Genomic DNA, 60,948 nt, shown 5'->3' on the forward strand with positions numbered 1-60,948 from the left:
TTAATGGGATTGTTTTTTTTCTTAATCTCTGACTACTTAACTAGTGTCTCAAAATACCTAGAGAATATATGTTTGCATATTTTTACAATGTAATAGTTTATGTTTAAAAGTCATCCCTAATGTTTTTGATGGTTTAAGTATTATGTTAAAAGAATAAGCTGAATTATTGTAGCGTATTTCAGCATTAACAACATAAACTAAGAAAAATGCAACATCTTTAAGAAGTTCTGAAAAGAATTTTGGCTATTAAAAAAAAATGTGCTTCCTTAATTACCACAGATTGCCTTCATCAACTTTAAAGCAGGGTGGTTCTGTCATAGCAGGTTAAGTGAATGCACATATACACACAGGCAACTCATTCCAACATACAAATAATTTCAAACATCTCTCTGTATACAGATTAATACATAATTTCTGCAGAAATATTTGAAACATCTCAAGAATAGCAGGACATAATTTGTTTCATCCAAAACATAATATAACTTTCATTTATATGTACTCAAAATCATTTTGAGAGTGGGAGGGGGAAATTCTTTCACTGACTGTAATGGTGGATGAAAAACGTATGTTCACCAGGGAAAAGGAAATAGTTCTAATAAGAACTAAGGCATCTGAGGACAAGGGCAGGGGAGAGCAGAGGGCTGTTTGTTGTTGAACATTTCCTAGAAAATAGCATCTATAAACAACCTGTGTCTACTAATAAATAACTAAAAACACAGAAATTGCGAAGTTGGAAACAGTGGGAAAATCTCCAGTATTCAGATACAGAGTTCATCTGATATTTGGCCAACACAGTCAACCATGAATTTTGTGCTAGTGTTGTAGTTTCTAAAGTGTAGCATATGGCATTTCTTGCAGCAAATCCAGGCTCCTCAAAACCTACACAAGGCATTTTTTCCAGAACACAGGGTATTTCAAAGAGATGAGACTACCCAGAAGAAAACACATTATTTAAAGCCACAGCATTTCAAATAATAGAAGTTAGATCTGTCCACCCAGAACAAATACAGAAGTGCCACTGATAAAAGAACCTCTGCATGTATCAGTTGGAAAAAAGCTCTGGATATTTCTGGTCCAACCAAAGCAGGACCTGCCTTCATGTTACATCTGGCTTCACAGTCAGAACATCTTTCTCAGGGCCATGCCTGCTTCAGGGGTGAATGTCTCCAAGTTCTCCTTCCTCTCTGCACAAGCAGTTCTAATTTAAATGTCAGTTATGTGCACTTGTATTTATGTGCACATCCCAGTAAAAGAGGAAGAAAAATGCTTCTAGGAGAGCAGAGCAGTACCACAGCTATAACTATAAAGAGAGAGAAGCTCAGGTGCTGGGATGTCTTGGCAGGCAACTGCAGGAAGCTGGATTGCCAGCTATGGCTTACCTTGGTGATGAAGTCTTGAGCTTTATTCAGACTTTTGCCTTTCCTCAGAGAGCTGCATGTTCCACATGTATCTGTGTTAGGAGAGGTTGGAAAAATAGACATCAGATGAGTATCTGTGTCATCATCTGATACATCAGTATCAGATGAGCAAAGTTAGCATTTAATGAGGGGTTTGGTGGCCAGAAATCTTATTTTAATGTAATATTAATATGCAAATTAGCAAACTGCTCAACAGACAAAAATCCAAATCACTTTGTGCATATAAATAATTTCATATCATACGGTCTACTCAGTCCTTGAAGGCTACTGTTAAACAAAGAAAGAGCTCTCTGCAGTATCTCTAAAATGACAGGTACTTCCAGTACAAGGTACAGCAGACTAGTTGGTATTTTTTGCTCCACCTGTGCTGAAAACCAGCAAGGTTAATGTAAAGAGCAAATAGAAAGATTTATGAAGACAAGCCCAATAAAAAACTTTAATCAGAAGAGCAAGTAAAGAAATAGTTACAATGACTGCCAAGATAATTTCAACTCAAGTTGCATTTTTTACTTCATTGGGCAATAGGAAAGTAAAATAAATGGTGTGAATTAAGTACACTTATTTAAGAAAATTAATTACAAAAACCACTTGGAAATGGGGCTACAGGTATGTGGAGGCTTATCTGATTGAGATAGTGGAGACAAAATCTTTGGGATCATTCATGAATCCCATTAGGCTTAATTAAATTAAGACTGTGGACAAATACACCAGGAAGAATGCAGAGATTTTGGCTTCCATCCCAGTTATTTTCCTGGGGCCTTTCCTCTAAGACAGTATTTGTGTATTTCTTCTGTTAACTGAACTTCTTCAATGTCAAGTTTTCAGGTGATCTAATACTTAATATAAATGAGAAAGAATAAGCTCAAGTGTGACTGATAAAAATGATAAAGCTGCAGCATTTATTTTTGTGCTTTAATTTAGCGGTTAACAGGAAATAGTTAACCTTGTGACAGGTGGAGGCAGGATGGAACGTGAGCTTTTTTTCTGCTTTAGAGCAAAACACACTTTATAGTGACTCCTTCTTCCTGTGTCAATTACTTTTTATTCAGTCCTTTGAGGGTTACCTCTCACTGGTTATGAAACACCTCCAGTGGTGATTTTGTTAATATATAAACCTCCTTTGGGTACACATTGTCTCAAATGTTAAAAATAGGAAATACTATTCAGATCATACACTCATATTCCAGTGCAGTCAAGTTAATTGTGTTTCCTACAGTAATTCCTGCACAAAGCTCAACAAACTAGAGCCAAATTTAAGCCTATGGACAGACATCTATTTATAATATATAGTCCTTTAAGACAAAGAAACTACCAGATCTCTCAGAAGCACTTTCAGGGTCTCATTACTCTCACTGATAACATTATTTGCATTTCCTCACTTCTTGTTCCTTTATTTATTACACAACTGAGAAGGGTGAAAACAACATTTTATGTGATCCAAAGGTTACACAAGCTGTTCTGGAATCACTACAAAGTTATATCTCAACTCTCTGCCATGCAACTTAAGCAGCAAGATATGTCAGAAATATGCTTGTGATCTATACCCCTCAGCAATGAGATAAACCCATTTCTCTCAACCTGTGCCTGACATATTTTCTGTGTGACACCCAACAAAAAATAACACAGCACAGTGATCCTCAGTCCTGAGGGAGTGGGGGAGTTAGAAGAGGGACGAGTTGGAGCTTGTCTTTGAAATATTTTTATTAGAAACAGCTATGATGATGAGACAGAGGTTTCTATGACATCTGCTATTACCACTTAGTATCTTTAAATGTTGACAGAAACCATATTAAATATTTCATAATACTTAATTTACAAAGGCATTTTCTTGGAAAGCAGTCATATTTGAGTATCTTGCCCTGCAATTTTGTCAACAGTTCAAGGTACGATCAGATTAACTTGATGTGTCAGTTTGTGCTCGCACAGCAACATTTTTTGCCTTCAAAATGTGTGTTCTTTCTCATTGATTTTTTTAGGGCAGTAATCTAGAACATCCTCAGATTCTGTCTTTTCCAGGAAGCACAAGTTTTTCTAAAAGTTGATTTATTCTCCCACTGCTGATCTACTTTTGTAGGTCATGTTTCTTTCTTTGTGGGCTTTGAGCAACCTGGACTAGTGGGAAGTGTCCCTGACCATGCAGGGGGGTTGAAACTAGATGATCTTTCAGGTCCTTTCCAAACCAAACCATTCTGGGATTCTAGGGTTCTGTACTCCCATTAGGAAAGCTACTTGTTTGTATCTAGTGAGAGGTGGAACAATGAAACTAGGCCAGTGCAGATCCTGGCAATCAGGCTGAGCAAAGCAGCATATTTGAAGGGTGTTTTGGTCAATATCATCTTATTTCATTTCCCAAGCACACACATAAGTGAAAATGTGAATATTTATACTCGGATTTAATTAGTGCCAGAATCCAATACTTAAATACAGAATATTTCCAACAGATCAAACGTGAGCTCAGGTGAGGCTGGTATTTCACAAGACAAACTTACTCTTGTCTAGTGTCTGCATTGGGCCTAACAGAAACAGATGTGACACTGCAGGGAGGATGGAAGACAGCTTCAAAAACAGAGGGTGCATGAATACATCCTACTGCCCCTTCCTACTAGTGAGCAGAAAGTGTAACTCAGTACACCAAATGTCCCATCCAAGGTCATGGGATATTCTGTGCTTCAGCTGACATTAAGAAATTGCACTCCAAAACTGATTTAAAATGTGGCAAAATGTGCTGGAAGTCACCACTTACAGTATGGGGGAAAATTCATTGGGTTTATTCAGGCACAGAATTGGGAAAACTGTATTTATGAGCACCCTTGTGAACAGCCAGTAAACAACAGGTCCTTCCTGCATAGAGAGGCATGTTTAGGACAAGCAGTTCCTATCAGACCATATGCCTGACTCTGACACTTAGTTTCACAGTAAAAACTGATGCATGGATACAGATACTGTCACAACACTGTTTTCTCTTTCAGCTGATTTGAAGTGCACAGAGAATGTTTAGCTTGCTGTAAACACCACAAAAAATGGTACTTCTAGTTTTCCTTCAAAAACATATTGTAGACTGCAATTTGCAAGTTTTATGTATTTCTGTGACAATAGCAGCAGATGTGTTCAACAAAGCAGTGTCAGATCTTCAAAGATCAAGTTGACTTTTACAGGAAAAAATCCCTCCCTTGTCACCAACAGAGGACTGAACTCTGAATACTCAAAAACCTCTTCACATAGGAAAGAAAAGTGCCAGATGGTTTCTTAAGTGCAGCACTCAAGTATTTGCTGCTCATGACACTAAATATTTATGATTTTTGACAGGTTTGGTGGAAAGTAATAGTTGTTGGCCTGAGTAAGTTTCCACGTCAACTGCTTGCATCACTGAGATGCTTCCCGTTTCATATTTTGGTCACTCACTCAACTTTAAATAGGATTGTTTCATAAACCACTGAATTGTGTTTGGAGCATGTTAGTTAAGCATTGAACAACACGATTTTCCAGGCAGTCTGTGTTCTCTAGAGATACAAGACTCACTAAAGAGGTGTTGAAACAAACTGATTAAGAAGCAAATAGTAGCATTTCGTTCTGCATGTTCACAAGTTGTCAGGGAGCTGCTGTATTAGCACAAGGGCTTGTCCAAGATGTAGGGCAGCATATGGTCCCAGCTGTTCTGCAGTACAGGATTTCTCAAGTTCCTGGTATTACTGCTTATTATATTAAGGAAGATTTGTCTGAAAACACCAGTGAAAAAAAAAAACCAAACAAAACATGATCCAGAAATATTTAACCCTCTTTTACTTTAGCATTTAATTGCAAATGACCTGGTTTGAAAAGCAAGAACTTGATTATCAGTAAGAATTTTAGCACTAGAAAACATGCTGGGATTGGACCAAGGCAGGATGAAAACAGAGCTGAACTATTAATACTGTAGCAAACTAGTTTAAAAATACACTATTCATGCTATAAATTTAAATACCCAATACACTGAAAACAGTAAATAAAGCACTTATTAACATAAAAATGGGAATTAAAAGAACTATGAATTTGCCATGGAACCAAGAAATGTAATGTCTAGCAGTGGAGTTATTTTTAAGATTTTATCTTTTTCGTCTGTTTAAATATCATTCATTTGTGCTAGTGTAGCCACTTTTTAGACTGGGAACATTTTAAAGTCAATTTTCTTAATATTTTATTATTAGAAAAAGATATCTAAAATTTCCCAAGCTACCTCAATAGCTGAGATGACTAGTGGCACTAATTTTAATGGAACAAAAAAAAGTTTCCAACCTTACATCTTTACCTTGCAAAATTAGACTGTGAAATTGTACATATTGTTAAATTAATGCAACTTAATGGAAATGTTAACAAGTTGCAGCAATATTTTTATCCTCAATTATTTTTGTTAACAGTACCAGTGCATACCTGCAGGTAATGCTCAGGTGGCTCTAGCATACAAAATCCTCAGGGTATTCAACTTTATGAAGTCATGACATTTTGATTGATTTTCTTTCCTGCCAATTTTCCACCAAATCAATTTTTTAAAATCATTTTGAGGACTGAGAATTTTCTGATAGACTATGTCACTTTTGCCAGTTATTTCTCAAGCATGAAAATTAAATAACAATTGACCAGCAGCAGGACAGCTTTAAACTGAAGGTTTGGTCAGTGTGTGTATTGAAGAATTAAGCATAAAGATTTGTGCATAGAAACTCAAACCCCAATCCTTGGCTGGGATTTTGTTATTAACTAAATCTTGAGCAATCACCTTCTTGCCCCTTTGGCAAGACAGCTGCTGCTGAAAGTTACAGGTCTGCCTCTGTAGAGGAATATTTATATAGACTAGGACGCCTCAGCCTGGAAAAGCTTAAGAAACATGCTACAAAGAGCTGTTCACCATCAATGGCATAGAAGGAGTAAAGCAGGAATGATTGATTACACACTGGATCTTCCAAAACAGGAATAAGGGAACATATAGCAAAACTAGCAAATAGCAGATTCAAAATGATTATACTATTCATATTATGAGCTTGGATTCCTTGCCATGGAATGTTGCAGATGCCAGAAGTTTGTATAGGTTGAAGTATAATTGAAAAGCAGGGAGAAAATTCATTAAATACTCACATCAGCTGGGAATGTAATGTCTGTTACTTTCCACACTTCTTTTCCTCATGAGTGATCCCTAAGTAAAATTAGATCTAATCTTCACCCTTTATCTTAGTTTTGCATATGCAGCTTTTACATCAGCAGTTTACATGCCCTCCAATGAAAGCTAAAACCAGTGCCAGGGCCAAGACAGGTGGCTGCAGAAGTGCACAGGAAATTGGACACATCCTTTCTCTTTAGAAAATTTAGGATTAAAGAAATCAAGTTTTTTTCCAAGAATCCAAACTAACCCTCCTCTGGACAAAAACCTACCCTGTTTGCTCAGATGCCCAGACAGACAGAACAGAAAATAATACCACAAGAACCCACATGAGGAAACACTGGCTACAGAGAAAGGGCTTTGAAGTGCTGAAATGCTCCCTGAGAGAAAGAGGCACAGGCAGATTTGGCAGGCAGAGGAGATGTGTTTAAATAAGTCAAAAGTCAGGAATTGTAAGTGGAGATGAAATCAAAACCCAACAAACAGGAAAAGAGATTTCATACATTATCAGTAGATTGTATTCCATTTGCATTATAGAAACCACATGTAGCAAATAATAGCTATGGCTTTACTTGACAACCTTTGTAAGCCTAAGAAAATGTGATTCACTATCAAATATATTTAGAAGATGAATCTTGATTTCATTTCTTTCTGATCCATTTCAGTTCTTGATTGCATTTATTTCAAAGAGCTGCTGACTTCAATAACTGAACTGATGCCTTCCTGAAGCAAGAAAGTTCTTTGTCATATTGGAGTCTCTAGCTTCTATGGTACCATCAGGCCCAGACAGAAGAGTCAAAGCACTTGCCAATATTTGCAGTTATAGAGGGAGACACTACCCAGGTTTAAAAACTGTCATCACCACCCTCATCAGGGAGACTTCCCAAAGGACTGTGAAATGTAGACTGAGCACAATCTGTGGTGGGCAGGGAATGAAGAAACTTTGCTAATAAATACCTTTGATAAAAAATACACAACATAGTTGACTACTGCCTGACTGGAGAGTGACCCAAGAACATTCATGTGTAATCTAAGCTCTAGGTCATGCCCTGTGCTCATATTAGTGAGAGCAGCACAAGATAAAAACAGTAGCAAGTGAGGAAGCTTCTCTGTATTTGAAATAACTTCTGGGACACTTACAAAGGCCACATTTCTTTTCTGAATAACTGGACGGAAGTTGAGGCCAGTTTGTGCTCTGCAGTGCAGCAAACCCAGCAAACACTTCTCTGAGGAGCAGGCTGAGACACAAGGGATGCAGCAGGACACAATCACTGTGTAATTCCTAGTAAAGCATTTTAAGATCCTTTCTTTCTTCTGTAACCATAGGGTAGTACTACCAGCAAGTTTCTTGATACTCACTAAAAAGTAAATATTGAAAGTAGCAAAAGTGGGTTTGCTGATATTATTTCTTTGTACTGACTGTTTTCATGGGTCATGAACTATCTGCCACTCGATGTTGCAACCTTTTTCCTTTCAGCAGACAAGAAACAGTGCTGTTTTCCAAAACACTGCCTAACCAAAGAGTTCCTGGAAAAAACTTGAAGCCAATAAGACTGCAAAGGAATGTTGTGCCACTTGAACTGAAAAAAAAAAAACAACAACACAAAACAAAATCAAGCCACTGTCCATATTACTTTGTTGAATATTTCTATTAAACTTGGTTGACACAGTTCATTGCCTTGGTATATAAACTTATCTACTTGAAAGAAGAAATTTTGCTATTGGGAATATTTTTAGCCAGCAGTCACAAAAGGGAAAATGAGCAGACATCATTCCTTTTCAATATTTTTGTGACTAAGCAGCATTCCTGTTTGCTTGTACTGGGTATTTAATAGATAACATTCAATAATGAGATTGTACTGTAAAAACTACTTGAGGAAACTCACATCATGCTAACTCATACTGAAGAGCCACCTATAACTATCACTCAGGAGAGCAGCAGTGCACCCAGCTGATGAGCTCTTCTTTCCAAAGATCTATTTAATACTGATGATAGAACCAATTTCTGGATTCTCTGCAAATGTTCAATAGCTCATGTGCTTGAAATAAGCTGCTATGCTGTAATGACCAGAAGTCATTAATTCTTCTCTGGAAAAGGCCAATGTACTTAAAATTCTGCTCTTGAAAAAGGTCTGATGTTCATAGACAACTCTCTCAACCATGTGCCAAAACCACATAATGTCAAACTTCCTAGCAGAGTCCTGTGTGGTATTTAAATTGAAGGGAACCTGGGTATGTACTAGAATGCAATTAAAGTAGGATTTCCTATTCTAATAGAAAATATTCTAATGGGCCATCAAATTATTTTCATTATTCAACATAATTTACTTATTTCCCTACATTTATGTTTGTAGGTTTTCAAAACTCCAGTTCATAAAATATCATTTTCTGGAGTGAGTTAACTTGATAAGTGTCCCCATTCTGTACACCCTGCTGTGCATGTGCACAAATACAATTAAGGTTACAACCTTAATTCAGAAATTAAGTAGATTGAAAGGATAAATCAAATACATTCAAAATGCATGTTCAGTCTGTCATAGCTGAGACAAACTCGCTTAGCAAAAGGAATATCTTCTAAAATAACGTTAAACAAACTGCAGAAGTGCTTCTGACAGCTCATTTTGAACACAGAGTTCTGTGGATTGGTGCTGATTCCAGAAGCCCTACTGGCCTTGCAAGGGGCTGGCTCCTTGCTCCTGAGCTGTGCCTACCAGACCTGAGGACAAGCAAGCCAGCAGCACACTACCAGCATTCTTCTCAAAAGGTACTCAAAGTGTAGGAAAGAACAAAAGGAAATCAGCCTAAAAACCCATCTAATTGAGATAAACTTGCAAAGCAGTGGTGATCGACAGGAAAAGCAAATGCAATCACAAACCAATTGCTTTCATTTGGGGATATTTTTTAGTTTTTGTCTCTAAAGCAGTGGGACTGTAATAAAATTAACAGAAGCACACTGCTTTTTGACTAAATGTGCTGGTGGTTGAGAGTTGGTTACAAATCATTTTATTGACTGCAGAATTTATGCTTAATGGTTCTTTCTAGCCATGTACACAGTACATAAAAATAGCAGACAATATTAAATTGTTTATCCATGACCCATTACTAGCAAAGATAACTAAATAATGATAGAACTACAGAAATCTTAGTAGTTCTATTTCCTGATAAACTTCTGCTATGTTACAGAGTCACACTTCATATGCCCCAGATGTAACACTTGCTCAATATGAAATTTTAATGACATGTCTGTTTACATACTCTAATCTCGTGGAAAATGCACATTTTCTCTTGTGTTTTGGGGATATTTGTTTTCTCCTGAAAGAACACAAAAGACAGAAAATCTTCTTCCATTTTTGTATCTAAGTTCAGACTCAAGTTCACCTAGCATTAAACCTGGTATCTGCCAGGTTTTGTCTCAAGTGCCTTGTAGTCCAAGTGTCTCTTTGCTCTCCCGGCCCTTGAACTTGCAGTCCTAATGTTTTGGTGGGTTTCTGTTCCCCCTTCCAGGCAGGCTCAGACTAACACAAGAATTTTTTGTTTCATGTCCTGAGAAAAGCCAGTACTTTAGAAGTGCAAATAGGAAAACACAGCAAGGGAAGGGAAGAAATTATTGTTTCAAAAAGGCCACTTAAAGATAATTATTGTATCTATTCTATGAGTCACACAAACATTGCCATAAATTGGGTGAATGAAAATTAAATTCTAGGGTGGCTGTCAGGCAAGTCTGATTTAACTGGGTGGGAAAGCATTACAGGTTGATCAGAAGGGTGTGTGGACTGATGGCACACAAAGCTGTTCTTCACAATATCCATAGGCCAAACTGACATTCAAAGCACCTGTCCAAGTACTTCATGGGTTGTTTTTCATCATCCTTAGATTCATGTTCATGCTTTCTCCAACCTCCCCCTCTGCCATGCCCAGACAACCTCCAATCTGTACTCAGACCCTGCCTGCACCTGCTTGGCTAACACTGTGGGCTGGGCTGTCTCCCAGCTTGGCAGCAGGCTATCACCTCAAAAGCTGATTTTGCAGCTGCCTTGTCTCCTTATCCCACCTCCTTTCTCGTGTGGCCTCATGATATTTAAAAGGCAACTAAAAATAATATAGTTGGGCTCTGGATGTTATTGACACAACCAGCTCTCAGCTTCCTTGGATTAACAGTGTATGTGTCTGCCTGGACTATGGTGCCAAATCTAATGATTTTCTTGCAAGTTGCATAGTACCTCCTTAAGGTCCTATGTGTTGTGTAATTACACAAGCAAGCCAGCAGCAGTTGAGAAGAAAGTTTCTAGGCTATGTGTTTGTGGTGAAAGGTTTGAAGACACAAGGAGCCTTATATCCTTTCTCCAAAAAAGGCAAAGCAAAAAAACAACCTACATTGTTTTCTTTTTTTCTTCATGACTTAGAAGTTCATTTCATGAATTTTCTGGGCTCTGAACTCACTTTTCAGCACATGGGTTTGGCATTGCTAATGTAAACACTCAGTAATTAGCACAAAGCGTCCCTTTATTTTGGGATCCAGTAAGTCATTTAGTTATGAGAAGTATTTCCCAATGTGCTATAATACATGAAGACTCCTTCACTAGATGCTATAACAGTATTGCGGGCTCTCAAATAACAAGATCAATCTTATAAGTTTTCAGTTTAAGGCACTATATTTTAATAACAAAGTCAAGCCAGATGTTGCTCAAAGATCCATTGTGGCCAATGATTTTTTGAATTCCTAGAAACTAGTAGCAAACACTAATGTATCATTGTTTTCCATATTTTGTTCATTATATTGCATTAATAAGGAGACAAACTGCAGTTCACATTACCATGCAATTGTAATTCAAAGATGTGAGCTACTTTCTATTGTAGGCAGAGCTGAAATAATTTAACTGATTCAACTTATGACAGTATTTTTCAAGCTGAAAAAGATGTTTTTCTACTTCATCTCCTCTGCATGGTAGGATGGATACTTTTGTAGTTATACAGCAAAACACAGCTTTTTAATAAATCTCTCCTCTTCTGTCTGCTAACTGATATCATACAAGTGAAGCCTTAGAAACTTCTCCTCTCAGTTTAAACTCCAAGTTATCTTACATCTACCAATGTCATTCTTTATGGAACTATCCTGAAAAATGCATAATAATTCACATCAAAATTCTGAGGCTCGCTCTTTGTGCTGGGTACATTATTTTGTGTATGTATTTTAGCAAAATTTCACCCCTATGTTCATTTTTGTGTCTAGAAGTTTTCCTCCAGCAAGTGGACCCTACACTGTCTGGGAATCTAGCAGTTTCCAAAACTGAATTGATTTTGTTGCATTTAATCATATAAATTCCTTTGTACCTCAGCACCTTCCCTGTGCCATCGAACTTGGTGTGTAAGCATAGCTAGGGATGGAAGCACAACGAGCACTGGCAGCACACTGAGTACTGTCTTGCCTTTCTGACCAGGGACTCTGAACCAGAAGCCATAATAGCAAGTCAGATCGTGCTAACACACATCTTCATGACATACAGAATTAATGCTCTGCTCAGCTTGAATGTTAACATGTTCCTGAAACTGTAGAAGAACAAGGAGGTTAAATGCAGCTTTCAAGTTGCTACAACAAAACAGCATGATGTGACACATGGGAGCACACTGAAGATGCTGGCTGAATTCATTTGTCCCTAGGAATTTCCTCATAGCACAAAAGACAAACATCACCTTGCTACATACAGCACATCCTGGTCATGCCCAGGATACATTCATCAAGTTACACACATAACAATAACAGATTTTAGCAGCTACTGCCCATATTAAACTGTCTTAACTAATTATTGATTTCTCCCCTAATATAGAGCTAATTATCACTGTAATACAGGCCTTCCCATAAAATCTATTGCTATGTTGAAATTTAGGGGTGGTTCCTACAGCATGACTGACCAACAACAGAAAACAGGCATGGTTAAAAGTGAGCCTACAGCTGTATTCCTTGGAAGTCAGATTTATCCATTTAACATTAGTTATGTCAAGTTAATACAATTAGCTCATTTACTAGGCACTTTCTACATGCAATGGGGAAACACACTGTGAAGGACACTTCTACTCCTGCAGGTTGGAGCAGGGCGAGTCTCAACCCAGCACCTGGTCCCTGAAATTGAAATCACTGTTTCCATAGATACCAAGTTGAATTATGAGCTGCAGCTGAAAGTTGATGAAAAGAATCCTTTACATTCACAGGAGTGATAACATTCAGCCGCTTACATCCTATTACATGTCACCTGCCATGCCCCTCCTTCAGGTGTCTCTCACTAACACACACCAGCCAGCAGAGTCCAGATGGAGGCCTGGGCAGGACAACAAAATGGAAGGACAAACTGTCTCAGACAAAGGCACTAGTGTCTCTCCTGGGACATTTCAACACGCCAGTACAGACGTAGCCACCACGATAGAATTAAGTTCATTGCAGAATGTGGGAATACACAGAAGTAAGTTTCCCTGGGCATACCGAACTCACATGTGGGTAGGCAACGTGCCAAGAGGATTATCTTTTATCCTGTCATTACAAGACAGCCCATGGAAGCTATTCTAAGAACTTATGGAATAAATCTATTACTGGTTTTGGTATGTATATATGAACAGTAGGGCTTCAGTTCCTGACCTTTATTGCTGGCAACTTCTTGCCTGCCTCTCTATAATTTATAGAAAGGAAAATGTGCACCCACCTAATGCACAAAAGCACACTTCTTACTGTCCTCTGCTTCTTAATGAAATTGTGACTCTGACCATAATCCAAGAGCGAAATGTGACCCTGTGTATACTAAAGGTATTTACAAGGCATAATTAATTGCAAGACATGTTTGCTGAAGCATAAAACAATAAGCTGTCAGGAAGAGTTGAAGGTCTTCTGCACAGTATGCCATAACAGCACTCAGGAGTTTCAAAGCAATTTGCATCACTTAAATAAGCCAGTTTATGGTGTTGTAAACAGAGGTTTTTTCCTGCTTTACAGGAGGTGGCACATACAAGCTGATAAGCTCAAAACCATTTCTCTGGAGTTTTTTTTAATTTGCCAAAGTACATCATCTCTCTGCTGTATGCCAATGACAGCAAAATATTCCACTAATTTCTAAGAATCCTCCACTTTAATGCACCCTCCCCTCTTCCCTATGTTCAGCTGTCACTCAATTCAAATGACATTGTTATTATTCTTGTTGTCAAGGTTTTAGAAGAGAAATACCAAGAAAGGTACTAAGTTTGGAAAATATTTTGTGTGTTCTTGGAACATATAATAGGTGACCTCATGACTTTAAATATAAACTCTGAAACCTAAGACTTTATCTGAAGAAATAGCAAGATTTCATACACTCTTTCTTTTAGACTAAAGGAGATACCTTGGTTTGTTCCTTATTTCTTTGAGTTTACTTCTTAGTAGTTGACAGCACTGGCCAGAGCTGAAGGTAGTGGGCAAGCATCCACATGCTTTCCTGGGACTCTGACCTGGACCCCTGTGCTATCCAGCCCTGCCTCCAAGCAGCTCTGTCAATATGCCTCAATCTCCACCTGCAGCTCCTAACTTCATCCCTCTCCTCTTCTACTTGTCCTTTTTAGGCCTTGTCCTTCACTCTGCTATTGCTATGCTTGCTCAGAACCACAAAAATTACTTTTCCAGAAAGACTGCCCTGATAAGAAAGACCAAGGTCCATTGCAATCAGCATGTCCCAACAACAGCATGTAGCAGATGCTTAGAAAAGGACTATTAGGAGCAGAATGGGCAGAGGAAGACTATTTCTAGTCCAGGAGCACTATCAGTATGCCTTTAGCTTGTGTGTAGCTATATACCCTTATTTCCAGATATTCTTAATAAAATTTGCAACAGAAACAAATTTTGACAGCATGGCTTTCTATTACATCATGAACGTTGTGGTCTACTAAAAATTGCTTCATAAAATAACTACTAAAAATTGCTACCATGTTCAAAGTCCTATTTAGTTACCAATCTCAAGATATTCACAGATACATAAACAGGTTCCAATGAAATAATAATGTGTATTTTTTTGAGAATATGAGCCAGGACAGAAGTCTGTCACTTCTCTTCTGCACAAGCTCTTTGAAAAAGGAGCTGCTGTCACACACACAGCAGAAGAGCTCTGTGCACACCCTCCCGAGAAGAAAAGCAGCAAGTGAGCAGGCACTGAACAAGGCCTCCTCTTGCACACACTTCCCTGGTCACCTGCATACAGAGCAAGCAATAGGCAAAATCACCTGTTATAGATCACTGCACTGACTGCACTGGGAATGGCAGAGTTTAGTGTAAAAGCTCCAAGCGCTCCCAGTTGGGCTGTATCTGGTGCCTGACTGTAGCCCCAAGGAAGGCTGTTACTCCTTGCGTCAGCATACATGGATAGGAAGGGGAGCAGATTTCACACTACTTTTATTTCAATTGAGCTGGAGGATGCTTTCTCGTCTCATCAACACTGGATGTAATAAATACCTCTTGTCACTGTGCCCACACAGACCCTACTGTACACATAACACATCAAGACAAAGGTTTTCCTGCTCTTTCTAGTAACCACAGTGTGTCTTTAGCTTTAAATTGTTCACAGCTTCATGTGTTTCCTAACTGAACTATTCTCTTTTTTCCACTCTGGAATCTTGCAGCTGTTTAATAACTACAACACGTTCTTTAAAAAAAAAAATTAAAAAAATCACTATTTGTAGACAATATGTACACAGGCACCTTTTTTTTTAATTTATTTTTTTTAAATAGCTTTGTCTCTTTGGTTCCTGGATTGTGGTCTTATATTTCTGAACTTAGAATTTCATTTCCCATTTCTTGCTTATGTTGTTTAGTACACGGTGCCTGAACTACGCTTTGCTTTTTGATGAACATTCCCTCTGGTGAGAACAGCAGCACAACAGTCCAAACAGCTACTATCAACTGAACTAATTCCTGTAGTCAGAAGCAGAGCCACTCTTATTAGTGCAATTAACTTCTGTAGCTTAGAAGAACATGCACCCTCACTGATCTGCAGTATACAGCTGGTGATTATATTCAAAAGAATTTATTTCACTAAGACATTTTGTTCTATTCCAGTTCTCCTGGGATGATCACATGGTCATTCAAAAATTGTTGATATGCACTATTCTGTCATTAAAAGGATCTGAGAAAGCTCCTAATACAGAGACATGGAGTATTTCTTTTGAATCAGACTACAACAGACATTCTAAAAATAGCCAAGGGGAAAACAACAGCTTCTTAAAAGCCAAAAAAGTAAAGTAAACAATAGATAAACCTGGCCAAGAAGCAAAACCAACACAAGCAAAAAAAAATAAATTCAAAAAAACCCCCAAAACAATAAAAACTGCAAGCAAAGAGTGGAAAAAAAAGAGTTATCAAGTGTCACCACAGACAGTCACAGGGGATGGTGAAGTCAGAAATTAACAACAACTTGAACAACGTAATGTCTTCCTCTGTCTGCTTGAGTTTCTGGTGTGGAAAGGGGAATCTGGCTGGGGAGACCAAGCATCTATGTGTATCCACTGTGGGTTCAGAGGCACCACTTAAAGCCAACTCTCTCAATTTCTTTGCTGTATTTTCTAAACCTTGTGGCTACTGCATGTCCAGATTTTTTTAAAAACTATCAAATAGGTAAGATTTTCCCTGGCATTGTTGGACATCACTCCTGCTTCACTGAGTTGTATTCATTATATATTTCTTCAATGAAAGAAATAGTCCCTGGCCTGATGAAAAAAAAACAACACCAAAACAAAACAACAGATTGATAGGCACTCCTGTGTAATAAATAATTATTAGAAGGAGCATTAAGTTTCATCTGATTGTTAAATGAAAAAGGAGAAAGGCAAGCCTTTGAAAGTCTGTTGAAGCTTTAGCAGAGACAATTTAAAAACTGGCTCTTGAGTGAGGTGATGTTCTTGGATATTCTCACACCAAAGAATTATTCTCCAATAACATTATTGTGTCTGAAAAAAAAAAAAAAAGTGGCTTACTTATTGCCATTGAAAAACTGCCTGAAAAGCAAATAATTTTATCCTGGAAGTAGTTTTGTCCAAGAAAAGTCAATAATCTTCACTAAGGTTCATCACCAGCATCACACTGAAGTTGCATATTATTCATCACTCCTTGCAGATGTGAACTTTCCTCCTGGATGTTTGGAAAGCAGTAAATCCCACCACACCTCCTCTAACCCAGGATCCCAGCTTGGGTAGCACACTGCCACAGGATGATCCTCAGACTGCATTTCTGCAATATAATTTGGATAGCATCTCTAGCTTCCAACCTACCCAGCTGCCTGCAGGTCAGATGACCAGCCAAAAGTAAATAGTTTTTTAATGCCAGGGGTCACCAGAGACTAGTATCTTCCTTTTGCACCATACATGTGTGTATTCCTAGCCACTTTGTCATCCTATCCTTTCAGCACTTTCCTCAAGCCTTTTTTTTTTTTTAATTATATATATCTATATATATATATCCCTTGAAATATCCTTCAGCTTGTCTGACGGAGGATGCTGCTCCAGTTCCAAATACCTTGTTTTATTAGTCTTTTGCTACAGGAATTTTCTTGCCAGTTCACTCCAGGTCTTCTACAAATACCAGTTTTGTATTCATGCCTCTTAGATAGCAAATTCTTTAGTGTAGGGACTATTTTTTTTTTTCTGTTAAAGAACACTTACTATACTTCAGCCATTGTAGGTTTCTATGTGTGTATTGTCTACATAATTTATGGCACAAAGTTCCTTAACTATCAATCTTATTTACAACTCATGGTATGATTCTCATTTTATAATCATATTGCATTAACAATCAAATAATATCTGTCTTACTGAACTTAAATAAGACATGTTTTTGGAAACTCTCACCTATAGCCAAATGTCTGTCACTGTGGAATGACTGCTTGGAAAGGGAGAAGAAAAAGAGAAGACAACAGAAATATTCTACCCATTGGCGAGTGGTAAAATACAAGACTCAGTTGCCTTGAAACAAACAAATAAGTTCTCTGCTGCCCCAAACCCTGCCTAAACCTCAAAAAATGTTAACAACTTACACGTGTCAAGAGGGTTATTTATGAAACTATTTGCTTGTCAGCCACTGCAGTACATTCTGTCCCTTTGCTAAGATACTGTAAATTCATTAATGATGAGTAAAAGTCTTACTTTGGCAGAAATATTTTTATTTCTCTGAAAAAGAAAATTATCAGCTTGCTTCAATGCTGAGATAGTGTTTCAGTGACTCGTGGTATGCAATTATACCAACATTCTCTCACTGTGCTAGGGGTCTAATTTGTAGCAGACAGTGTTAGTTCAACAAATGATTTCAGTTTGGCTGAAGCAGATTTTCTTCCTTAACAGCTAAAAGTTTTTCTTCTAGTGTTAGATTTCCAGACTTTGCATGCATGTTTTCTCTTGCTTCAACTTGTGAACAACTGTTAATATCCTCCCTGCAGGGAAAGCTGGGTGCTAAAGGCTCTGCGGTTGCCAGCCTGCCCTGCAGCTTCTGCGCCTGGGTGCCCAAGCTGAGGAAAGCAGAGCTCTCTGCTTGCAGAGCTGGGCTTGGACCTCACTTGCTGCAGCCCCAGCTGAGGCACTCAGAGCTGAAACTTATTCCTGAGGGGTTTTTGTGGAACAGCCAAAAACATTCTCACCAGCTGAGATAAAAGAAAGCTTCCTGCCCAAAGTGGAGGTTTTTGAGTGGACCAGGATGAGTTACGCCAAGTTTCTGCCTCTCCATGGTATCATGAGCTAGAAGGAGGCTGGTGTCTGGGAGATGACAGTAAGTGCAAATAGGCTCCATAAACTAGTCTCACAAATAAACCAGTCACACACAGATGCTTTCACTAAAGCAAAGTATGTTTTGTTTCCTTCTCCAAGTTGTAAAACAAACATTTTATTGTTTAGAGGACTGATGATCTGAAACCGGATGAAGTTCCATGGCCAGTGTTAGGCTGGAGGTTGGACTCAATCTAATTGTCCTTCTGCCTATTAAACGTATGATTCTGTGAAATACAAGATGTTTTTCTAGGACATCGAGCTAAACAGCTGCTGGCTGAGATTGGCTGTAAAGAACTCTCCTCCTGTCACTCTGAAGTGACCAAACAAACAGAAGAGACAAGAGACCACATTTTATGCTGCATCCCAAACACCTCCGGAGGTGAAGAGCCCAGAGCTGGCTCATCTGAAGCTAATCTCCTCCACATTTCAGAGATGACAACTGGATTCTAATTTTCTCTGGTTTTGTTTTAAACCAGAGCATAAGAACAGCATTTGCCATTAATAAAAACCAAACTGCAACAAGGTTCACCAGTTCATGGCAGTAATTTATCCTAAATGGTGGATGCTCCTAGGTCAGCAGGGGCCCAGAAGCATTACAAAATGAGCCTTCCTCATTAAAGTCTGATAGTCCCTGTCCCAGAAAGCAGGGTGCAAGCAGGAATGGTGGTCTTCCTGAAAACTCTTGAGAGCAAACTGGTACACACTTGAGAATGGAATGGGAAAAGTTGATATCATAGAGTTTCTGTTAATGGAATGTTAGCCTTCTTGTTCATCAGCAAGAATGTGGATCACGACTTTATAAATACATGTCTGTAGCTATAATGCTTTATAAAAAAAGAACTACCATTCTGGCTGGAAATTAGCCTTAAATTTCCACACAAACCTGAAATCTATTTTAAGTAAAGTGCAGTATGTGATCTAACAAATGTCAATTCAGTACATGCAAGAAGTCAGATACAAACTTGGGAAATGTTTTTAAATAGTCATCTACTAGCAATGAATAGAATATAAAAAGCTGGGGAGAAAGAAAGCTTTCCCTGGGACTGACCATAAAATGCCTTTGTTGTTTTTTGTTTTTTTTTTTTTTAAATGCAAAGTTTGTTCCCATTATTTATCTTTATTTCATAACAGAACACTTGTTCTCATGAAAACAGAAATTCCTTCTCACACCCTTTCACAGTACATGCCAAACTTTGTTTCTAACATATTTAGTGTTGTTGGTATTCCACTACAACTTGGAAAAGTAGTTACCAAATTAAGTAGTTACCGAGGGAGCCATAAACCTTAGCACAAGATGATCTCAATGCCAACAAGTTATCTACAGGATCTGTTACAAAGTTAGCTGAGCTTCTGACAACTTAAAAAACAACCACTGATGAAACTCTAACACATGCACAGCATACACTTACTGTTATCCAAAAATCTTCAATATTTAGACAGGGAACCAACCTCAGATTTATAAACCTTTTCCCACAGTGCAGGTCTTCCATTTCTACATAATCCAATAACCAGGTAAACTCATGCTTGTAACTTAGATATATTTGTATTCACAATTCATGCCAATTTGAACAGTTATTCTTTCATGGAACCACCATTAAGAAGACTGTATTCTTTAGGAGAGAAAGAGTTGAAACCCAGCTGATTATTAAAAAAAAAAAAATCAGCTCTGATTCACAAAACCTGGGTTCTATATGTTAGCAAGAAGAGCACCATTTTCAACACTCCCAAGGCCAAAAACTGAGAAGGAAACTCTGAGAACCTAAACAACTCTTCCCAGTGTTGTGGTCCTACTCTTTCCAGTCTGACAAATCCAGACTTTATACTTATTTATGGGTTTTAAACAAGCAAAATTTCACCCATCCAATATGCAATACCCATGAGAGATTGAGGCCAGTGATTAAGATAAGTGAACCCAATAAATAAATCAGTCCTGACCTCCTATACATTAAAAAAAAAACAACAGCATAAAAAACAAGCAAAACCAAACAACCACAAAATAAACCCCAGCAACTTTCAGTGACTTTAACAGAGGCTTACTTTGCCATTTCAGATTCTTTCCAAATATAGTTTTTAGATTACTTCATAAAAGCAAAAGCAGCAATTAATGTACCTCCAGGTTTACCTTAAGTGTACTTAAGTACGTATAGCTGTGTTATGCTACCCTCATTCACATGGCATGGTGATTCAGAACAGTTGTGCAACTGGAGAATCATCAATTATTTTTTCTATTCAGAAATAAACACAGGGGGTCTGAGCCAAGTTCTCATTGCCAAGTACTGCTGATCCATGCTCAGACTTGAATTCCTCACTCTCATTTTTCCTCCCCCTCTTTATCTGCATCTAGAAGATGAATAAAAACTATTCATTTCCCTAAAATTTGATGTTTAGAATTCAAGTCTCATTCTTGTCTCTCAGCCCATTTCTAATTAATATCTGCTTTACTGTTTTCATGTTTTCCATTTCACTGGGCAAAACAGACCATTGATCTGTCCTTCTTCCTGAAACAGATATGAAGCTGAAAACCAACATGATCGCCTCATTTATTCAATCACCTAAACAATGATGGCCCTGCACTCTGTCTTTAAGCTATCATCAAATTTTATTCTGGTTGGAACATTTTAATAATAAAAGATATTGAAATTCTTATAATCAGTGAATATTCATTAATGCAAAATCACATAGCAATTCCTTATAATTATATGAAGTGCCCAAAGCATTGACCATTGAAGGAAATTATAATTAAAGTTATCAAAATGAATTAGAAAAGGAGATAGTAATTAAATCCCAGTTGCTGGAATGTAAAACTGCTCTGAAATTAAATAATACAGATGGCTCCTCCAGTAAGGGGAACGTTGGTAACATTTCTTTCCTTATAGTTATTCAAAAATTAAGCTAGTTTTTATGTCAGGATTTTTTTCTTCAATAAAAACACTTGAATAAAATTTCTTACCCAACACAATTTTTCCAAGATTACTATCCTGCTACTTTTTCTGTGAAACTCATGTTGTTCAAGTCTTTCCTTTACAAGAGAGACCACTGCATTAAAAGGTCTGATAAAACTTCATGGTCTCACCACTGGCTGCAAAAATAACAATACAGTGGTAGAGTCAATGCTGAAAGCAAAGCAATTTCTCAGCTAACTACTCTCATTTTTTTTTTTTCAAATTTAAGTGGCAAGGACTAATACTCTCCTTTATCTTCAGCTCCTCAGATTTACTGCAGCAAATATCTGTTTTTATTTCCCCAGTAAACATCCCCAGTAATAAGGGATGTTTACTGGGGAAAGATGTTTACTCATTAATGGGCTATCTTTGCCTCTGGCTCAGTAAATAAATTTTCTTGAGGCACACAAAAGCCCAGGCTGCAGCAGTGGACCAAGAGCTTTTCCTCACTCCAGGGATGGAAGGACTGGCAATATTCATGTGAGGAAGTCCAGGGGCAGCTCCCACGCACAAGAGCAAGTGGAGCTAAATTTCTCTGCTTTGCTGAGAAAACAAGGTATAACTGCTGGCTCTTGGTGAATAAACTCAGTCAACTGAAGTAGATCTCTCATGTTCTCCTCCACAGCAGGCACTGTTTCTCTCCTGATTGTTTCTCCAACAAGCAGTTGCATTTTTGAATTTAATCTGCTCAATGCAAGATTCAATCCCATATGTATATGGGAAGGAACTTTAGATGGTTATTTTTATAAAACATGAGTACATCCTTGTTCATGTTTCCAATTAATCCTAGTTATCAGAAAACTCAGTGCTCCAATCTGAACCTCTGAGGAGAAAGACATGTAAATATAGAAGCTAAGCAAAATATTTTCCTGGTTATAACAAAGTCATTTTTCAAGAAAAGGCATCTCATAGCTGCATAGATTAAAAATGGTAAATTTCATATAAAAACAGGAACTAAGACTTTTCACATTAATGTTAACTACCTGTAATATAAAAACAAAAAAGTGAAACTCATTATGCTGCAGGGCCACAATAGACTAAACTGTATCCTCATGAGTAATAAATCACTTTGTTACTCTTGTGACTGCTGATGGATGTATTGATTCACTATCCATTGTTAAAATTACATTGAAGACCAATCCATGTTCAGAGGAGAAAAAAGCTTTCCCCACCAAACTGTTTCTCAGCCATGAATAAAAGAAAATTACAATAAATAATACATGCTTAACCATGCTGCACAACAAAGCTTAGGGCTTCTATTCAGCTCCTGTATCAATACAGTAGAATATCTGGTCTGTGCTATGGACAATGCAGGAAGTAGCAAATACACCAAAGAGACAAGAAACAAACAGGCATTCATGAAGAAATTAGCACAGGTCTGTTTTGAAGATTTTTCTTGCAATTTCTTGAGGAATAAGACTCTTGAGTGATAAAATTTTTAGAATAAACTGATACAAACTTGTCCAAAGTCCTCATTGAATCAATAAATATTTTAAGGGGAACATTGCATGTCAGTACCTTTAATTTCTTCACCAATGAGAACACAAAGCATACTATGTAGTTCAAAAGCTACCGGTAGTGACTGGAAAGTATTGCCCTGCTTTGGTACTATGTGTGTCACTGTTCTACTCGTGCAGAAGTCCAGCCAGCTAAGGCAGAACCTAGCTTTTTGAAGAGCCAAAGATATTAACAGGAGCCCTCCATGGGCAGCTGGCCTTTGTAATTAAGGGTGCAGTATCTCAGATTTTGTTTCTCAGTCTGATCGGTGAATGTGGAGGCAAAAGCAGTAAGAGAGAGGCTGGGCTGATGAGAGCCAACTAGCAGGTTCAGGCAGCTATGGAGAACTTCCCAGAACAGCTTTATCCTGTACTCTGTTCCTTATGTCCAACTTGTCACCTCATTTGAGCTTTATATTTTGCTCTGATCTTCCCACCACTCCTGATCTCCCAGGTCTTTGTCCTTCATCATCCCTTGGTCCCCCACCCACAACAACAAAATAAAACAAAAAACAAAAAACAATATTTTAAAAAAATGTCTCTTAAAATTTCTTACTTCAGCTAGATTTGAATATATTCCCAAGGCCAACTCTCTCTTCTTAGCAATGCTGTAATTTCAGTAAAAAAATCAGGAAGGAAACCCAGCGCTCATGTTGTATAGATTATACATGAAACTTTATGTCGAAGGAGGCAAAAATTGCTCCTTTTGAAACAAAAAAAATCCCTACCACTTTTCCAGCCAAGACTGCTATACTTATTGAGCTTCCATGTCCATGTTTGCAGTTCCATGTTTACAGTTCTTCACCAGCAAATCAGCCTGACACAAGCCTGAAATTATGTGTCTGAAAGTATGTCGCTTCCTCACAGTACCCACTGTTAACCTTGTAGCCAATGAAAAGACATTCAAATATTAAAGGTAGTTGTTAGTTTTCTTTCCCTGGATCAAAACTGAGAGATCTTCTTGGCTTCTGGATGCTAATCCAAGTCCTTTGGAAGCTCAGCTGTCATCTTACTGTTTTAGAAGAGGGATAGATGGCTCTCATACCCATTACTGAAACTGGATTCTGACCACTTTGCAGTGTACTCTGCTAAATGTTAGGCTGTGAAGAACCATTGATTTTTTTGGACAGCTAAATGCACATAGCAGACTTCAGAAAATCTTTTACTGTGACTGGCACATGTTGCAACTCCACTGATTTTTGCTTGAAAGTCAGTAAAACGTGTTTCATTTTAGTGTCAGATGACTGTGCCATCCTTAATGCTCAACTATTACAGAAAACTGTTTCATCATCGTAAAAGATAGATTTCCTATTGTCTGTTATGGAAACCAGCCTAGCTATGGGAACCCAATGATTTCTAGGACTATTACAAAAATTTTGTGGGATCCTTTCTCTCCCAGGAGAAGAGAGATTTTATCAGCTGTGTTGCTGATTACCTTATATTCTTCCCTTCCAAAAAAATGTGTAACTCAACTTATGGAAAAGATCTTTAGTGAAACTCCTATAGCTGTAGAAGCATCCTTGTTCGAAGGAGGACATGTCCAAGTGATAATATACTCTTGCCAAAGACTAAGGACCCTAAAGCTGATGAAAAATCATCATAAAATCTTCTCTAGTAGATTTTATATTTCTGTAAGTAGCTTATTTAGAAAATCTAGCATAGTCATAATACAACTTACTCACAATATTGAATAATATAACTTTTAAGTTTGAAAACCAAACTTATTCTTGCAGTGATGTGTTCCCCCATCCAGTCCCATGAACTCATCCTGATATTCAAAATAATGTTTTCCCAAAGGTCAGGGGACACAAAAATAAATGTTTTCAAATTGAAACCATTTCAATGGCTACACCTCACTTTAGAGACGTGCTCCAACAGGGGCTTGAACTGATCAACTAAAACAAAGACATTCTAGCTACATTCAGCTGTTGAAATAACAAATGCAAACTCATAGCTTAGGTTAATTGTAGCAGCAGATATACCAATAGGGAAAAAACAAATGAAATTATGTATAAAATAAGCTTTTGTCTCTTCAAGTGACTCCCTCATGTTCCTAGAATTATTTCTGGAAGCTAACACTCTGCTATCTTATTCAAGTTTGGGTAAAGAAAAAGCTAAGATTACTCAATATTTTCTTGTAACAACCAGAAGTGTTTTACATATAGTGAAGCCTTAAAAGCACATCTTTTACTCTTTGGGTTATTTGTTAGACCAAATGTACTTTCCATGTAGTAAAACTGCTAAGTTTCTCTCTTAGAAATATTTACATTCAATCTGATTGTTTAACCAAGCTAACAGATGATTTTTCTGTTCAGCTCTGTCAGAAGTACAGTAGTGTGAAATATAAAATTAAATTATGGTCCCTATCATAAGCAGTGAGCCCTCTTCTCTGCCAAGGGGTGAGGATTTGGAAGCAGCAGACCATAGAAACACATCATCAGCAAAGCTTCTGTGGGTCCCTTGATGCCACTGAGTCTATGAAATAGCATCTAGGCAATGAACTTCCACAAAGGTCATGAGATATCTGTGGGTTCACAGGCCAAAGCCAGCTTCTCTTCCTAGTCAGCAAGGGTCAAGCAGATCCCAGAGGAAATGACTGACATGTGTTGCCCATAGCTATTTACTTGTACTATTAATCCACCTCTATTTGTATCCTTTCTCCCACATAGTCTCCCAGTTTTACACAGAGTTTTTATAGTATTTATAATCTCTAAGGATTTCATTCATTCAAATAAAGCCAGGCTGAGGGCAGACAGCTCTGCTGGATAAGGAAGAAACATCCAGTAACCCTTAGCCACAAACGGAGAGCTTGGAGTTTTGCTTTACTCCACTTAGATGTGTTTTAAAAATCTAGGCACTGCTGGTCCTTTGTATTCTGTCATTTTAGGTACAGTTTTTGAGACTCATGGCAGACACACAGTGGAAAGACATACTACATAAGAGGTGCTAGCAGAGTAAGAACTAACTAGTGGGGGGGGGGGGGGGGGGGGCAGAAAAAACAAACACCAAAAAACAACACTCTAGTTACATGCTTTGAAAATTAGCAAGTTTCCTACAGCAAACTTATCCATGATAGCTAAAGCCCACCAAAGGCAGTAAGTGTCTCTGCTGCCAGCAGTAAACATTACAGTAGACCCTAATCATCATGTCTTTTATCCCAGGGAAGCATCTTTCTGAACACAACACCTACATAAAGTGAGACTAGTTTTGTAAAACCTGCATCTGCAACATATGAAATACTTTGAATATATACAGTGCTCTCCAATCAGAATATCAAAAGAGACAAGACTTACCCCCCCTCATGAAAGAGCACATCCACAGAACCTCAGATTCAGCCCAAAACAGCTACCACCATCTCAGGTGCCAGATTATAAATTGACTCTTCAGGTGGACTGAATTTGAGGTAAATCTTTCCTAATCCCCAATCACTGGGCTGCAGTGTGAGCCAGGAGGATTTGTAGCCTTTCAATTCGCTATCATTTTCTCATTTTCTATTTTCATTAAACTCCATTTACAAACATTGACTAAAGTCTCATCTTACGCATTTTGAAGATGTGAAAACTGCATGTGGGAAGAGCAGTGAGTGCCTGCTCTTAGCCCTCTCCTCAATTTCCTGTTACATGTAGAAAAGAATCCCCTTTCTTGCTGTCACTCTCAGCCCCTTCTTTTGCTTGCCAGCAGTGTCAGCACAAAACATGGGGATGTTCTCACACTCTGAGAGCTTAACTTCATATCCTTTGACACCAATGCTATTGTGCCACTATGAAAAGTTAACATCTACTGAACTGAATTACAGAGAAATGTGGTGACCTTCCTCACAGCTGCAGACAGCTTCATAGTTGTCTTGGTTTGATCCCACACCTGACTCCAAGTCCTTCATGATGATTCATAGCCTACTTTTCCTCATCTTATCATATATATATACTGAAAATAAAATTTAAATTAAATTTATTTCAATTGGAAAGTGAAACTTTTAAAGGTTAAAATTGCTACATGCATTGAAGCTGGAGCTTTTTCTTTATTTGTTCCTGTACTTTGAAAATTGAAAGAGAGAAGGGTAAATTTAGTTGCTGCTACACTATTATGACTGATAACTCCTACTCTGACTGCTGGAACTGTGCATTTTATACAAATGTCTAACAGGGAAAGATCATCCCACCTCACCCTCCTTAACAACTTCTTCCTAGGAACCCCTACTCCAGCTATTGTACTAAGTGGGAGGCTGGAAATATAGAAGGTGTTTACTGCTGGTAAGATCCTCTAAATCAGGCCTGAGCTTTCTCTGTCCCTGTACCACTCACTGCAGTTTGTACTGTGCTGACCTCAGATGAGGGGAACCCAAGTATTGTGCCTAGTTTCAGTGTCTGTAGTTATCAGACTGCCAATATTGCCCTGGAAATCTTAAGTGAGAGAAGGGAATTTGTAGGGTTTTTACTGTTTTTACAGGTTTTTACAGCCAAAACAGAGCTGCCTAGAAAGTGGAAAATGCAAGGGCTTTTCACACTGCTGAATATCGAGTCCCATCTGCAAACAACAGAGACAAAAGAAACCTTTAAAATCAATAAGTTTCTAAGAACATGTCTATAGTCAGGACTGTCAGGCACTTAGATGCTGAGAGCATGCTGCAGCACTGCCTCGAGAAGATGGCTGGAGTAACTGCACAGCAAGGATCAGTCACTCAGCCTATCCTGAAGGTACCTGGGGATGCACATGAACACATGCAACAGAGTAATCCACTCTGCTGACAGACACAGATCTAGTTCTGTGCTAGAGTGAAGAAGCTAGCACTGAAAAAATTGTATGACACGAAAGGAGTTTCCATGGGTTATTCTTTCCCATGCCTCCATCACAGGCTTGCTCTGGACAGATCTCAAGATGAAGGGCAGCCACCAGCATAGCTGTCACTTGGCTCAGTTGCTTTGGGACACCTAGTCCAGCTCAGACACTGCACAGACTCTGAGTATAGCCCAGGCACCCCAGTTTAGAGAGAGAAAAATATACCTTGTAGTCCTACATCACCAATATACTGTCCGCCTGTAACAGACTCTTACTCATGTCATTTTTCAAAGTTCCAAAACCGTGGAATCTTTTTCCTTTTCCCAGATATTGCCTTGGCATCAGCACATGATTTCAGTGTGCTGAAATTTCTTTTATCGTTCTCAACTGATCAACAGTAGATACCAAATGTTATTCCTCACAATTGCCTAAAATTCTGCACTGTATTCTCACTCATAAAACAAGTATGAAGCTGCATTTGTATCCTTCTGACCTTATGTCATGATGCTGAGACAGAAGATCCTCTTCTAGAAAGAGGAAATTTGCAATGAGCTTTAAGCTCTCCTGACCACAAATCTGCAGATGGTTACTGCACCATGCAACCACAAAACGTTAACTAGGTTTACTTTAATAAAACGTTCATTAAATTGCTATTAGATATAACCCAGAACATCCATACCTCTGTCAAAATACCTGTCATAGTTTGCTGAAGACTCATTTAATTAAAAACTCATCATACTTGTTATTCAACCCATAAATGTCCAAATAAAAAGTGAAGGAGAATACCAAATCAGACACAGAAGTCTGTACAAACAGCAGTGCTCAAGCTGTGAGTTGCAGCAGCAGTCTACTCATCAAATGTAAATCACTGCTGTGTTAAACTAGCTTGATGTAGCCATGACTTGAATGAAGTAATAGGAAAGAAACAGTAGTCATTACAGTGCAGAATGGGTAAAACACACAAATGAAACAATGTCTGGAGAAGTTCAACCTCAGGGGGTTAATAAACTTGTACTAATTTCATTAAACAGAGTTTGAAACTTTAGGAAAGGAAGCAAAAGACAGTTTATAAGTTACAAGAACTGAGGGTTGAAATGACACTTGTTTTTTTCTGGCACCAGTTCTTGAATAACATCAGTTTCTGCCAGCCTTTCCACATGGGCTCAGAAAGCTGTCCTTGCCTCATGACTCCATACTCTACCACCGGCACACCTCTCTCTCCTAGTTCTAGAATATGTTAAGTCTCCTTGATAATTTAATTCAAAGTGTATTTGATTTGGTTGGCTGCCACAACATCATTGTGCTCACAGGCTCAGATTGAGAAGCCCAGGACTCATATTTTTTCCTCAGTAGCTGTGGAGTTTGGCACATCCTGATCTGGTCTACACAGATACAGGCAGGTCATGAGAATGGGTACTACTCAGGAGAAGACAAAGGTGACATTTTCAGACTATCATGTCTTTCAGGGCACTGACTTATGCAGATGTCGAGCTTTTCTCCATCCAGTTGTGCTGTATCAGAAGGGTTACATTTATGTCCTGCAAGCCCGTGAATCAGAAGCCTGAATGCCTTTGCATGGCCCCTCTCCCAGCAGCACTGGCAAAGCACTTGAAAATACTTCCCATTTTTGGCTGGACTTTCTCACCAGCTTTAAGGGTCAATCAGCTGAAATCCCCTGCTATATTCTAGTAGCGTGCTTAGCAAAACTCTCTGAAATTTGGGCAGGCTTATAAACAAAACAAGAAAAAGCAGTCTGCAGCACATCCTTTGGATGAATACAAATGAAGCAGAACATTTTGGAGATATCCAGCCTAGTATAATTTCTGTTTCTGTCAAACACAGTAGGTCAACAGCATGTCTACAGATGACACAGCATGTTATCATTGCTTAAACCTCCATAAAACATGAGACAGCTGGCATAATACTTCACAAAAATAAATATTATGACATTAAATGCTAACGTTGCTCCTTATCTAAGAGCATTAATAATGCTTTGCATATATTCATCCAAGTCTAGGAGGCAGGAAATATGTCTGTCAGAGGATGAAAGAATAAACTTGGTAACAAAAACTTCACAAGTATGATGGAGCAGACTAACAGTTTAGGGAAAAGAATTTCAGTATTCCTTAAACACTGTATTGCAAAATTAAACTGAAAGCATTTTGAGATACAGAAAAAAAGCTACCCTGTATATGGTGTAGTATGATGTTACATTTGAATGTTGCTTGCAGTTCTTTACACTTACTATCATATCCACTTATACCTACAGCAATCATATTTCTGTTACATCTATAAGACCCACAGCACAGAGGAGCACTGGTGTTTTATTCATGGAGTCTTTTTTTCTTGTAACCTCTCTATGCAGTATTTAGAAGCAATACTGAAACCATCACATACAAATGAAACACTGCACCTGCTTACTGATGGGCTCAGAGAGATGAAGAACCCAGGTTCCAAACCATTCTCTGATTAAAGATGCTTCCTATTTAGGAAGCTGTAGAGAAGGTGACTCTAGTCAGAATACTGGGTTTGCTTATGATTAAAATGATGCCATCACATTCTATTAGATTAATACCAGTTTTTTATAATGTTTTATTGGTAGGAACTGTACCTGCTACACTTAATAAACACTCTTCCAGATAGTCAATTGCACTCACAGAGGTAGCAATAAAGAATAAAGGAATAAAGCAGACTATTCATGATGCATGTCATGAATGTCAAGCATAAGAAAATAGCTTGTTAAAGGATTCTGTCATTTATGACTAATAACTTCATGAAGCTCATCCTTATTCTACTAACTAAATTTGTTTTTTCTAAAAAAAAGAAACAAGAAAAGCAGTTAACAAACAACCACACCTTTTATCTTAAAATACATTTTACATGTAAGTTTTTTATAACATTTATAAGCAGAACAGTAACAAATGCAGATCGATTATTTAGATTAAGATAGTGTGTATAATAAACTAATGTGTACATACAGGATTATTATTTTCAATAAATAGGCAAAACCCATTTACTATAGAAAACTATTTTCTTTCTAAGACATGCAAGGAAACTAATAAGATTCATTTTTCCTATGAAAGTGTTTTCAGCTAACATACAAATATCAAATATGCATAATAAAGCCTTGTATCTTCTGAAATGAAGGTTGTGTCTGATTTATGGAGAGAGTGGCTAATATAAAAGGAGAAAAAAACACTGAAATGAGTGTAATGACAGCATCACAGCAAAAATGATGCAGCTGATTAAAAAGTTCTGCAGTGAAACATTTTATTTCTGACTCTTTTAGTTCTTTTTGTTCCATAAATTAAAACATTAATTCAATTAATTTCCATGTATTTACAGGGCCAACATTTTACCTGGAAAACTGGAAGTAGATTAGGCAGTTACAAAAGCACTAAGAAACACAAAGATTATATTTTATGATGAGTGTCCATAACCCCAAGATTAAGGAATATGCAGGCTCTGACACAAAGTGTCTAAACAGAGCTCTACATCTCAAACCAAAACTAACACAATGGATTTGTACTGCTATTTGTGAGAAAGTCAGGAACTGAAGCCACATCTTGTCATTTTTGGAAGATCATTTTGGGTCAGCCTGCTTCAGATCATTACTGCCATAGCTCTGGATCTCCACAGACAGCAGCTAAGGAAACAGCTGCAGCCTTTCAGCCAAACTTTCACTCACTCACCACACATGGAAGAGCAGTAAATTGTAACCAGACTGAGAACTTCAGCACTCATCTAAGCAGTTTAATCAGTCTCTGAATAAATGCCAACAAGGGAAATTTTACCAAAGCTATTTTTTGTTTCACCTGAATAGAATAAATAACAAGCCAATCAAAAAATCCATAATGCTATCCCATGAGCTTCTGGTCCTGTCTATGTCCCTGTATATTACTCCCTTTCTAAACTTGTAGTAACTTCAGGCTAATGCAGTTCTATGTATTCAGAATATGTTTAATTTTGTTTTTCAGTTGTGTGAATAAAAAACCCCACTCTCAAATATATTTATTAAAGACATTTTGTGCACATATTCCTATTAATGTTTGAAAAATGCTTTCAAACTCTTGACTAATCATGGCAAATAAGAACCTGGGAGATGCAAAGCTTCAGAAAGTTGGAATATGACTTAAGTCATGAAAATTTAATGAGGTTACTTATTACTTGTTCCTTATTACACTTAACAAAAAAAAAAATCTCAAAATCAATCACATTCATTGCACAATGTTTAATGATCTGTCACGTTACTGTTTTTTCATATAAGTTCAGGCATGGACCTGCAAAGCAAAGCACCAGAAATTATATACTATTTCTGCTTTCTACTTCTCCATTTATAATAAGGAACTTTTTAGATAAATAATCTGCTGCTCCTACTTTGCTGAACACATGATCACAGTTGATTCCTCTGGGGCTTCCCTTGTTACTGCAGGAATGGTGTCTGAGGCATCACTTAATGGGTGATGGAAGATCACACTGGAAGCAGAACTGTTAGACTTCTGGCCACAGGAAAATACATTAGCTGCCCATCTGACTTTTCCCACCAGAGGAATAAGGACTGTTGTCAAACATCAGCCTGCAGTTGGAGTTTCTAAGCCTCCCTTCCACTAAGCTTTGCCCATTACAGTTCCCACTATCCCAGAGCTTCCCTTCAATGCCCTCCATGTCTCTGCCTCACTTGTAGGCAGCAGCTCCTTCTCAAAATACAGCAGACATATCAGGACAATCCTGGCAACCTTATGGCAAATGTACCAGCAGCAACCTCCACTCCAGCCCTTGCCATGATCACAGATTAGCAGCCTACACCATCTCTGGAAGTCTCCAAGACCTCCCTTCCAGTACACACCTTCCCATATTCCTGAAGACATCTAGCTATTAGGCAAGGTCTACAACTTCTTCAGTCTAAGATGAAAAAAAATGCCCTATTTTTTACCCTGTTCCAGGTACAGCTAAATGGTGAGCTATCCTGTATCTACTTGCCACTCCAATACTTATCCAATCCTTCTGCAAGCATGCTTGGGGATTCATCTACTAGCCAGGTATTCAACTAAAAGCATTCAAAGAACAGTGCCAGCCAGGAACAGGCAGGCAAAAAGGAGAAAACTGATTAAAGGAAAATCTTGTGACAGCCATGGGAAAGACGTGAAATATGAGAGACATGTGGGTGATCAGCTGGATGCCCCACTTTGAGACAGGTACAAGAGGAATTTGATTGCTGGCTTACCCATAATTTAGATTAATAACTTCGTCACAGAGCTATCTCAGGATCGGCCTTCACCTCTCTGATACTGATCAGAACTTCCACTCTGCCACATAACCATAAGTGAAAGTTTAGCAGAATCTCCATGTTCCTATGAAAAGTTTGGATCACAGAGAATTTTTTAAGAGATTGTAAAAATTTCAAAGAATCATAGAATCATAGAATCATAGCGGTTGGAAGGGACCTCGAAAGATCATCTAGATAGAATTGGTGATAAAAATCTGTTTCACTGGAAAATCTGATCAGCATCTCTAAAATGTTTGCTTACCAGAGATGCAGTGTAAGTTTCAGCCACATGGAAACCTCTAATGGCACAATCCAGCAATTAACGGTGAAGAAAACCAGCTATTATCCCCTCCTTGGGAGCTACCTTCATTTCTTCTAGTAGCAGTCTATATTTATCATGCAGCTGCTGCAAGCCAGACTTGCAGTTTGAGCTGCATCATATATTCGGCAGCACTGAGATCACAGTGACGTGCAAAGCAAGGCAACAGAATCGCCCCTTATCCCTTCCAAACCCACTCCTGCTACAGCACACACTGCAGCCGATCCAGCCACCACCAAAGAGACCCAAGTTATATTTCCACCCACTCCATTTTCCCAAGACTGAAGGACGTCACAGTGACAGGTACATTGCGGAAGTTCTCAGTTGCTCTTTTTTTTTTTTTTTTTAAAAAAAAAAAGAAAAAAAACCAAAAAAAACCACCACTGATGTTATTTCTCTCTGTAATAGCCTCAGAGTCACACAGCAGATGAACAGGCACTCACCGTTAGCATGCATAAAAGGCTACAGAGGCTCTGTGAAAGATTTACTCTAGCAGAAGCAGAGGCACATGGAATCACAACTGTAAGTATAAACAGAAAAAATCACATGTACTAAAGTGGGTCTGAAAATATATCTACATCTGTATCATTTATATTCATATATATATTCGCATATGGGAAGGGGTAAATCTTGGGTGTCCACAGAATTGATTTTCCTCCCAGCTAGGAACAGTATCTTTCTGCTATGTCACTTTTCAGCTTAATGTCTGAAAGTATTTTACTTAAAAGTCAGACATCATAATTTCCTTGTGAAAGACAGAGAAACTGAGGCACTGGGAGAGTGCATGAGTTGTCTAAATTCACCCTGCAACCCATTAGAAGAGCTCTGACTACAGTTCCCATCTACTCCTGCTCAGGCCAGTGCCCTACCTAGTAGTAATACTGCTTCACCACACCAGACCCCAGAGGTGGAGTGTATAAGAGAATTAGTCTGATTGGGAAGATATTGCAGCCCATGGACTGAGGAACAGTGTTGTAAGATTTGTGATACCCTTAACGTACGTTGTACTGCTGTTAACTTGATAGTGCCTTTCTGTTATATACATTACACAGGCAAGTCATTCATGTAAAATTGTGTGAGTATTTGTTTTCATTAAATAACATGTATGACAGAAATTTTCTTTCCTCCATCAGCTCTGGAGAAGTCCAGGATCTATTTTCTGGTTGCAGCTGCTTTATGATCACAGTCAAGATGAGAGTGATAGACAGGTTACCTCGAGGCAGCCTTGCAATTGTAAGTACTTTTTTGGCCCTGAATAAATTTCAATACATTTCTGGTAATACCACACTCTGAGGTGATAGGACTGAAGGCAGACACAAGGATGAAATGTAGACCATAGCATTATTCTGAATATACTCCAGATTTTATTCTAGACATGTGCTACTTTTATCCTAGAAATCTATGGCACTGCTTAGATGGATATAAAGTCAACAAGTCAAAAGCAACCTTTTCTCCAATATGTATTGCAAAAAGTCTTTCAGGGCTCCACAGAATTAAAACCATATTAGCTCTTTTGCAGTTTTACTACCATAATGTGCTCATTTAATTTGTGATGGAAATACTATGTTTGAGTTATCATTATTCATTACTTCAGCTTCTTCTACAGTTTCATTTGTCCTCAAGTCTCCATTGAGTTTGCTTAGGCTATAAATAAAGATCTCTTGGGATCCTGGATCGTGCTTCTGAACAAAAATTTCAGTGACTCATTCTCATACATATTTTCTTCCATTATCTTCATCACAGGCAAATGTTCATGCTCATTCTAAAAGGTCAAAAAGAATGAAGCTGTGACTAGCTTCATGTCAGAAGCAGGTCAGAATGCCCTTTCCTTAGATGTCCTTAAACAAAGGCGAGTAATTTTTTTAACCAATTACTGTTCAAGTATTTCTGGTTACAACTAGATTTCCTGAAGCCACAGAGATATTAGGGTGATTCCTACCCAAAAAAGGAAAGTTGCTAATCAGAAGAGTGGTGCCAGACTGACTGACAAGTCTAATGACTTCATTTGGCATCACTAACTTGGAAGCTAGTCGACGCCCTATTGAATTTTTCTACTGGATATGTATGGTTCTGGAGTCAAGAAAGTCATTCTTAATTACAACAAATATTGTCCTGAGTAACAGCCTTGGAATGGACAAAGTCTGCAGAAACACTGCCTGGCAGGGACAAAAATTATCAAAGTGACATCGTATATATCAGCTCATCAACAAATCATTTCTAAAGTATAATTTCCTATTTGTTTGAAAAGTGTACTTTGTACAATTAAAAAACTCGGGGATCAGAAATTCTTGGCAATATCTCAAAACACAACTTTCTGAGGATGCTGTCAAGTGCCTAGTCCTTTTTCATACATTACAATGTACTGTACCCATTGGTGCATTCAGCTTTTCCAAAAGACTCTCATTGCATGTCCCTCTGCATACTTCTGACATATTAATGCAGTTTGACCCCCAGAGCTCTCAGGTATTTCTCTGATCTTTCCCTGGCCACAGTTACTCATAGTCCTCCTTTGTCATTTAGTTCTTTACACCAAATAGCAAAAAGATAATGAGACATCCTCCAGGACAGGTGGCTGTGACTGGCTGTGGATCATGCATTGCTCGATGATGGTGGGGGACAGTTTGTAGAATGAGCTTGTGAAAACTATCTGAAAGGGAAACTATTTCTGATGTGTAAAACCTGCTGTTTTAAGCTTTCTTTTACTTCTGACTCACAGTGACTTCTGACACTTTCAAGAATATCTCTTGCAATGAGAGTGCAAAAATGCGGATTCCATCAAAATCCCACTTAATATCTCAGTTAAGCAATAGCTTGGAGCAGCTGCATTCTGCAGCACCACACTGCTCTGCTTTTGGTGATTGAATCCAAGAGTAGAAATTTGCACAGCTAAAGGCCTTTTCAGGAAAAGGCCCTTATCTTGTATGCCTGGTGGTGTCACAGCTATATTGTTTATGCAAGAAAATTACGAATCAATAACTGTGTTTACCTTTAATAAATTATTGATAGCCCTGTGAGGGATCTGAAGTAGAGTGCTACTGAACTATGCAATGTCTGCTCCACACTGCTGCCAGTAAACCTCCAGGTTATAGTCAAGGTGCTGGTAACAGACTATAAAGTTCTTAATAGCTTAAATTTCATCAGCTTTCCTTCCATGTCCTGATGCACAATCTGCATTTAGCACTAGAGTGCTTCAGGCAACTGCCCCAGTGACAAGACTGCAGAGGGTCTGGAACATAGGGTCAAGCTGCTCACAGGAGCCAATACTCCTACCTGGTGGTGTCAGCCTGAGTTGGCACTCGGAGCATTGTTTATGCTTCTTGATAATTTTCAGATATTTTTTCTCCTATTGGAGACTGTTTATTGTCACTGCCTAGTTTTAGTTGCTGATGCTAAAAAGGATTGTAGAGCATAAACTTTGTGTAATGGTGAATGTTGCTGACTCCAAATTATGTATAAAAAAATCCAGACACTGCATTAGTGGGCACAACATACCTATGCAATCCATGATAAACATTTAGACGGCTTAGGGACCTGTTGAAGTAGTTAAATAATCAAAGTGAGACCTGAAAAGGTGGTTCATGGATTTTCTTCTTTCTCTCCTTCGAAATATTGAGAGATCAGGTGATCTCCCTAGCTTGAACCCATTTATGCAATGATTCTAAGCCATCTGCACTCTCCTGATTTGCACTGCCACAGGACATGTGTGGATAAGCAGCAGCCAAATCTCACATGTCCCTCTGTTAAACCACAGAAATATGAAAGTGGCAGAAATTATTTTAGTTCTACAAAATAAAGCTGTTCTCATTGTTCTCTTACAATACCATCAACTATTAGACAGTACACAATGCAGTTCACTTTTATATTTGATGCACTTTTAATTATAGGTCTAATTAAATAGGTCTTTCCTAGTTGCTTTAATAGTAGATATAATTATTCCAAATCTTGACAGGAAAAAGACAAGAAAAGGATGCTTCCTTTCACTTAATTTTTCTCTGGAGAAATAGAGTGGTTAAAGATTTTTATGGCTTCTAACAAGAACAAAATATGGAAAAAGCAGCAGATTCATAAATATTTAACATAATTGAAAGAAGATTTCAGTGTTCATTTTAACAGAAAATACAAGCCAAACTCTAGCTCTTTTCTTTTCAGTTCTCACAGTTCCCCTTGTAAGTATGTGTTCTAGCTACTGAGTGTTCAACTGTCACTGATACACTGGGTAATAATGAATATAATGAAAAAATCCTTTATTTCTCCTCTTACACTCATGACACTTACACTAAAAGATGGAGCAGCATGCACTTCTTTTCTTTATGCTGAGTAGTGGGAAACAACTAGTGCATATTTTATGTGTTATGTTTATATGCATTCAAATACCATTGTAAAGGACGAGAATCTATAACACTTAAATACCTGCCACACAAGCTGAGTCTTAATAAAGTAGTATAGAAGAGAGAATAGCTCGATTCACTGCTTAAACAGGAGTCTGTAATTGACCTTATAAGAAAAGACACAAAAGATACAATTTCTCTCAGCAAGTTCCAGACTACAGTGGTGTAAAATTTTCTTTCTCCTGCTGGCACAGGAGTGGCACACTTGAAGACATGAAAGTAGTCATTGTTCAAGTTCTTTTTGCTATGTTTGACCAAAAGTTCTTTTTTCCATTTCCCTCCTTGTATAATAAGAGGTGATCTTTGTCCTTTACTTGTTTATTACCTTAACATTTTCAACACTGGACCAAATGAGCTTTCTATCCATTTGCAATCCTCCTCCAAATGATTCTGCCTTTCAACATTATCATTTTTACTGCAATGAGTTCAGGCAAAGGAGGGACTGGAAAATTATTGAGATATGGAGAAATACAAGCTTCCAGATGCTCTAGGATTTTTAGCTGGAGTAGGAAATCAGTAAGACAGGTAGTCCGGATTTGCTTCTTTCTTTTTCTCAGAGATATCCATATTTTAACAAAACAAGATATCAGAAGACATTAAAGAGTTTAAAAAAGTCTTGATCTCTTTCAATATATCTCAATAATAATTTATCAAATTAACTGATAAACTGATGTCAATTATTTTGAATAAGGTCCATATTCCAAGGCCTGTATTATTGGACACATAAAACTCAGTCACTGACTCTCCCAGGCATTTTCATCAAGGCAAAACATCAAAATGGGTTTGGTAAATCACCACAGCAAGATGAATTTCAGTGTTTATCAGCATGCCAAGATCAGAATTTAATGAAATGGACAGAGATGAAAAAAAATTTTGTGTTTTTTTTTTTTTTTTAAAAAAAGGAAATACTGATCTTTCACAGCAAATGTCCCAACCTATAAAATTCTAGTTTAGATTTCAAATTACCCTGGACTTTGGGACCCAAATTGCTATGAACTGCTAGAGGCAGAATAAAACATCTGGATATTTAAAAAACAAACAGAGAGCTCAGAAGTAATCTTGGCTCTTGTGCACAGATCAGGAGGGACGTTTTCAGAGGTTTCTAAGGGCCAGTAAGGTATTCTGGTGCTTAAAGATGAAGGTCAAATATATCAAGACAGTGCAATTCCCATTCAGAGCAGCTATGGCATTGAGCCAGCCTAGACATCTTGGAAAAATCTCTTTCCCAGCCACATTTCTGTCCTGTTGAAAATATTACTCTGGGCTCAGCATCTAATCATTAGAATGAAGAAATGGTTCAGAAGAAGGCACAGAAATGAGACTAATTCCTTATGACATAATCTGCCAGTATGAGAAGCTTCTATCTGGTCTGAATTTACCTTCACATTTATTTCTTGAGCCATGGAGATTTATAACACTGTGGTCATCTTAGCTAGTTCATCAGTGATTGTCCCGTTAGCCACACAAATGGCTCATTTACTTCTAATTCTTGCACAGTTCTTGGCACAATGTTATTTTATGACAGTGAGTTACATGAATTATGTGTTTGTTTAAAATGTTTTTCTTTTTCCAGCATTTAATTACTGTCCTTTTAATGTCATGTTAAATATTTCAAATGAAGACTAGTTTATGTAATGCAAATAAATATATCCAGGCATGTGTCTTATTAAAAAAAAAGAGTGTGTAATCTGTATTAATTTTATTTTTTATTATCTAGAACAGACTATCACATGGAGATTAAAACCCCAAGTTCATTCTGTTATAAATCTATAGTAAAAGAGCTGCTTTATGGAATAGCTTAAAGGTATAGAAAAGAAAAGGATTATTTCAGGAGAGCCTGGTATCCCCCTCCTGCCTCACCACCACAATTCAACTGCTCTACCCAAGAAGCCAGGCCAGCACTTGCCAAGTCCTGTTGTTCACCAGTCAGACTTAACGAGAGGTGAAGGTGCTCAGAGCCCTGCAGAACATTTAAATAAAGTGTGGCAACTTTCTACATAAATCATGATGGCATTTAACATGGTGATTTCTAGGCAGGCATGGACAGACCTGTCTCCACTCACACCTCACTTTGGCCAGGGTTTAGCTACCTGTGGCCAAGAAGCCATGCAGCTGTCTCCCAGCAGTCAGTGTTGAGGCTCAATAGCCTTTCTGGGAGAAGCAGGGGCTTAGCTCAGCTATAACAGCTGTTCCACAGCTGGACTGAGCAGGCTAACAATCAGCCCAGGCAAAACATGCACTGAAACTCATCTTATTCCCATAAATGTCTCCTTATTGGATTAAAATTCTGAAAAATTGCACATTGCAAAGATTTCACCAGGGTTTGGAACTCATCTCCAGTTAGGATCAGGAAGAAATCCACTTTCCTCAGTGCAGTTTAGCACAGAATTTTAAGGGATTTACACTTTCTTTTGGACAGCTTCTCATCAGGTTATCACTGCCAATGGGATATAGGCCAGCCATGACCAACCAGCACAGTTTTGCTACAGGTCTATTTTATTATACTCACCAAAGACAAAATCATTCTTATTGTAGTAACTTTCTCACAGAACATGTATTCTGTGTTCTATTTAACATGCAAGTCCTTCAAAAGGTCCAGGCTTTTCATTCACTTTCATGCCAAGCATTCTCTGTCATGAATGGGCAACTGACTTACAACCAGGTTTTCTTTCAGGCATCTGAGCCATGCCAAATTTTGTATTAGATAGACTTCTGGTGTTTAGATTCATTCTTAGTTTACTAATCCATAGGTTTATGAAAGAACCTAAACATACTTTAAAAGGTCATGGCTGGGACCAGAGAAAAATCTGACTATTAAGGAAGGATGAAAGATGAGAAGAGGATGAAATATTTTTACTCAAGATACCCCACACTTTATATGAGTAACTTAGTAAGATTTTTTTTCTACTGCATTTTTGTTTGTCAGAACATCTTGTCAGCTAGTATCATCTTCCAATAGCTCTGTGATCTCCCCACAGTTAGCAATCAGCTCCAAGCATGACTTCCTAGAAAAAGTCAAAAGAAACTCAATAAAATGAAATTTTCTTCCACCACAAGAATTTACTTCTATGCTCCCAGAAATGTTCTATTGTTCAATGCACATTAGTGGAAACACTCAAGAAGAGACATGCAATTTATATAAGAACAGCACAAATGATTGCTCCTGTAGAAATTTTTTATTTTTATTTTTATTTTTAATAAGGGATGATACAGGACAGAACCATGTGTTTTGTTTCATTGATAGTCACAATGCAACCACAAGCAGAATGTAATTTTTCTGCATGTAGTTATAAGAGGATCAGAAATAACAAGAAAATTGTATCCTGGACACCAGCATGCCAGCAAACCATAAAAAAGTCAGGACATCATGAGTTCTCACCTTTTTCCTCATCCTCTAGTGATATTTTTCTGATATTTCTCTAACTCAATTAATACAATCTGCACTTCTCTAATCATGTTTTCGATTGTACTAGCTTGAAGTGTTACCTTGAACTTCAGAACAGTAGATCTTTTTCAATGTACCTATTCTATCATCCAAAGGTATATAAATAGTTAATGCTCATGTCTGGGTTTCAATACACTTTGCTTTATTATAGCACCTGTCACCGAAGATCTCCAAGTAATTTGTGAACAGCAATCAACTGAGCCTCATGAGTATTCAGCCAGTATGTTATTACACAGACAGGTAAACAGAGATGTGAAAAAAACATCAGACTTCTCAGTAGGGCTGTAAGAGATGAGCAGTAGTTTTGTCTTTCCCTCTGTCCCCCTCAATAGGATTCTTGTTGTTTCATCTAGAGAAGCACAGAAAGCATCACTACTAAGGGAAGCAGAATGGTCCCAGTACTCCTGGAAGTAAAAAATACTAAATAAAGAAATGTGTTTTATTCCAGCTACAACCAATTAGAATCTCTATTCCTTTCCCTTCTGCCCTTTCCTGCCAGTGCTGTTGGCACCGCGTCCTGGACCTTGCCAGCAAGCTGGAACCAGCTGCCTCCTGGAAGTGGCTGTTGAAAGGCTATTGAAATATCTGGTTCTTCCAGGCTACAGATTCCTAATGTGGTGTGGCTGAAGCCAGGGAGGAGTTACAGGCCACTCTGTTATTCTTTGTAGGCTGGGCATGTCCCACATGTTGCCAGCCATGTAGACCAGTTTACTCCCTCACTGATCTTTTCTTATCCAACCTCCCCATGTTTTGCAGTGATCATGTTATCTTACATGCCAAAGGCTGCAACAGCATTATGTCTGGACCCAATTATCTAATCAAACTAGCTTTAATCAATTTAGCTCAAGCACCAAGAGTGGGAAGATGCAGGCTTCACTGTAGGCTATGCTGTCTCACCAGGACACCCAGACAAGCAGCGATTCCTGCTGCCCTCTGCACTACCACAGCTCCACCGAGACTGGTACTGAGTCAGCAGCCCTGGCTGTATCCAGCTGTCACCACACCTCCTGACAGCTGTGTCTGCACCTTCACAACAGGAGAGGGACCCTAGCCTGAGGAATTCAGTTTAAACAGGCAAAGGAGAGAAACAAAATCAGAAATCACAAACAAAATTAAGAGTGGTTATGTGGAGTCCAGCAAGAATGGTAAGTGTGAAGGATGTATGTCTGAAATCAAAGGCTGTCAACTGCTTTTATTAGAAATGAAAGCTCTGCCGTTGAGAGAGAGGAGGCAGAAAAGCTGAGGCTACACTCATAAATTTGGTCCTTGCTCCTTTTCCCTTCAGTGACTCCATGATGTGTTATCATGTCATTCCTGTAAATGTTTCAAATAAAAGTTTTTGAACGATAGTAGTTTGCTATATTTCCTGCTGTTAGGAAGGGCTATACAAACATCTGCCATATACTCCTCAATTAAAATTCAACCAGAGCTTTTGTTTACATGGTTTGTCCTTAAAACCAGCACTCAGCTGCAACTTGCAGCGATAGCTGCCTTATTAAAAATGAACCTTTTATTTTAAACACAGTACATTTTGTAACAGGAAAATCAATATACAGTAACTCAGAGTACTGCAGAAAACAGCTGTAAGGTATAATCTGATAACATAAAGTTAAGAACAGTATTCTGGCAGTTATATGTTCAGCTAAGCTTTCACTTTTTGTTTTTAATGGCACAGTTATAAAGATTAGAGATTTCTCTTCACCTGGTGACCCAAAGCTATAGAAAATGAAGAAACCAAGAAACCACTGTTTTCAACATTAAAATCTATTAATAATCTAGGGATTTTTGGAACTTATCCATTTGTCCTTAGAAGGTGGGAGATTATTAGCTCTCTAAAATGGCATGTGATTCACTTTTATTACAAAATAAACTCAAATATATTTCCTCGGTGAACAAAAGGCAAAGTACACCAGATCACTTTGTGCTGCTATTGGGTTTTTTTCATCATATCTCACCGAGTATACTCTTTCTCAGATAATGAAACTGGCTTTTTTAAGGTTTCCAATCCAGATTTATGTAGCAAATGCTTTAATAAAGATTAATATATTCCATTTGTTTAGCTTTCAGACTTGGAGACTGAAGTTTTAACTTGAACTGTATTGCCCTCTAGCGCTGTGAGGGGGCCGGCCGCGGTGATGTCAGTGGCACATGCAGTGTGAGCACAGGCAGCCGGTGCACGCAGAGCTGCCTAAATGCTGACAAACCCTTCTTGGAGGCGCATGTCACAGCAGCTAGACAGGGGCATCCTTCCAACAGAACCACAAATGCACAAGGGAAAAGAGTAAACCTGTCTTTTATTTCAGGGACGTCATGATCGGCACAGCTACTTTCAAGCTCCAGCCAAGAATTCTGCCTGCTAATTTCTGTTTAAATGAGTTTGTATGAGGAATTAACCAAGTTTGAACAGCCTATTATGTCTGACAGCCTTCAGAGGACTTCACGCTGTGCAAGTTTTATGTGCTTATAGCTGACAGCTTGCTGGGGAGATGAATTCTCAATCTAAAAGTGACCGGAGCTTTGCAGCAACTTCTTGGGTAGAGAGATAACTTTCAACTGAACTCAAACCATCTGTGTGTTGGGGAAGGGATCCAATCATTACTTGCTATGGAGGATGATTTTTAAGATGTATACCTACCCTGGCGATAAATCCAATTCATCAGTACCTGGATATTTGAAAGTGTCTGCACTAAATGATGGTGATCATTCTGCAAACGACTCCAATGAGACAGCAAGCAATCTGGATTCACCTTCCTTGGATATCAGTAGGGCAATAATTGTGGGGGTTATCCTAGGTGCCTTTATACTCTTTGCTATTATAGGCAATATCTTGGTAATTCTCTCTGTTGCTTGCAATAGACATTTAAGAATTCCTACAAACTATTTCATCATTAACCTCGCAATAGCAGATTTGTTGCTGAGTTCTACTGTCCTTCCATTCTCTGCTACACTGGAAATCCTTGGCTTCTGGGTTCTGGGGAGGATATTTTGTGATATCTGGGCAGCAGTTGATGTGCTGTGCTGTACAGCTTCTATTTTAAGTCTATGTGCAATTTCTATAGATAGATATATAGGGGTACGTTATTCACTTCAGTATCCAACTTTAGTAACAAGAAAAAGGGCAATTTTAGCTCTCCTCGGTGTCTGGGTCCTTTCTATAGTGATATCTATTGGACCTCTTTTGGGCTGGAAAGAACCAGCACCCAAGGACGATAAAGAGTGCCGTATCACTGAAGAACCATTCTATGCTTTGTTTTCTTCCTTGGGGTCATTTTACATTCCTTTAATTGTCATCCTCGTGATGTACTGTCGGGTCTACATCGTGGCAAAAAGGACAACCAAAAACCTGGAAGCTGGGGTTATGAAAGAAATGTCCAACTCCAAGGAGCTGACTTTACGGATTCATTACAGAAACATTCATGAGGACACATTAAACAGCACCAAACCCAAGGGTCACCATCCCAGGAACTCTTTAGCTTTCAAACTTTTTAAATTCTCTAGAGAAAAGAAGGCAGCCAAGACGTTGGGAATTGTGGTTGGGATGTTTATCTTGTGCTGGCTACCTTTCTTCATTGTTCTGCCACTGGGTAAGTTGGTAATCAAGGGATTGCGAGGGGAGGGGGATGAAGAGGGTTAGTTGTTTACTAAAAATGTATCATGGAAAAAAATCAGATTAATGGTAAGCAAATATAATTTTGAGAACTGCATTGAACAGATGAAAGGAAAGAATTAGAAAATCATTTACTGGAAGGAATTAGAAAATCATTTACTTCTGATGTTGGCTTTTTCCAAGAGTCATGCTGAAACTTTGTAAAATGGGCAGCCTGCAGGAAGTCTGCTCATTTGATAGTCATTCTCAGAGATGGGGCAGATGTCAAATCAGGGGACAACATCTTCAGAGTTTATATATTAAATCTCCCTCAGTCTTTGTTTGAATTGAATTAGGTTTCAGAAACGTTTTTATAGGATGCTTTAACAAAAATCCTAGAGAACAAAAAGACTTTCAGCACTGCAATATTCTTGGTTTAGTTTACTGTTAGATGCCCAGTCTGTATTAGGTATCTTAAATATAAATGAACTCAGTCTAACAATGAGATGCAAAATTCCCTGGGACTAGAAGCTGAAAAAGTTTTAGTTCTCAGTTCAAATGTCACTGATCAAATCCCAGCAGCAAACACACAAATCTCACTGATCCCCCCAGAAAGGTTCTCATTAGTTTCAATAGATCATAGCTCAGGCTTTTCAGAAGGTTGCCGTGTGAGCTTTTGGCAGCCACTGTGTTCACTTTCAACTTTAAAAATTATTGAAGCATTTGATGTAGCCTTAACACATTGTTCTGTGTTCCCAAGTCCTTATGAAATTTGCTTGTATTGTCTTTAATACTAGTACTATCTCTGAAGTGGAATATCTCAAAACATTTAAGTACTAAGCTCTCAAAAATATCTGTTCAAAATCCTTTTCTCTGACACACAGACAATCTGTCAGCCTAAATATGGAAAGAGGTGGAAAAAGAAAACTGAGAAAAAGCCTTTACTAATGTTCTGTATTCATGTTTACTTAGTTACCCTACCAAAACATTTCTAATTGAGTGCTAAGCAAGTATTTTTAGATACTTAGAAAACGAAACTGAGTTCAGCAACCTGGTCCTGGAGAAGTGTTATAAAACTAAATTTCAGTGAGCGTGCAATATAATTTAGATTAGAATCTTTACTGCAAGACAATTACTTAATCTATTGCAAGGCAGCTTTATAATCTCTAGCTTATTCTACCATAAACTTAAAAATCTACAATTCAAGATCTGCATAAAGCTAATGTTAAGGACATGAAAAATTTCAAACAGAAGGAAAATTGTAAGCAAAGTTCTCTTTGGCCCCTGAAATTTAAGTTCTTGTGCTGACTTTTAAAGAAAGTTTATAACATACAGCAAATTTCCAACTATTGAAAAAATACCTGTAGGTAGAAATATAATTTCACCATATGGTCTCAGTAGTAGTGTTAGGTATGTATCTAGCAGGTCACGATCCCCCGATAAAGGGGATCTTTGATTTTGAATTATGGAAGGAACTTGGGAGAAAAAAAAAGCAGACGTGAATGCAGTAAAGCCTATCTGCAGCTAGCAGAAACCAGTATAGCTAGTGACACTGTTCAATGAACACAGGTGCAGACCAGTCCATTAAAAACATGATGGTCACAGAGCAGAAGCAACAGGAGAAACAATTAAGTTTCTTGTAAGAGTGTCAGTTTTCCCTTAGAGAAGTTATTTCCAAATTCCTGGTCTTTTCCAGGAGGGTTAATGAGTCATTGTTTAGGACATCTGAGTGGATAATTTACTGCTTGTCACACTATGATTCTGTCTCTCATACAAATTGTGTCCAAAGCATCAGTGAAGTGACAGGCTGAGAGCCTCCCCCACAGCACACTGTGTGCTGACAGAGGTGCTGGGTGGGCTGAAGGGCTAAACCCACTGCTGTGGGCTCTGACCCAACAGAGACTGAGTGTCTGTAATCCCCAACATGCTCACATCAGCACTGTGAGCACCACAGAACTGAAATTCAGGAAGAGTTGCCATTGTGTCAGTTAGAAGAGGGAAAAAATTAGCTCCTTGGCACTGCAGTATGGACTGCTGGCTCTCTTGTCCTCTGCCTAGAAATCATCTTACTGATGATTTACAAAACTCTCCATAGGTCCCTTGGGCTGCTTTAATGCCAACTGACTTGCTGATCTGTGCAGGACTCCAAACTGTAATACCTTTTTCTGCTGCTGGGTCCAGACTCTACACTTACCTTCACTATACTGGAGGGACAGGCTTCTTCCTTAGCCTGTGTTTCAGCCCTTAAATTTGCACCATTGACCCTAATCATACTCTCACATCCACATTTTTACTTTTTTTTTTTTTTTTTTCTTTTTGACTCAGTAGTGCCATGACTCTGTAGAATGGCATTAGCTCAGCAGCTCTGAATTTCTGAGGATCCAACCACAAAACATTTGATAAGCTGGTAAATGTTATTTCTGCAAGACCCCAAAATCATGTCTTAAATGTAGAGGAGCTTCCTTCATATTAAGTGTTCTCAGTTCTTCTACTAGCTTTGCAGACAAAAATATAATTCTTCCCCTCTGGCATTTAAATATATTCTGTAGCTATCCATTTTGATATATCAGACAAAGGATTATTGCATCAGGTGGCAGATACATACTGGGAAACGATGCAGTGCTGAAAGCAGGAATATTGCTTGAATAAATAATCCATGAAAAAGGAAAAGAAATAATATTAACACAGAGTGCTTCTCAAGCAGGAATCAAAAGGCTTTGCAAGGAAAGTTCTCTGACAGAGCTCCGTGTACAGCTACAGAAAGGAATTACAGCACTGCCACTACGATGTACTGAGCACCATGAAAAAGTCAGCCCACAGACTGACCCACAATCTCTTTTTGCAGAACTGAACCATGCTGCCTAGTGTTACCACCTGTTGGTGCAGCAAAACTGATATTAAGGAGATTCATGTGAGAAATCAGTTTCTTTTCCAGTAGCTACCAGATATTCTTTCCAGATAGCAATATACCTATAGAATATCCTTATAATGCACATTCATAAATAGTTCTTCTGCCACTCAGAATTATTTGTAGTACAGCATAAAAAAAAATTAAAACCTATATGTCTTTGAGACCATTTCTTGTGCCACAAATCCAGTGACTCAGCTTAAAAGAGTAAATATCTTACTATTTTAAAATAAATGCTTATTTTCTTCACCCTCACACAAATCCTCTCTTAGACATCAGAACTACATCAAATATGCATTGCTGAAAAATACTGAGTAACATATTTTTATCAAAAGACTAGAGCCCTGCAGAAATAAGTTACCACTCATTAAAACTCCGTCATTTAAGCAAAGGAATATATTTTATGCCAGTAATTTAAAAAATTAATCCAAAATGAAGGATGATATGATTCCCCCTGGCTATTAGGTCAAAGTTTAGTTTCATTGCTGCTAATTGAGATACCAGAGTGGGCTTGCCAGTCTTTCCCAGAGACACAAGTACCCTGCAAATTGAAAACTCACCACCTCTATAACCAAAGCATAGTACATTCTCCAGCCTATTCCTTAATTCTGGTGTAAATCAGAAGAGCATTATTCACTTCCTAGTTCAGAGCTTAAGTCCTCCTGCTCGTACAAAACCTCTAATCTTACCCACTGAAGTCAGAAACAAAATTCTTGTAACTTCACTGACACTGGGACAAGGTCCCAAAAGCCTCATAATGAAGATACAACTGTTTTGACTATCCTTTTATATTAAGCTTTTGAAACCTCTCTATAAAATAATAAGAAAAGAACATAAAATATTCTGCATGCTACAGGTCAGCCAATACAAAATTATTCTTAAAATAAAATGTTATTCAAGTAGAGTATGTAGATTTATGTTACATCAGGCCAACCTCTGCATCTCTGCACCAAGAATATCAAATTAAGCCACTTAGTTTCCCATGGGAAACACTTCTAGGCATTAGGTCCAGTGCTGTTAATGCTGCTGGGTTCTGCTTTAGGCCTGGTTTGTCTTCCATCTCATTTTGGATTTGCACCCACTTCACTTCTCTGACTAGCCTAGCTCTCTAGATTAGTTGCCCTCAAGTTAATAATTATAAAGAATTTGGACATATTCATTATAACATGAGGCAATCTGAACTTCTGCCCACTTGCAAGCCAACCTTTGGTACAATGTTCAGTTGCACAGATGATAGCACGAACCTGCTCCTCAGATTTTCTAGCCATTCCTGTAAAACTAAACATCGTAAGGGCATTTCTTGACCAGTACAGCATGTTTTGTCACATGTGAAGGACTAGATTATTTCAAGATTATTCATTTTATTAGGAAAACAGCCTTCCTTAAGCCCCTGTTTAAGCCTTTGGTCTGCAAAGGATGCCAATTATCAGATACTTACAGAATTCTTTTTATTTTAAGCAAAGCTGTCTGTTATCAAAGCAGATGAAACTGCACAAATTCTGGGGTACTTCCTATGTAGGGTTTTGATTTGCAGGTCAGAGGAACAAAGGAAAATCTTAAAGCATACAGCCTTACAAAAAACAAATATCCAAAGCTGCACAGGAAAAATACAAAGCAACCAGCTCATGTTGACTATTGAATCTCAGGGATAGCAGCAAATCCTATCTCAGGAGATCAGAGAGATCCAAGGGAAAAAAAAAATAAAATATATCATGTCTGAGCCACTGGGCAACAATAGGAAATCTCACAAGTGCTGAAATCAAAGACAGGAGAGAAGTGAACATCTCTGAGGAAACATTGCTTTCAGCATCCAGCATCCACAATGCAGTGCATGCAAAGTCCTTTTGCCAAAAGCATTTGGGAACACGTGTTATTGCTCAGAGTGAAGTTAGATGTGTGCATATGGTCCTAAAGCATCCAGCCCATACCTCAGGATCTCAGCTGCATGTTCTTCAGTGTACCTATCTGTGAATAACAGACGTGAACAAAAAGTGATGAGTTTTTTTAGTATCTTCACTGAAGTGCTCTCCATAGCCCATTGCAAGATTTTGAGCTATTGTGATGGGGATTCAAGTGATACCCAGAAAATGAAAAGTAAAAGCCAATACTCTCTAAGTAACAAAAGAGAAAAACATAATGGAAGATCATACAATATCTTTGTACTTGTGCTATTCAATTCCATGCTAGAGTCCTATTATTTACCAACAATGTCCAAGACAAATTGCCTCAGTTATAAATCAGAACCAAGAGGGGGAGAAAAAGACACCAAAGCATGCCTAGTAACTGAAGATATTTAAGTATAATAAATGAAATATCAGCAGACTTAGATTAGCTTTTCTAGGTTCCCTTAATCAGCTAATCCTTAGCAAAACAAACACATGCTTAGCCAATATTCTTTCTAATTAGCAAGCTGCAAAAGTCTGTGATTCTTTTGGACAAAATAATAATAATAATATCATATTTTTGTCCCTTTCTCCTGTCAGTTTCAGACTAACAAATGAGATTTTTACTAAAATTGATCTTGATTTGATCACATTTATGTGAGGGCAACACAATTTAAACACAAATTAATTCTGCCGATAGTGTAAGTCATCATAGCTATTTTGGACTGAGAAATGGTAGGCTGGTCTACAACACAAGGATATACAGGGCTTGTGACAAAAATGCAAGTGCTTGATGGAATTTTTCCACATTTCATGTATTCACTGTACCTTTTCTCTCCATATTGTGTTATTCAAGAATTTTATTAATATGATAACTATGGACGAGGCATGAAAAACCTTAACCCATTGGGTTTGGTTTTTTTGGGTTTTGTTTTGTTTTGTTTTGTTTAAACTACAGCTTTCCTTTTTTTTCTTTCTGGGACAAGCACAGTTCCTATTTGTCATTTCTATTGCTCCTCTAAATGCCAACTTGCAAATGGTCTCTTGTACCACAGGTTTTTAAAATTATTTAATTATTTTCAACTCATGATGCTTTAAGAATCAACACCACTTTGGCATGATGCTGTAGGAATGAAAACCATGGACTGCAGAGCAGGATCTTCAGAAATTTTCGATTATGTCTTAACTTCCACCTATCAGAGAGTATCATGCCACGAGTGACAATGTTAGTAGCCCTGTGGTTTAAATACATAGGCACTTCCCTTTAAAAAGGCAAATATAGCTACTCTCCTTTGCAGCTGCTTATATTATTAGAAAGTGTAGGAACTCTGGGTTTTAGTAAAGAGATCTGATCCCTATCTGTACTACAAGTTCCATCAGGAAAGTTTCAAGGGAGGTAAAGCCCTGGTTTTATTCTGGCCATTCTAGACAAGTCTTTTAAAAAGCTCTCAGACTGAGACATTGTAAATTAAGTTCATGCAAGTCTCATAGAACAGATTTGTTAATGTGAAATACAAGACACCTTTACCGGAGATATGGTGGATGAAAATAAATTGAATTGAATTGAATTTTAATTAGGATAAGAAAATAAAACAATAATCTTTCCTAGCTGACAAAACAGCAAGGAAAATGTTTTCCTTAGGCTTTGCTCTTACTTGTGAACATGTCCACACGGGTATGTACTCCTTATGGTCAGATTCTGCCTTTGTATATGTATACCACTTCGGTTTGCCTACTTAAGAACTTCTTTACATGTGATCAGGCCTTAGATTGGTGGGATTTACTGAGTTTAGTTAATACCAGTAATGTGTTGGGTGGCAGACATTTATTTTGCTGTCTGAATGGGTTAAAAGTATTAGTATTTTACCCTGTCAGAACAGTCAGGGAAGGTTTCTCTGTATGACTTCCTTGATTCAACTGAATCACACAGAATCACAGAACGTTAGAGGTTGGAAGGGACCTCAAAAGATCATCTAGTCCAAACCCCCTGCCAGAGCAGGATCCCCTCGAGTAGGTTACACAGGAAAGTGTCCAGGTGGGTTTTGAATGTCTCCAGAGAAGGAGACTCCACAAAATCTCTGGGCAGCCTGTTCTGTCACCCTCACAGTGAAAGGTTTTCGCCCTTCACTCTCCTCCAAGCTAAAGAGACCCAGTTCCCTCAGCTGGGTCTCCCCATCATAAAGGAGGAGTCATTCTTGAACTGAGGGGCTCAGAACTGGACAAAATATTCCATATGTGGCCTCACCAGGGCAGAGTAGAGGGTGAGGAGTCTCTCTCTTGACCTACTAACCACACCCCTTCTAATACATCCCAGGATGCCATTGGCCTTCTTGGCCACAAGGGCACATTCCTGGCTCATGGTCATCCTTCTGTCTATCAGGAACCTCAGGTCCCTTTCCCCTAGGCTGCTCTGCAACAGGTCAGACCCCAGCCTATATTGGTACATGGGATTTTTCTTTCCCAGGTGAAAGACTATATGCTTGCCCTTGTTGTTCTTCCTTAAATTTCTCCCCACCCAACTCTCCACCCTCTAGGTCTCACTGAATGGCAGCACATCCTTCTGATATGTCAGCCACTCCTTCTGGAATGTCAGCCACTCCTCCCAGTTCAGTGTCATCAGCAAACTTGCTGCCAGTGCACTCTGTTCCCTCATCCATCTCGCTGATGAAGATATTGAACAGGACTGGTCCCAGTACTGACCCCTGAGGGATTCCGCTAGATACAGACCTCCAACTAGACTCTGTGCCATTGACCACAACACTCTGTTTTCTTTCCTTCAGCCAGTTCACAATCCACCTCACTACCCAATCATCCAGACCACGCTTCCTCAGTTTAGCTGCGAGGATGCTGTGGGAGACAGTGTCACATGCCTTACTGAAGTCAAGATAAACCACATTCACTGCTCTACCATCATCTATTCACCTGGTTATATCCTCATAAAAGGCTAACAGGTTGGTTAAACATGACTTCAAACTGTGATCCTCTGATTCCTTACCACATGGACATTTTTCTTAATAGCTGGTCTAGATCCTTGGACAAATACATAACATACCTATTAATACAATGAAGAATGAGAACTGCTGTACTTGCAACAGCATTGTATTTGTATTTCTATTTCTCCCACATTACCTCCTGCATTGTCTAGTCAGTTATTCCTTATTTGACATTTATCCTTCCTCAACAGCAAAGTGCTCTCCCCCAGCACACACACAAGTTACTCACAAATGAGGGAGAGCAATTCTGCACCATGTTGGTGACTGCAAAGTTACTGTGATTCCAATGGTGTCTCCCAGCACAGCTGGGATATGCATCCCAAGGCATCCCACAGTGACACCAACATGCTCAAAAACAATAACCAAATGCTAGCCATCCTTACTTGTTTGCAGTAGTTATAATTTAACTATCTTTCCTTCCATTTTCTTTATTGAATTGTATTCTGTTGATTTTGGATGGTCTTCCTATTTCTCTAGAACAGTTTTTACTGTTATCCTAACCCTCTTCTCCAGAAGACCTGCAGTGTCTCCCAGCTTGATCAACTCTTAATTTTATAATCATACTCTCTATTTCATCTTCCTTACTGTTTGTAAACTGTGAGGTTTTTTCCTATATTAAATAAGTCCAGGAGAATGTAAACAAACACAGAAAGCTGGAAGGGAAGAAATCAGGAGCTGTAGAAAGCCAATTAGATTTAAAACTTTGGCATGCTGACTTGGCTAAGCATGTGGTAAAAATGACCGCAGAAAGCTTAAATAAAAGACGAACACATCCTTTCCGCATTCTCTAAACTCCTACTCATAACAGCTCTGCTCAGAGGCAGCTTATTACTTTTACGGAGAGAATTTTACTAGCTATGCACACGTAGCATTTGAGCCTTCCCTGTTCATTAAGCAGTGGCTGTCAGTCAGCCATTAGCAGCTACTAGCAGTTATGGCTGCAGCAGGAATCACAGTGTGACCTGCAGGGGAAAAGCAGAGGTTCCCAGCCAGGCCACCAGCAGCCACCTCCTGCCCACCACTGGCAAAGTCGCTCACTGATCACATTACAAATTGGATCAAAACAGTTTTCATAGGAAGGCTGAGTTCCATCCTAAGAAATATTTCTTGCAAAGCAACACTAATTTTTGCAAAAGTTGTTTTCTCAAGAACAGACTGAAAGAGAGGACTTGATATTGTTGAAGCTTTCCCTTTTTTCAAGTTTCAGAACTTGTTATCATTTTGTATTTTGCAATGCTTTTCATCACTGCAGAGATTTTTAAAATGTTGGAATTTTCTCTTGTGTGGAATGTTGAAAAGTTCAGATTTAGCTCCAGGCAGAATGACTCGAATGTGCACCAAAATGGAGTAATTCTCTTCTCTGAATGAAGGATGATATGTTTGCCTTCCAAGGCTACCTTAACTATTTAAATCTGACCAGACTCTATAGCAAAATTCCAAATATTTGACTATTTCTGCCATATGGCATTCAAACAATAAGGTGGTTTTCTCCCTATAATACCCCCATTCAGTGTTACAAGTTTTCAAAAACTTCGTTTTCTGTTTGTTATGAACAAAGACAAGTAGTTCAAATGTTATGGCTTTTCTTTAATCTTAAGAGAGTGACAAAAAACATGTGCAGTGAAATTCTCCTTCTACCCCGTTATTCTTTCATGACATTTTATTGTAGCTAGTTTGCTATTACTAGAATAACAACTGACACACACTGAAGTACTTAAATAACTCCAGACCACCTTGTTTCAACAAAAATAAATGTTGTATTTGTTCCAGTAAACAGGAACATACATTCACCCTAGGTTGGCTCTCATCTAAGCAAAACTGGATTTAGAAGATTCTGAAATATCATTTTTGGAATGGGTGAAAAACAGCACCTAATAACCCAAAACTCATCCACAGAGACTTCTCCTTAAACCAAAGAAGTTCACAGTATTCCTGCCGAACTATTATCTAATATAGGTATCAAACACTTGATTCTGAGCAGCACTGATGATTCTATGAGTAATTTAGATACTAAATTGATATCAAATATATAACCTATTAATTACTAGAAAGTCAATTATCACAACAAAAAGTGATTAGAAATGAGATTAGAAGAACTAAATAAGATCCAAGGAGGGTAGAAATAAATATTTAAAACTGAAGAGGAAGAAAGGAAGTAAGTAACTGGAAAGTGAACACGCCTGGATGGAAAGAGAAAGAGCAGAGATATTAAAGAGACAGTAAAGGCAAAGGTGGTTAATTTTAGAATAAAAATAATTAATAGTTTAAATTTTTCCTCCCACTGGGTACAAATAATAAATAAATGGCATTCTTGAAAATACACACACAGAGAATATCCTCTGTCGTGAGGATGACTCACACAAACATTAACGTGACTTGTAAAACTATCCAAATACCCCTGTCAGATGCAAGCTCCAGCATGTTGGGCTGTATATGAGGAACAGAGCCAGCAGATGAAGTGAAGTGATTATTCTCTTTTACTCAACACTCATTAGACTGTGTCTGGAGTACTGCATCCATGCAGGGAAAAGACAATAAACTGGAGTGAGTGCAGTGGAGACAGCCAAAATGATCACAAGGATGGATCACATTGTGTGAGGAGAGGGTGAAGGGACAGGCCTTCTTCAGTCTGATGAAGGGAAGGCTTCAGGGGATCTCACGTAGTGTTGACCCTGCTTTAAGCAGGGGACTGGACAAGACACCCCGTAACATCCCTTCCCACTGCAATAATTCTGTAATTCTGTTAAATTCAAAGATTTCAGTCCCATCACATATAAATATATATACAGACCCACACATATATATATATTTCTTGCATGAATGATGAAGGGAAGAATTATAGCCACACAAAGGAACTCAGTGGTATTTCACAAATGGCTGTCATCACAAACAACTGTTGCTTACTTGTTTATTTCCTCTGTGTGGCTGGACGTAGCACACAGAGCAGAATGACATAGAGATACAAAAGGCAGTTGTAAAAGTTGTAGTTCGTAAACATTATCTTACATGGTATTTTTCAGATTTAAACCCCAGGTAATTACTACAGCATAAGCACACAACTGGAGTGGCAAGCTCTCTCCCTTCTCCTGGGAAGTAGTCTGGGGTTTTTTTCTGGTTGGTTGGTTGCATTGGCAGGTCTAATTTTGATGCTAAATTCTTTCTGCCATAAAGTGGAAGAAAGTGGAAACTCAAAACATGTCCTGTGTATTACACTCTTGTCAAGAAGCTCACCAATAAGAGCAATTAACACACCAGTCACAACATAATCTGGGGTTTACTTATCAAATTAATATTTCTTGTTGAGAAAAACATGCTTTCTCTCTTTCTTGTAAAAATTTTATCTACAAGTTTGTGTATAATTTGAGTCAAAACACATTTGCATTGTGCTGTTTGCAGAACCAGACAAAAGCAGAGAATGAAGTAGTGTTCAATGACCAGTGCTTTCATTAACTCCTTGACCTTCATTCCTGAATTTTGTAGTTTCAAAACTTTTCTACTGTTGTAGCTAAATGCTGATCTTTGTTTTTAAATCATCTCACCACACAGCTTTCCAAACTGATCTATTTCCAGATTTTCTGTTAATGACTCAGCTAGGGTCATATAGCTTTCAAATGATTGATTTGGGCTCAGACATTTTTCCAGAACCAGGCCTGAACAGAAGGTGCCTACGTCAGTCAGGGCTGCTATGAGGAAATTCTCTGCCCTTTTGTGTTGCTGCCCTTTAATATGAAAGAGCTTCAAAAATGTTTGCTGCAGCTGCTTAAAATGGCCTGCTGTCATCTTTTTTTCAAATGGCATTTGAAAAATAGATTATCATGACAGATAGGCATAAGCTCCTTACCTTTTTTCTTAAGGAACACACTATTTGAAGCAATTTACAAAGATTAGCCATTTTTCAGAACCCAGCTTTTTACCTTTTTCCCTATTTGGTCTCTATACTGCATATGGCAATGCTAAGTTCGTGTGCAATATAGATTATACAAGCACAACTCATTAATCTGCATTGATCCTCAGTTTTCTTCTCTATAACTTGGCTCATTTTATTTGTCCTTAGGGAATTTTACAAAATTTGTCAGTAAACTTTCTCAATATTTTTTTTGTTTTCTTTTACTGAAAACTCTACCATAGCATTTACTCTGTATTTAACCTGCCTAAAAATACTTAAATCTAGAATAACCTATAGATTTTCAGTTGCTACAGTAGGCAAGAAAAGCAAATCAACTGATCTGGAAAAACTCACCACTGCTGATTTAACATTGATACATAAGAAAACATGGGAGATCTTTAGCCACTTCATGAGGTTTATTGGGTTTTAAGAGCAAAAAATAATGTTATGTTAAAGGAGTTCCAGAAAACAATTGAAAAAATGTATCAGTATGAGCTCCGAAAGGTTCTTTGTTGTACATAGTCACGCTTTGTACTTGTTTAGTAAAGTCACAAAGCTTCTCTTTCCCCTATCCTTAAGGGAAAATATTAGCAACTCTTATTTACAAAATTAATCTGGAAAAGGTTTTCAGCTGTGCATGTAGGAGGTTTTGGAGCATCTTTCTCATCTTGGCTGCAGTTATAAACTTAGATCAACTTTTCCTAAAGCTTTAGAATTGTATGGCTTACTTCACAGAACCACCCAAATTGCTGCTGAATCTTTCATCAGAGTATGTAACACTTACAAGACATAGTTTAAGTCCTTGCATTGATTTGATTTGTCTTTTGGAAATGTATCAAATACAATAAATATTTTCTCTGGTGCTGAACATGTCTATACTTTCTGCAGTATCAGTCAGGGCAGATGCAGGATCTCTATCAGATGGACAGAAGAGATATTTGTCAAACTCTGCAAATCACCATCAGCAACAAAGCAATAAGGGACTTACAAGAGTCTTGCACATGGAATAAAAGTCAGTAAAGTGCAAAGTCATGAAAGAAAAGGCTATGAATCTTGTAATTTAAAATGTCTCTTTTAACCTTAAGGGGGAGCATGCTGCTTAACTCCAAGGCAGTAAGTAGTGCTAGTCCTAGTTGGGACCATTCCAAAACACTGACAAGGAAAAAAAATTTTTCCTGGTTTCACAGGATCTTTCCTGACTCTTGTTGCCCAAATGAGGGAAAGGAAGAGTCCCTCCACCTAGCTGATGCCATCTCAGCATCTTATTTTCTCTTCTGAGCCAGCTCAGGGACTAGTTGAACACAAAGGAGGGCAGTGAATGTGTGAGGAATGACACATACTTACCTCCCTTTGGCTTTCTTGTGAGCTGAGGAGACTCGGACCCCTACAGTCAGCATCAGGCCAGCACAGTCATCTAGATAAACAGCAGTATCTGCTGTGGCACAGATGAGCTATTTACCCAAGAAGCTAGAAAGTGCTTTTGCATAGTTTTGAGGTCCAAGCCATGACCTCTACATTGCTATGAGATGGGAAATATGTCTAGAATCACATCCCTCCCCAGTAAGTCATCCCGACAATCACAACTGACTCAGTTGCTTTCACAGCCCAAGGAATCCAAAACCACTCTAGTGTAAAAGGTTGCTCTTCTCAGAGATGTGACATTAAGGCTGGAGTGTAACTTTCCATTTGAAGAACTCTTCAAATCTATATTTCTTGAAGTATGAATTCACTCCTGAATCTCTGTTCTTTGATTATTTTAGCCAGACACAAAGGTGTTTTTCCAGCTGGATAACTGTTTAATACCTGTTTCATTTTTAAAATGTTGCACATTCTTTTATAAAGCCCTATTTGCTACATTTAGCTGATAAACTGCATATTTTAATACTAGAAGTACATTAAATTGATTTCCTAGAATGCATTTTTCATTTGGACAGCCTCATTAGGGAAATTATTTGGTTCCGAATGGAGGAGAAAGCATTCATAAAATAATCTCCTTGTTTGGGTTACAGTATTTTTATGAATGCCTGAGATGTGGGAAGTACACAACTTCAGGTTTCAAGAGATTTGTACTGTCATGATAACCTAGGTAAATGGGGTGATGTTTAGAAGCTGCCAGAGAGTGTATTACGAGTTACCAGGTATGTCTGAACACATTCCTTCCTCGAAGTGTGGGAAAAGTTAGATTTTTTTCTTCAAAAATTACTTTCAAAAACTCATTGGAGACAGCACAACCTTATTCTGTGTTTGCATTGTACAACTGCTTGGACAATGGAGGTTTGATCTTTCATTGAGATCGATAGATGTTAGTGCAACAGATGTGTAAATAGAAACACAAGGACTGCTTTTTATTTTTTACTTCTACATTAATTATGTGCTCCTTTAACTTTCAAATAGTGGAAAGCATTTCTTCATTAGCTTTAAAAATAACAAAAATACCATTTTATTACCAAAAAAACAAAAATGAAAGCAATATGCTTTAAAGATTTTTTATAAACAGATTCTAACAGTGATGTGATGGCACATTTACCAAAACAACTCTCTCAGATATTGTCTCTGCTTGTTTCTTCTGGACAGGATCTCTGTTTTCATCTCTGAAGCCCCCTGAAACAATCTTCAAGGTGATTTTTTGGCTTGGCTACTTTAACAGCTGCTTGAACCCAATCATCTATCCTTGCTCAAGCAAAGAGTTCAAGAGGGCTTTCATACAGATCCTGAAATGCCAGTGCCACCGTCGAAAGCAGCTGGGGTGGTGGGCCTACAGCTACAGAAACTGGAATCGGTGCTCCTTTGAACACCCCAGGAAGGACTCTCTGGAAGACAGTGGGAGCTTCCTAAGTGGCAGTCAGAGGACACTATCTTCAGCATCTCCCAGCCCTGGCTACCTGAGCAAAATCACTCATCCACATATGGAGATGTGCACATTCCAGGAATGGAAAAACTCCAGCTCTTTTCTGAGCCCCTTACAGGAAGGCAGCAGACAAAAGGATCCATGCCAGTTCTTTACCTTCAATCTATTAACAGAACGCAATGGACACGTTCCTGCTGGCAGCCAGGCTTCCAGCAGTGGGGACCATGAGGCCATCTGTGACACACCGAACGGCAAAACAGACTGTGGAGCAAACATAACGCTGGAATGAACAGATTCTCAAGGGCCTGTTCACTACCCTGTTTGACATTTAGCCCAGGTGAAGAAGTGGACCTTTGCAGAGTTTCTCAGTACTAACACTAGAAGGAAGCCGTTGAGAGACAGGCAGATTTATGTCATAAGAGCAGGAAAGTGTAACCATATTCCAGGCAATTGCCAGAGAGGCTACTGAAGCAAAAGCAGAATGCAGGGAAGGTGCCATGTAAACCCAGGGAAGTGCACATCCAATTATTTAGCTGTCATGGAAGTGCTGTGGAACAGCCAAACACATCTGTATATAGAAAGAATGTATAAATATGGGGGTGGGCAGGGGAAATGTATATGAATGTGTGTACATGTGTGCTAGCCGCATGTATGGGTGCCTGAGAGTGGAAGTTGAGCATTGCAGTGCCCTTTGTACCCCCCTCCCTCCCCTGGGGTACCAGCTGCTGCTGATTTTGCCTGTAAATTCTGATTGTTGTTGTACTTCACTGTACATTAGCACTTTAGAAATTGAAAACTCTGTCAAAGATTAAAGTAATTTCACAACAATTTAAACACTTGCACCTCTTACTGTAGGACTGGAATTTAGCCAAGTTCCCTTATCACACTTTTCACTTCAAAATAAAACACTCATAGCAGTTAAGTTTGCCATTGTAGCTCCTATGATGCTCTTGAATCTCTCTGCAGTTACTTACCTTCCATGATTCCCTTATCACAAACATACATAACTTCTCTATCCTTTGCCATGTTCTTTTTTGAAAGTTTGAAGATACTAGAAACATTCAGAGCTCCTAGTCTCCATTTCAGCACATTAGTAAGTGTCATGTAAACATGCAGGCTATCAGAGGATCTGATTTCTAAAAGTAACACTCATAAATTACTCCAATTACCTCACAAATAGTGTTGTGGACACAGCACAAAAGGGCACTGACTGCTGGCAGCCCAAAACCCAGCCTTAGGACACATACACTGAACCCTTGGTTCTTTTAGCACAATTGGAGAAGAGAATTGCACACTTAGAGGCTTTTACTTTGCCACTCAGATACTAAGAAAAAGAGTCAAAACAATGGAGTAGTGTACGTTTCACTGTCATTAATATTTTTCAGCTCAATAATATGGTACTGTAACAGAGTTCCTGAGAATATCTTTGAGGACATTCTAGGTCATGTCTGGAAGTTATTTTCAACTCTTGCAATTAAGTGTAAGTCATGAAATTAGTGACTGACTTTTTTACATTGAATTGTACAAACCATAAAAATTGGTATTTACTCCTTCCTCCAACTGAGACTTTCCTTATTAGGGATTTTAGTGACTTTTATTTTAAGCATGAAACAGAGAATAAGCCATAAACAGATGTACTGAAAACACTCAGGGGCAATTTAACAATGCCAGGTCCCAAGGGAGAGCTATTTGTTTTTGTTTCCTTAAATGTATATTCTCTCATTAAGTTGACAGGGATGGATATGGCTTGTGGTTACATGAAATATTCCCCAGCTCACTGAGCAACTATAGGGAAGTCATGTTCCAAGGTCTTCCCATGGTTCTATGTTATAGTAAGAACTACGTAAATGTATTTTAAGTCTTATCCTGATTAAAGTCATGGCCAATCTCCTATTTTAATAATTCTATT

At 38.3% G+C, this 60,948-nt stretch overlaps 1 protein-coding gene across 3 annotated transcripts; it reads left to right on the forward strand.

Annotated features, from left to right (window-relative positions):
* The first annotated feature begins 33,298 nt into the window (after positions 1 to 33,298).
* Positions 33,299 to 59,873, forward strand: ADRA1B (adrenoceptor alpha 1B). 3 transcript variants are annotated; one of them, XM_051631086.1, is made up of 5 exons: positions 33,299 to 33,405; positions 33,511 to 33,624; positions 34,236 to 34,335; positions 43,239 to 44,519; positions 58,766 to 59,873. In XM_051631086.1, exons 4-5 carry the CDS (start codon positions 43,547 to 43,549, stop codon positions 59,326 to 59,328), a joined length of 1,536 nt encoding a protein of 511 aa, XP_051487046.1. In that variant the 5' UTR covers positions 33,299 to 33,405; positions 33,511 to 33,624; positions 34,236 to 34,335; positions 43,239 to 43,546; the 3' UTR covers positions 59,329 to 59,873. The 3 variants fall into 3 exon arrangements, with proteins under 3 accessions (XP_051487046.1, XP_051487048.1, XP_051487047.1); XM_051631088.1 differs by lacking the exons at positions 43,239 to 44,519; positions 58,766 to 59,873 and adding exons at positions 41,087 to 41,175; positions 41,836 to 42,450; XM_051631087.1 differs by lacking the exons at positions 33,299 to 33,405; positions 33,511 to 33,624; positions 34,236 to 34,335 and having other exon boundaries at positions 43,056 to 44,519.
* The last annotated feature ends 1,075 nt before the right edge of the window (positions 59,874 to 60,948 follow it).

This window comes from Apus apus, chromosome 13, assembly GCF_020740795.1.
Source record: "Apus apus isolate bApuApu2 chromosome 13, bApuApu2.pri.cur, whole genome shotgun sequence".
NCBI classification, from domain to species: Eukaryota; Metazoa; Chordata; class Aves; order Apodiformes; family Apodidae; genus Apus; species Apus apus.

Excerpts from the sequence above, each read along its gene's own strand:
- ADRA1B (XM_051631086.1), top strand. The coding sequence starts at position 43,547 with ATGATTTTTAAGATGTATACCTACCCTGGCGATAAATCCAATTCATCA. Across the intron at positions 44,520-58,765 it reads CTTCATTGTTCTGCCACTGG|GATCTCTGTTTTCATCTCTG; the intron begins GTAAGTTGGTAA and ends TCTTCTGGACAG.